The 57,353-nt window shown below is 38.7% G+C and overlaps 1 protein-coding gene across 2 annotated transcripts; it reads left to right on the top strand.

Moving 5' to 3' along the window:
- Positions 1-2,394: 2,394 nt before the first annotated feature.
- On the top strand, positions 2,395-55,779 carry TBK1 (TANK binding kinase 1). Of its 2 annotated transcripts, none has more exons than XM_086712911.1 (21): positions 2,395-2,547; positions 4,951-5,068; positions 10,331-10,471; positions 13,836-13,965; positions 17,153-17,334; positions 24,616-24,776; positions 27,447-27,557; positions 32,812-32,991; positions 35,225-35,421; positions 36,181-36,239; positions 37,101-37,192; positions 41,385-41,486; positions 42,265-42,343; positions 42,940-43,061; positions 43,161-43,237; positions 44,091-44,130; positions 44,641-44,742; positions 44,848-44,944; positions 45,828-45,934; positions 46,151-46,222; positions 55,394-55,779. In XM_086712911.1, the coding sequence occupies exons 2-21, from the start codon at positions 4,982-4,984 to the stop codon at positions 55,401-55,403; spliced, it is 2,148 nt and encodes a 715-aa protein (XP_086569037.1). In that variant the 5' UTR covers positions 2,395-2,547; positions 4,951-4,981; the 3' UTR covers positions 55,404-55,779. The 2 variants fall into 2 exon arrangements, with proteins under 2 accessions (XP_086569037.1, XP_086569036.1); XM_086712910.1 differs by lacking the exon at positions 55,394-55,779 and adding an exon at positions 52,511-53,293.
- Positions 55,780-57,353: the final 1,574 nt, after the last annotated feature.

Raw genomic sequence — 57,353 nt, 5'->3', positions numbered from 1 at the left:
ATTGCTGCAGTCATATAAGTTTAAATTCTAAAAGCCTAAGGAAGATTTTAGGGGATTGTTGGTTTGGTTTTTCTTTTCAAACTTTGGCCCATGTGGTTCCCCTATGGGTTTCACGTTGGGCTTCAGTGTGGTCTATAAACTCCCTTAAACTATTCTGAATGGTATACGTAAATCTTTTTCTAGGGTTAATTCCATAAGTGATTTTAAACATTTTCCTTCATCATAGGACAAAGGTACTAAAGTAAATTAACAGTTGTCAGAATAGATCAGTGAAATGTATATTTCAATAAAAATATCTTCAAAAGTAGATAAGTGAGGGGCACCTGGCTGGCTCAATCATATAGAGCATATGACTCTTGATCTCATGGTCATGAGTTCAAACCCCATGTTGGGCATAGAGATTACTTAAAAAAAAAAAATACATAAAAGTTAAAAAGTGAAAGCTTGAGTGTTTCATTGATAAGTTTTCCTATATGGTGGGAAACACCATTGGCATCTGTTATCAGCACTAATTTTTCAAAGTACTAACAAGTCACATAGTGTAGTGGTTAAGAGTTAAGACAGGTTCCAGATCCAGAGTAAGTAGGTTCAGGTAACAGTTCTGCCAGTCACTGGTTTTTAGAAGTTTAAGCAAGTTAAATTTCTCCCTACCCCAGTTTTTGCATCTGTGAAAGTGTGAAATGAGCTTACGGTACCTGCTCATGAAGGCTTCATGCTAGCTATGGCCACTGTACTATTAGTTCCGTATATGTGAAGGTGACACCTCTTTTTCCCCTGTCTCTTTAAAGCCCTTCAAAAGATTCACGTGTGTTCAGAGCCAAGCAAAATCAAGACATGGAAATTAAGAGTCTGCAACAGAAGTTAAACTTCATGTTCTATAATCATGTATAATAATTCCCATTTTTTCCCTGAAGTTATCCAGAGCACTTTATGTAGGGAGTACCATAGCAATTAGGCACCTCTGCTTCATCATGAATTACCTTATTTGTAGTTTCCAAAAACAAGCACCCAAATAATTGTCACAAGAGTGAATCTCACCTCTTAACAGATGGGGTCATTGAGCCAAAAGACAGATTTGTGTGACTTGACTACAGAACCACAAGGATTTTAAGACACCTGGTCTAGTTCTGTGCCTAACAGTTTATTTAAAGTCTTAAATTTAGTTAACCATAAGTTGGCTCACTTAATACTATTGTATATCAATATGCATCACTTATGTGGTGAATATGTGAATCAAGGCCTTTGGCTCAGCTAATCACATTTTCTCCCATAAAACTTTTGAGCTGTGGGTTTTACTGTTGTAAGGAACCTGAACAGGTCCCCTTCTTGTCATTAGATACAAGAGAACTGAAATTGGTTGCAATTGTAAGCAATAAACATTTGTTGGAATGGTTCCATGACTTAAGCATTGTTTAAAAGTCTAATAAAGTAATTTCCTTTGTAATAACGCATTACTGTGGGCTTTTATTATCTCCATTGTGCAAAGGACACAACTGACTTGGAAAAACATGCTTAGAGTCAGTATTTGGTGGGGAGCGTTGAGACTGCGACCCCAGATCTGTTCCATTCAAAAGACCCTGCTCTTAACCACTCTGCCTTGGTTTCCTATTTCATTCCCGGTTGCCGTAGTTCTCATCCGGGAAGAATCCTTTTTCTCCCCCTCTCTCAGAAGTTTAGCCCTGGATCATCAGGAGTCTCTGTGGCCTCTCCATCTGTTGAGAAAGGCTGCGATGCAGTCAGCTGGCAGAGGGGATCACTCTTTAGGGAACAGCTGCTTCAGATCTTGGAGGCACGAATATTCAGGACCCGATTTTAACCGAGTTCTCCAATACTGCCAATTTCCAAAATATATCGCCATTTTCCAAAATACCGCTTAAAGAGAGAATGAAGACATTGCGGACTCCCTCACCCCACAACGCCAAATATATAAGAAGTGAGCTCATTTACACTAAGAATTACGTCCGGATTATTCTGAGGCGATCACGGGGCTCCACGGCGGCCTACGGTCTTTAAAGCGGCTCCAGATCGATCCCTCCAGACGATGATATTCCCCAGTGACAGCCTCTCTCGTGTCCAGCAGTCTGCACACCTGTGACTCTTTGTTTGCGATCAGGAGTTCGCTGTTTGTGTTCCCTACTACCACCGCACGCCGCACTCTGCCGTTGGCTCTCGAGAACTGGGCGGGATTTGCAGTTGTGGGAATCTGAAACTGCTCACTGCGCAGGGCCCCCCCCACCCCGGCTTCACCCGGAAAGCAAGGGGGGACAGGCAGAGGGTGTGGACCGGCTCGGACTCCAGACAGCCACCGGCCTCCCCACCCCTCGCTAGAAAGGCTCGGGAAGCCAGCCGCCGCACCAGACACACAGCACAGCACCAGCGTCACGCCGCCGAGGCCGGGGCCGGTCCGGCGGGCGTGCGCACGCGCACCGGCGCGCGCCGGCCGTCGGTCACGTGGCCCGCGGCCAGGGCTCGCGAAGCCGGAAGTGTCCCGAGGCGCAAGGAGGCCGCGGGAGCCCGCTGGCGGTGGCGCGACGGAGACCGGGCGCGGTAAGTGGGGCGGCGCGGGCGGAGGGGCCGAGCCGCGCGGGGCACGGGTAGCGAGGTGGGCACGGGCTCGCGCCGAGCGCTTCCGCCCCCTGTGGGCAGCGGGGATGCTGAGTCAGAGCGGGGGCGGGGCGGGCGACCCGACAAGCCCTGCACGACCCGAGGCCGGCCCTCCCCGGACCTCGACTAGGTGGACGCCCCCCCGCCCCCGGGTGTCGGGGGCGTCCGAAACCCGGTGGAGTGGTCGCGCGGGCCCGGTCCCTTCCATCTCTACTCCTCGCCCCCTGGCCGGCCCTCTGACCGGGGCCCTCCCGGGTCAGCGTGTAGCGACGTTGGGCAGGAAGAAAGAGGCCGTGCCCGTTACCGGGTCTGGGCCCTGGCCGCGCTGCAGAGACGGATTCCTCTTTTCCTTGGAGTTGGACCGCTTCTACCCCTCTTTATGAGCGTTGACACGATCGTCACTGTTTGAATGGATTGATTTTTTAGATGATTAAAAAGAGACGTTTCGTTTGGGTTTTAGTGATGATGACGGCGGGGATTGACTAACCGGAAGCTGGAAGCAGACGTTTATTAATATATACACCTATAATGTAAATTCCCAAACATTCCCTTTGGGAAATGCCTTACGGGATTGTTTCCCAGTCCGTTTCCCAGGTGTTTTTCAGTAGGTGGCCTCAAAACAAGGTCTACCCGTTAACTGTCCAGTACATAACCAAAAACCGAGTGTTGTTGGTTTTTTGTTTTTTGTTTTCCACTCTAGAACGCTGAATTATTTAACATAGTGGTTGAGTTGGAAAATCCTTGAACTTTGTCCGCATGCCTGTCACCAAACCTGTTCTCATCTATGGACGAATAATAACTTTCGTTTTTGCACGGTGTAAGGAAGTAGGCTTAAGGCAGAGTCACTAGTAACATACTTGTTGAGTGCTTGCCTGTCGTGTATCAAGATTTATAAAGCATACACCTTGTGGATGTGCTGAGTCATGTTTTAGCATGCTGTTATTGTGGGTTTATTGGAAAGTAGTCACCAAACTCATTTCCCCCTGATGATTGTGAAACTAGTCTGCTATCTTCGTGTAGAGAAGCAGATATCTGAGCTGATCAATGTGTTTATATTTATTCACTAGGTACATATAGGTACCTAACGACACTGTTTTCCATTACAGTTATCTCAGCACAGTTACAGCAATTTGGGAAGGGTTTTCATTATTGACAAGTATTTGTAAATATTGAAAAGATAGTTGAGGAGTTTATTGTTATTACCTCAGCTGACAAAGGTGTATCCCTTACTTGTAAAAAACGAATCTTATTTTTATTGCTTATTTGCAATGAAGTGCTGTATATAACATTCCTTATCTGAATTAGATGGGTGGTAAAATTATATATCTTAGTATATCAAAGATTGTTGAAAATTGGCCATTCTTTATGTTCCTAATCCTTGGAATATTGGCAGTCATTAGTTCATCACCGAATTCTAAAGGAGTTCAGAGGGGTATTAAGATCTGTTTTGATCTGATATTACAGCAGATTTAAGGTGGCATGATGAGACTAGGGTTTATGTTACTTAGCATACCTGATTTTTATTCCAACGGGGAGCTCAAATATTTTAATATCCTTATATAGCTTTCCAGTATTAAAGGACAAGGCTAGGGGTGATGCTTTTTTCTTAAGTCAACTTTTTAGAGCAGTTTTAGGTTTATGGCAAAATTAAGCAGAAGGTACAGAGATTTTACTTAATATATAATAGCCTGCACTTGCATGCATAGATAGCTTCCACTGGCTCATTTTTTAAGACTCGGTAATATACACTTAATATGTGTCTGTTTTTATACTTGGAGATTGGAGAAACTGTCCTTTAATTTCAGAAGAGTTAGTAACTTTTCAGGTATAAAAAACCTTGCACCTTTCCATTATGATTGTCAGGTGCTATGCAGATGAAATTTTAAGCTATGGAAATGTTATGCCATGGCAACAGTTGTTTTCATTGTGTAACGGTGCCCTTAAGGAAACAAAGTAATTCTTTTACTGTCTGTTATATTGTACATTGTTGCTTTATTTTAAAACACTTTATAATTCATCATTGATCAATCTTTCAAAACATTTGAAGGAGAGAAGTGGCCAGTATCACTCTGACAGAGGTAAAATTAGAAGGGAAATAGATGTTTCTGTAGCCCTGTGATAAATGAATTAAAGTGAATATATGTCATCAGTTAATGTTTTTTTCAGAGCCCACCCAGCATTTTAGCCTTTAGTGTTGTTGGAAACAGATTGTTACATTAGACTGTGCACTTCAAGTTAGCAATAACTAAGGGGTGATCTTACTTGAGACTAAAAGGATCTAACATTTGTTTTCCTCAAATGTATTATTCCCTTAAAACAAACATGCAAATTTTTTTTTTCTCTTAGTTTAATAAGAAGATCTCCTGACCAAGCCGAGATGCAGAGCACCTCTAATCATCTGTGGCTTTTGTCTGATATTTTAGGCCAAGGAGCTACTGCAAATGTCTTTCGTGGAAGGCATAAGGTTGGTTCAAAGAAAACCGTGAAGACTTTTTAGCACTGTGTATGTACTCTTCTGAGAAGCACTCTTGTACTAAGATGTGAGACTTGATGTTTTTGGTCATACTGTCTAAAGAGAGTACCTGTTCGTGTGGTTATTTCAAGTATAGCTTGTGTCAGAGTCAGTGATGTCTGCCCAGTGGTGGCAGAGGTTATGTGTTGAGAGTGGGGAAAATAAAGAGACTAGGAAGATTCATGTTCTACCTTCTGATTCTTTTCCCAAGCTAGGCCTCCGGTGGTAGTGAGTGATCTCCCTAACAAGTTGGGTATGTCGGTGTACCGGACTGGACTACAGATGAGGGAGAAATACTGGGAGGCAGATGTAGGGTTTGAGGGGAATCCACAGATGATGCTGATATGCTGTCCTATAGCTTCATGCCCCGGTAAACAGCACCCTACAAGGTAGCTTAGAATCAAATGAGATTATCAGCAAGGAGTCCACGTTTAAAAGGTATGAGGTAGCCAGAACTTGTTAGTGGAAGTGAAAATAGAATAAGAGGGCTAATCTTGGAGGCACTTCAAGAACCAAAAAGATTTTCTGTCAGATTCGATATTGGAGGATGAAATTAAAGGTAATTAATATAATTTAAAGTGAAGAAATGTAAGGGGCACCTGGGTGGCTCAGTCAGTTAATCATCGGACTTGGGCTCAGGTCATGGTCTCCCGGTTTGTGGGTTCGAGCCCTTCGTCAGCCTCTGCCCTGACAGCTCAGAGCCTGGCGCCTGCTTCAGATTCTGTATCTCCCTCTCTCTGCCCCTCCCCTGCTCGCACACACGCTCTCTATCTCAAAAATAAATAAATGCTAATTTTTAAAAATTAGAAAATAAAGAAGTTGAAGAAATTTAAGATCATTAGAGCTGTTCTGGGAGGGAAGCTGGAGTAGAAAATTCCTTTATAATGCAAATAATCCACTAATTTTTCAGCACTTTGAATTTGTTTTGAGCTTGATTTTCAGAGCCTTTTAAATTCTTATTTTGAGAAACCAGAGCTTTAAGTATTTTAGTAAGGAGGAATTTCTTCATATTTTCCTGTAGGCTTGGTGATTACCAATCAGTTCTGTCAGTAACAGTGAGATAAGCATTCAGAGGGGAGGGACTGTTCCCCTGGGGAGAGATTATGACTGTAAACAGTCTCTGTGGTTCATAGAGAATGAATCAGAAGTGTCCTACAGAGAGCTTTTAGCCTTTTTCTCTCTTCCAGAATTACCCACTGGTACTGAGTCCTTGATCAAATTTGTTGTCTTTGTGTCCACTGTGATCAACTTTGGGTATTCCTATCCTAGAAATTGTTTTTGCTTTGTGCCCTGTGCCAAGAAGAAGAGGTGGGTGGCGACACAAGGTTTAGCGTTGAGACTACATCTGATTGTCTGTCTTCCTGTGACCCACATTAACAGATTTTAATAGTCACTTGGTATGTGACAAGCACTGTGATGAACCTGGTGAACATAACTGCAAATGATGCACAGTTCCTTCCCACAGAGAGCTTTGGGTTTAGTAGCAAGGTTGCCATTAGAAGGGTTGTCAGTTGGAAACTGATGGAATGATAGGTAGTCAATAGTGATAGAGATTGGGTGAGGCATATTTAAATTTTTTTTTTTCTTTCAACGTTTTTATTTATTTATGGGACAGACAGAGACAGAGCATGAACGGGGGAGGGGCAGAGAGAGAGGGAGACACAGAATCGGAAACAGGCTCCAGGCTCCGAGCCATCAGCCCAGAGCCTGACGCGGGGCTCGAACTCACGGACCGTGAGATCGTGACCTGACTGAAGTCGGACGCTTAACCGACTGCGCCACCCAGGCGCCCCTGGGTGAGGCATATTTAAAGTGCCTGGTGCTCGTAAATATTTCATTGATTCTGGTCCTCTTTCCCTACTTAGATACTCAGTGTCCTCCTTTTAAGTTCCTATATATAGTAGGCATTCTGTAAATGTTGAATGAATGAATGAATGAGGACAGATCAGACTACCCTAAAACAACCCAAATTCTTCCTCAAAGGAAACAAAAATGTACTTTATCCAATATACTCAGAAAGCCTAAAATAAGGATTTGAGAGGCATAGGAATTTACTTAAAAGATTGTGAAGACTCAGCTTAGTATTCAGTCCATAATACTCTTCCCAGGGATATATTTTAAGAAACCGTGTTTGTTCTCAGTGACATTAATTTCAAAGAATTAGGGCTATACCCGAAAATCCTACTTGCTTTTAATAACTGCTTAAGGATTTTTTAACCATGATATTAGGTAAGCCCTTTCATGTTATTGCCTAGAATGACAAGGTTTCCAAATTTACTATTTACTCTACGTGGAATTTCGACCACATGGAGGGTTGATGCCTCTAACCCTCATGTCTTTCTGAGGTCAACTTTATATATACACGTAGATCTCTAAATATTATTCATATTCCCTTTGACTTAGGGACAGTGAATGATAGATGACTGTGCAGTTGAATAAATGGAAAACAATAGATTCCCAACTGTTGTGCCAATAATCTCACAGTTATGATATAGACTACATAAGTTTGGAAAATGCTAGCCTTGAACTCTGGGCACTTTGCAACATTATATTATTTTCCCTGATTGCTCCTCTGATAGGATTCTCCTAAATTTTAGACTACATTGAAGACAGGAATCCTCAAGCAAAATCTTGGTGGTACATGTTGGGTCGTATAGATTTGGCAGTGTTCTTACTCTGGTTGAACAAATGGAAAAACTGTAATTTGATTGTGGTTCAGTTGTTATTCTCTTTTCATATTGTCTGAAAATGGTCAGTGGACATTTTCTCTGGGAAAAAATATATGTGTCTTTGGTGTGAGGGGAGGACAAGGGTTAGGGAGTTGTGATCACGGCACATAGATGGTGGTCTCCAAATAGTGATCTTGAAGAGAGATTGTGAAGCAGTTAAATGGTTTTAAGAAAAAAAGATCATGAGATTCTGAGGTGAGAAACAGATCATGAGGTTCTGAGGTGAGAAAAAGATCATGAGGTTCTGAGTGAGAAAAAGGTCATGAAGTTCTAGGGTGCCTGTGTGGCTCAGTCAGTTAGGCATCCAACTCTTGGTTTTGGCTCAGGCCATGATCTCCTGGTAGGTGAGCTCGGGCTCCGTGCTGGCAGTGCAGAGCCTGCTTGGGATTCTCTCTGTCTCTCTCTCTCTGCCCTTCTGCTCGTGCTCTCTCTCTCTCTCAAAATAAGTAAACCTTAAAAAAAAAAAAAGATCATGAGGTTCTGAGGTGATCATGGCTGTCAGCAGTGGGAAAGCTATAGAGAGAGCACAGAGATCCTGACAGATGGGAAGCCATGAAATATCTTTAGGCAGGTGGTGCTCGAACCCCAAAGTCAAAGAGGAAATGATCTTTCCACTTGCTCCAGGGAAGTTCAACCTTGCATTATGGGAAAAGTGAGATTTAACTCAGAGAATCTGGATTGACCACCAAGGAGATTGCTTAGATTAGAGTGATTGGAAGGAGTTGGGAGGGTCTGGAAGAGAGCTTAAAGTCAGGTTAATATGAAGAACATAAGGTAATGTGTATCTGAAATGAAGCTTATGTTTGTACCTCGAAAAGTCCCTCCCAGCCAGAACCGTGCATTGTCATTTTCTGTGTAATCTACTTCAGTGTGCTGTGAGAGTGGGTGCTGCAGGTACATCCACAGAGAAAAGGAAATACCTTTGATCCTCTAAGAGAAGGCTTTGTGAAGAAACAATCTGCCCTTGTCATCTAGGTGAAGTCGCGGAAAGTTCTCCAAGGCAGCAGTGGTGCAATCCAATGACGATACTCTACTTGAACCCGACCGACTCCAACTCCTACTTCCACTCGCACATCCACACACACAGTGTTGCATAGAGGGGGTGTTTCTTAACAATTAATTTCATTACTTTGAGATCCTAATGAAATTTCCTATGTGGAATGTGGTTTTCAATCTCTCTTTTTCTGTTTTGTTTAGTTTTTAAATTATGAGACCCAGGAGAAACCCTTGTGAGTTCCCTTTTTTTTTTCTTTTTGATTTTTTTTTTAACGTTTATTTATTTTTGCCAGAGAGAAAGAGATACACACACACAGTGTGAGTGGAGGAGGGGCAGAGAGAGAGGGAGACACAGAATCTGAAACAGGCTCCAGGCTCTAGGCTCTGAGCTGTCAGCACAGAGCCCGACACGGGGCTCGAACTCACAAGCCATGAGACGAGCCAAAGTTGGATGCTCAACTGACTGAGCCACCCAGGCGCCCCCCACCCCCACTTTCTCATCTAAAATGTACTTTCACATTTGGTATTATTAAAGCTCTTTTTTTCTTACATGTGAAGGACTATGTTTGACTCATGTATCATAACAAAAGCTTTTTTTCTCCCAACATTCATTCATTTATTCATTCATTTTTAAGTGGGCTCTAGGCCCAATATGGGACTTGAACTCATGACCCCAAGATCAAGAGTTGCCTGCTATACCAACTAGGCCAGTCAGGCACCTCTGGAAGTGTTTTAATATGAAAGAAAATAGCCTTTTCTTCATTCCAAAGCATACCATTTGAAAGAAATTTGGAGCAGTTGATTGACTGATTTTAGCTTTAAAAACAAGTGAAGTGGGCGCCTGGGTGACTCAATCATTAAGCACCTGGCTTTGGCTCAGGTCACCATCTCACAGTTCCTGAGTTTGAGTCCCACATCAGGTGAGCTCAGGCTCCGCTTTGGTGAGGCTTGCTTCTCAATCTCTCTCTTTCTCTCCCCCTCTCTCCTTCCCTCCCTCTCTCTCTGTCTCTCTCTGTCCCTCACTCACTTGCTGTCTCTCAAAAAAATAAAATAAATAAAAATAAAAACAAGTGAAGAGCCCTGATAGAATTACCTATGCTTAAAAATATTTAACTGTTCTATGGGGCACCTAGGTGGCTCCACTGGTGAGCATCTGACTCTTGATTTCGGCTCAGGGCATGATCTCACAGTTCGTGAGATCGAGCCCTGCCTTGGGCTCTGTGCTGGCAGCTTGGGATTCTCTCTGTCCCTCTCTCTCTTCCCCTTCCCCTCCCCTTCTCTCAAAAATGAATAAACTTAAAATATATATATATTTAGGTGTTCTATAAGAAAGATAAATTGCTATCTAGTTCTGATGGCAGCTTTATTTATTTATATTTTATTTATATTTTAATATTTATATTTTCTATTTTAAATAAAACATATTTTATATTTTAAATATATTTTATATTTTAAATAAAACCTTTCTCTCTCTCTTTTTTTTTTTTAGAAAACTGGTGACTTATTTGCTATCAAAGTATTTAATAACATAAGCTTCCTTCGTCCAGTGGATGTTCAAATGAGAGAATTTGAAGTGTTAAAAAAACTCAATCACAAAAATATTGTCAAATTATTTGCTATTGAAGAGGAGGTAAGTAGTAACACTTTAGTTAATCTTCTCATGTTTGTTGTAGTTATTGCAATTTAGAAATGACCCAATGTAAAAAATTGTTTTATAAACAATGAGTTTTTTGTTAATGGTGAAAATTACAGTTCATATAACCAAATACTGTGTCCTCAAAGATTCTTGAGGAGATATAATGATGGAAGTATCATGGAATCAGAAAAGGTAGCATAAGAAATAAGAGTATAGAATATGGTTACCAGCATTTTACTAAAAACTAAGTGAAGTTAAATTGACATAATTCTATTTTTTTATAATGTTTATGTATTTTTTTTCTTTTTTTTTCTTTTTTTCATTTTTTTTAACGTTTATTTATTTTTGAGACAGAGAGAGACAGAGCATGAATGGGGGAGGGTCAGAGAGAGGGAGACACAGAATCTGAAACAGGCTCCAGGCTCTGAGCTGTCAGCACAGAGCCCCACGCAGGGCTCGAACTCACGGACTGCGAGATCATGACCTGAGCCGAAGTCGGCCGCTTAACCGACTGAGCCACCCAGGCGCCCTGTTTATGTATTTTTGAGAGAGAGAGTGTGCAGTGTTGGGAGGGACAGAGAGAAGAGGAGACACAGAATCCGAAGCAGGCTCCAGCGTCCGAGCTGTCAGCACAGAATCCGATGCGGGGCTCGAACCCACGAACCCTGAGATCATGACCTCAGCTGAAGTTGGACACTTAACCAACTGAGCCACCCACGTGCCCCATTAAATCAACATAATTCTTAAAGTAACGAGTCAATACAAAGAAGGCTTTGTAAAAGGATAAAAATCCTAGGAATCCAGAAATTTATATAACATAGAATGTATATACTATATATATTAATACAGTATGTTAAGGACAGGACTGACTTTAGGGAGAAACAAAGAAAATAAGAATGTCGTTAGGAAAATTAGAAGTAATGGAAATAGAAATCTAGTTTAATCCCCTTAGACATGGTAATCAATAAAATCACACCTTTTGAATAATAGTTTGGCAGTTTATATTCCTTATAATAGTGATTTCATTTTTAGTGAGTACTTCCTTTTAGGAACTAATCAGAAATGTAAATTACAGTTTTATGGACAAAGATGTTCATACTGCCCTGTTTATAATAAAGAATGGTTAAATAAGTTAGAATATATGATAGATAGTTACTCAGTTTGCTACACTCCATGCTAAGAGCATAGCCCTTCAGACTGCCTCCTCTGTTCAAGACTTTTTGACCCCAGCTGCTGCAGAAGAGTTTGGCATACTGCACAGTTGGAGAGAACAGTCCCCACAAGACTGTGCTCATTCAGACGCTGGCTGTGAACTCAGGGGTCCCTGAGGCTATTTGGTCATCACTTGACCGGGTCAAGTCTGGAGCTCCCCATGACTGTCCCCGGGTTTGGTAATTTGCTAGAAGGTTGAAGGACTCACAGAACTCGGGAAAGCTCTATCCTTACAGTTCGTTTTATTGTAGCGAAAAGGATACGACTTAGAACTAGTCACAGGAAGAAATTCATAGGCGGATTCCAAACATGAGTCTTCCTTGTCCTCGTGGATACATTACCCTCCTGGCCTTGATGTATGACAGTATGCACAGAGCGTCGCTAGCCTTGGAAACTCACTAGAGCTTTTGATGTCTACACTTTTTATTGGGACTCCATCACATACTGCCTACCTGGCTGCCCTTTCGTCTTTAGCCCTTTCCAGAGTTTCAGGCCAACCCTTTCAGTCTCCATTTCCTCTGGAAGTTGAAGTGGATGTGTGCATCCTAAAACCCCCATTATAAATTACATTATTAGACTGTTATGTGGCCAGAGCTCCCAAAGAAAGACACTTCTGGCACACAAGATACTCCAGAGGTCTAGTGATCACCTCCCAGTTGCCAAGGGCAGACAAAGGCCTGACCTTTCTTGGGGTAGAATTTATTCTTCGCTACACAGTAGTTAAGCAGTAATGAAAAGAGATGTTTACCAAAATTTGAATCACCTGGGAACATGTTTGTGTATAATATTACGTGAGAAAAATAGGATTAAAATATACATGCAGTATGATCCTGAATGTACGGTAGTATCATGTATAAATAGTGTTATGTATCTATAGTGTGGTTCGATATATAGGAAAAAGGCTAAAAGGAAGTGCACCAAAATATTAGCGTAATTATCTCTGGTGTTGGAATTATGGATATTTCCCAGATTTTCAACAATCAACATATATTATTTCATTGTCTAAAAACAACAGTCTTGGGGCGCCTGGGTGGTGCAGTCGGTTAAGCGTCCGACTTCAGCCAGGTCACGATCTCGCAGTCCATGAGTTCAAGCCCCGCGTCAGGCTCTGGGCTGATGGCTCGGAGCCTGGAGCCTGTTTCCGATTCTGTGTCTCCCTCTCTCTCTGCCCCTCCCCTGTTCATGCTCTGTCTCTCTCTGTCCCAAAAATAAATAAAAAACGTTGAAAAAAAATTAAAAATTAATAAATAAATAAAAATAAAAACAACATTCTTGGGGTGCTTAGTCGGTTAAGTGTCAGCTCTTGATTTTGGCTCAGATCATGATCTCACAGTTTGTGAGATTAAGCTGTCAGTGCAGAGCTTGCTTGGAATTCTCTCCCTCCCTCTCTTTCTGCCCTTTCACCACTTGCGCGCTCTCAAAATAAACATTAAAAAAAAAAAACAACAACAAAGTTAAAAATAATTTAAAAATAATGCATTTTAAAAAATTAAAAAAGAAAAAAAAGGATACAAAATTAGGGATAAATACTGGATTTTAAGACTTATAATCACATTTTCAAGTTCCTGAAGCTGTTATGAAATTGTTTATGAATTGTTATGAATTGTTTTTCCCTCTGAAGCTGTTATGAAATTGATGGTATATCTTACAGTCGGTGGTACATGAAAATCAACATTTAAAACAAATGAGCAGACTAGAACTTTGCTACAAGAGGGACCACTCAGCCATCCTGCCATCTTTTTGTTTTTAAGGCTAGAACTTTATTCCTTGAAGTAAAAGTACTTGTCCTGAGAAGAATTTCAGGTGTTAAGAGATTTGTTAGAAGATTAGTGTCCTGAATGTACTGTTATGTATTAGAAATTAAAGATAGTTTTCAAAGAACCATTATAATGGTATAGCAGTGATTTTTCTAATTCAGATTTAGCCAGCTTTCATTGTCTTCAAAAATAAATCCAGTAGGAATTTATAAGATGTTGATTGTTATATGTGTATGGTCAGTAAATATTTAACAAATCCCAGGTAAGGCAGTTCACAGTGCCTTCATCATTTGTAATAAATTCCACATTTAAGTGAAATTAGATGACTATTGGCATATAATAAAAACTTATTTTTATATTGAGTCCCAATCAGTGATTTTTTTTTTCAGACAACAACAAGACATAAAGTACTTATTATGGAATTTTGTCCATGCGGAAGTTTATACACTGTTTTAGAAGAGCCATCTAATGCCTATGGACTACCAGAGTCTGAATTTTTAATTGTTTTGCGAGACGTGGGTACGTTTGTTTACATGATTTTATAGATCTGTGTAAATACAATTTAATCATACAAGAATTTTTAAAAAGTAATCTCCTATTCAAAACCAAAGACCTTTATGCAGTGCTCTCTTAGATCTGACCCTAAGAGCACAAGTACAAAAAGAAAAAAATAGATAAATTGGAACTTCATCAACATTAAAAACTTTGTGTTTCAAAGGACAACATGAAGTAAGTGAAAAAACAACCCATAGAATGAGAGGTAATATTTGCAAATCATGTATCTGATAAGGAACTTTTTTTTTTCCAACGTAATACTTAATTTTATTTGTTTTAATTTACATCCAAATTAGCTTATAGTGCAACAATGATTTCAAGAGTAGATTCCTTAATGCCCCTTACTCATTTAGCCCATCCCCCCTCCCACACCTTCTCCAGTAACCCTGTTTGTTCTCCATATTTATTAGTCTCTTATGCTTTATCCCCCTCCCTGTTTTTATATTATTTTTGTTTCCCTTCCCTTATGTTCATCTGTTTTGTCTCTTAAAGTCCTCATATGAGTGAAGTCATAGGATATTTGTCTTTCTCTGACTAATTTCACTCAGCATAATACCCTCTAGTTCCATCCATGTAGTTGCGAACGGCAAGATTTCATTCTTTTTGATCGCCGAATAATACTCTATTGTATGTATACATATATATACCACATCTTCTTTATCCATTCATCCATTGATGGACATTTTGGCTCTTTCCATACTTTGGCTATTGTTGATAGTGCTGCTATAAACATGGGGGTGCACATGTCCCTTCAAAACAGCACACCTGTATCCTTTGGATAAGTATCTAGTAGTGCAATTGCTGGGTCCTAAGGTAGTTCTATTTTTAGTTTTTTGAGGAACCTCCATACTGTTTTCCAGAGTGGCTGCACCAGCTTGCATTCCCACCAACAGTGCAAAAGAGATCCTCTCTCTCCACATCCTTGCCAACATCTGTTGTGCCTGAGTTGTTAATGTTAGCCATTCTGACAGGTGTGAGGTGGTATCTCATTGTGGTTTTGATTTGTATTTCCCTGATGATGAGTGATGTTGAGCATTTTTTCATGTGTCGGTTGGCCATCTGGATGTCTTCTTTGGAGAAGTGTCTATTCATGTCTTTTGCCTGTTTCTTCACTGGATAATTTGTTTTTTGGGTGTTGAGTTTGATAAGTTCTTTATAGATTTTGGATACTAACCCTTTATCTGATAATGTCGTTTGCAAATATCTTCTCCCATTCTGTCGGTTGCGTTTTAGTTTTGCTGATTGTTTCCTTCTCTGTCCAGAAGCTTTTTGTTTTGATGAGGTCCCAATAAGGAACTTTTATTCTGACAACTTAATAGAAAGACAAATAGCCCAATTTAAAAATGAGCAATGGAGAAAAATAAGTAAGTAGGGAAATGCAAATCAAAACCACAAAGTGATGCCACTTCATACCCAATAGCATAGCCAAAATCAAAAAGACAAAACAAAAGTGTTGGCAAGGATGTGAAGAAGTTGGAGCACTTTATATAGCTGGTGGGATGTAAAAAGGTGCAGCCACTTTGGAAAACAGTCTAGCAGTTCCTTCAAAGATTAAATATATGACTTAGCAATTCCATTGCTAGATATTTACTTAAAAGAATTAAAAACATATCCACACAAAAACTTGGACACGAGTGTTCATAATAGTCACAAAATGGAAAGACCCCAAGTATCCATCAACTGATGAATAAACAAAATGTGGTATATCTATACAATGGCATATTATCTGTTCATAAAAAAGACATAGGGGTGCCTGGCTGGCTCAGGTGATAGACCATGCGACTCTTGATCTTGGGGTTATGAGTTCAAGCCCCACGTTGGGCCTAGAGCTTACGTTAAAAAAACAGAGAGATATAGTAGTGATACATGCTGTAACATGGATACATTTTGCTAAGTGAAGGAAGGCAGACAACAAAAGGTCACAATATTTATATGATTTCATTTATATGAAATGTCCAGAATAGGCAAATCCATAGAGACAGCAGATTAGTCATTGCCAGAGGTTTGAGGGGACGACAGAGTTGAGGAGTAACTGCTAATGGTGTGGGGTTTTTTTTGACATAATGAAAATGTTCTGAAACTAGTGATGGTTGTTTGACTTTGACTCTTCTGAAAACTACTCAGTTGTATACTTTAAAAGGCTGAATTTTATATGTGAATTTTACCTCAAGAAAGCTATTTTAAAAATATAAATAAATATAAATATATAAATATATATACATAGCAACTGAAGAGAATAATATCTTCTTGGAGAGAAATGAATCAGTATTTGAGGAATGAGTAAAGCCCAGTGATAAAGAAGGCATAAGGTTAGTGGGAGTTCTTGAACTTGGCATTGGAAGCAGTGTAGAGATTCTTTCCGTGAGGATAAAATGAGAGAAAATCTATGCTGCAGCCTGTTTAACCTAGTAGAAGTTATAGATAATCGATGACTTCCCAAGTATACTGGTAGCCCTGAGTTTTCATAATGAAATGTGATACCTCTAAACTTATTTTCATAGGTTATATTTGGGCATTCATCTGTCAGCTGTCAGATGTTTCAAACTAGCATTTAGGGGCACTGCCTACCGCCCAAAACAGGTTAATTTCAGCATTGTAGCCACCTCTACCCTTAAAAAAAAAAAGGAAAATGGCCTTTTTAGAATAGCTTTAAGCATATGAGAAATATTATTCTTGGAAGCTAGTCTGACACTTTGCCTCTGTTACTTTTTTACTGTTTTATGTATTGAGTCCAGTTTACTTTTTTATGGAATTCTTTCCCCAAGGTAAAGAAATATGAAACTATGATGAAAGATTGGTATCTTTCTCAGGAATCATTATTCTTAAGTTTAGGCAGATTGCCCACATGTATGTAATCAAAAGTAATTCAGGAAATCATATGCTTAAGATCATTTTGTTCCATTTTCCTGATAATATTTAATTAAGAGAGATTGCACTCTTCCTTAGGCCATATTGATCCTTATTCTAAAACTTTTTATTACTCAAATATGAGATAACATAAACATAAATACTGTCTATTTCTTCTTTGGTAAAAATGACTTTGGACCAACTTATGGAAAAACATATTGAGTGAATATGAGTGAATGATGTCAGTGAATTTGATGCACACACACATAGATGCCTACATTATGATTTCCTTTGTTTTATTAAGTGGGTGGAATGAACCATCTACGAGAGAATGGCATAGTGCACCGTGATATCAAGCCAGGAAACATCATGCGTGTTATAGGGGAAGATGGACAGTCTGTGTACAAACTCACAGATTTTGGTGCAGCTAGAGAATTAGAAGATGATGAACAGTTTGTTTCTTTGTATGGCACAGAAGAATATTTGGTAAGTCATGCATCAGTAATTTATTTAAAGATGAATAGGTTATAAATACAGGTAACTGGTTAACCAGTTTACTATAAAATGTCTTAGTAACTTTTAGGACAAAACTTAAACTTTTTATTCTAATGAATTTGGTGTGTAATGAGGGAATTAGATATTGGCTTCTAAGGATGCTGTTATTTTTCTGTTGAAAATTCTTACATGAGTTTTAGGGGCACCTGGGTGGCTCAGTTGATTAAGCGTCTGACTTTGGCTCAGGTCATGATCTCACGGTTCATGAGTTCGACCCCCACGTCAATCTCTGCGCTGACAGCAGAGTCGACTTGGGATTCTCTCTCTCTCCTTCTCTGCCCCTTCCTCACTTGTGCATTCTCTCTCTCTCAAAATAAAGAAATAAACTTAAAAAAAATTCTTGTAAGTTTTTAACACTCTTAGGTTCTTTAATTTACTAATGCTGTAGATCTATATTAAAAGAAAAAAGCTGTATGTACACTTAAGAAGCATCTAGCTAGTAAATGCTCCTTTTTTTGGATCAGAGCAGTTAATATATTACAAGCTTGTTATAATATCCCCTGTAGAGCAAAATTCATTATAATTTTGAAGCAGAAGATTCTATTCAGGGAGATTGGTTATTGAAAGACAGGACCATTAATAGAAGCACACAAAAATGAAATGTTTTTGAAAAGATCTAACTTAAACTTCTAGAAAGCTAGAAAAGCCCTGTGTTGAAACTGTTTGTGTTGGTGTGTTTGTGTGAAATTAGTATAACGTTTGGAAAAGTTAAGAAAATATACTTTAAAGTAAGTACATTTACTTTTTTGAGCAACCGCCATACTATTTTCCACAGTGTACCAATTTACTATCCCACCAACAGTACCTGAGGGTTCCCCTTTCTCCACATCCTTGCCAACATTTATTATTTCCTCTTTTTTTAATGTTTATTTTGGGGAGACAGAGAGAGCATGTGCACATGCATGCAAGAGGTTGAGGGGGGAGAGACAGAATCTGAAGCAGGTTCTGCACTCACAAACTGTGAGATAATGACCTAAGCAGCTGGACATTTAACCGAGGGAGCCACCCAGGCCCTTTGTTATTTCTTCTCTTTTTATACTAGCCATTCTGACTGGTAGGAGGTGATAATCTCCTGGTTTTGATTTGCATTTCCCTGATGATTTGTGGTGTTGAGCATCTTTTCATGTGACCATTGGCCATATGTATGTCTTCTTCAGGAAAATGTTTTTTCAGGTCCCTTGCCCATTTATTAATTGGATTGTTTTTGGGTTTTTGGTGTTGAGCTGTAGGAGTTTTTTTGTTTTTTGATTTTTGTTTTTAAGATTTTAAGTAACCTCTCTACATTCAACCTGGGGCTCAAACTCACAACCCTGAGATCAAGAGTCGTATGCTCCACCAACTGAGCCAGCTGGGCACCCCCATATGAGTTCTTCATATGTCTTGGATATTAGCCCTTTACCAGAGATATCATTTGCAATTACCTTCTCCCATTCAGTAGGTTGCCTTTAACGATTTGTTGGTGGTTTCCTTTGTTGTGCAAAGCTTTTTATTTTCGTGTTTATTTTTGCTTTCATTTCCTTTGTGGTAACTACACTTACTGTGGTGAGTTTTATGTAATGTATAGAATTGTTGAATCAGTATGTTACACACCTGAAACTAATATAACAATGTATATCAATTATATTTCACTAATAAAAATTTAAAACAAAAAGTACGTTTGACATGTAATCAGGAAGTTTATAATATATAGCTATCACTAACTGCTCATAGCTCTGGACTTTATCTTAAAAGTCTTAGATTATGGGAGCACTTCACTGGCTCAGTCAGTAGAGCATCTGACTCTTGATCTTGAGGTCATGAGTTTGAGCCCCCTGTTGGATATACAGATTATTTTTTAAAAAATTTTTTTTTCAACGTTTTTATTTATTTTTGGGACAGAGAGAGACAGAGCATGAACGGGGGAGGGGCAGAGAGAGAGGGAGACACAGAATCGGAAACAGGCTCCAGGCTCTGAGCCATCAGCCCAGAGCCTGACGCGGGGCTCGAACTCACGGACCGCGAGATCGTGACCTGGCTGAAGTCGGACGCTTAACCGACTGCGCCACCCAGGCGCCCCAAGATTACTTTAAAAAAAAAGTCTTGGTTTCTGTGACTTTTTTCCAATTAGATTCTGCCATTGTAATTTATAACATGGAGAATAAAATCTAACTGCCCCTATAGGTTTATTCATATTATTCTAAGTCTGCCCTGAATTTAGTGTCTTAAGTTGTTTGGTATATACTGTTATATATAACAGTATATAACCCCAAATTAATTTTTAGTTATATTTTGATAATCTTCTAATACAAAAACTTACAAATGGATTAGATTCATCCAACAAATATCTATGGGGTGCCTACTATGTGCCAGGCAGTGTTGTAGGCTCTGGAACTTCAGCCGTGAACTGCATGCACACGATTCCTGCTCCTAGGGAACCCACATTCTAGTGGGGAAATAGTTAATAATTAAATAAGTAAATAAGATAAATTCAGATAATTAAAGTGTTGGGAAGACAATAAGGTAGTAAGATTAACAACAACTAGCAGGAGAAAGATAGCTAGGGAAAGCCTCCTTTCAATCCTAAGTGATACTTAGATGATTAAAAAGAAGCAAGCCATGCAAAGATTTGGGGGAAAAGCATGACAAGCAGAGGGAACCAGGAACTGCAAAGCCTTAGAAACAAGAATGACCTTGGAAGTTTGAGAAACAGAAAGGATGGCAGTTTGGCAGAATTTAATGAGTGAAGGGGCAGGGGGTAGGAGTTGAATTTGGAGATATAAGCAGAGGCCAGCCAGAACATCAGAACATACAACCTAGTGGTTTCAACTCTGTATGACACCTCTCTCTCTCTCTCTCTGTCTCTCTCTCTCTCTCTCTTTAAGAGAGTGAGCACACACACCAGCAGGGGAGAGGGGCAGAGACAGGGAAGAAAGGCGAGGGGGAGAGAGAGAGAGAAGAATGAATGTTAAGCAGGCTCCATGTTTAGCCTGGAGCCCAACGCAGGGCTCAATCCCACAACACTGGGATCATGACCTGAGCCAAAATCAAAAGTCGGACACACTCAACCACCCGAGCCATCCAGGCGCCCCAGTCACTTCCTTTTTGTAGCAAATGTTTTGCAGTGTTCCCTTCAGTGTCTTGAAATGAAATTCTTAGATATAATCAACTTGTATGCCTAATTAAGAGAATGACATATCACCTCAATAATAATATAAAAGAAAATATTTATAATAAATATCAGAGATATTTAATATATAAAAGTTTAGGAATAACTTTACTGACAAATAATCCAATGCTTACACTTGCACGTATCATTTCCAGCGCAAGTGCAGTGATAACTTGTATGTTCTGTTAATGAGTCCCACATCACAAGGGGTGGTGTCACTGACAGGATTTTCCAAACCAGTGAATAATTCTTAGTATTTTGTAACTAAACAAAATAGATTTACATAAAGGTACATTCTTGTAGCCACAAAATACTTTGTGTACAAAAATATTTTACATTTATTTATAAGATGGAGTAATAGACTTACCACCTCCACAAATGTCTGGCAGAATATTCAGAAGTCATGCTGGATATCAGAAGCTTAGTTTTCAGAACTGTTCCCTAGTCAGCAGGATGTCTTTCCCATCTAGTCTCTGCCCACTAAATACCAGTAGCCCTTCCCGGTAACTGTGATGAGCAAAACAAACAGCCGTTACGCACCAGCCTTCATGAAGCTGATCGTCCACTATCAACTATTAATGTTTCACATATCCTAGGATCATTGTTTAACTTTTGCCTCTTAACAGACTTTTAAAATGGAAAAAAACAAAACATTAAATTAACTCCCAAGTTCATGCTGTACTCTAGGCTGAAATTTTACTCTAATCTATTTCCTATTTCAGATTATGCCCAGCCCTATTTTCATATACAGCATACCAGAAGTTATAAAAAGAGATAAATAATAGCCTGAAGCTCAGCAATCTAGAAGTATTTATATTTAAATGAAAGTTTTTCTCATTTCGGAATTCCTAGACCAGACGTTAAATCTTCTCCCCTTTGTTTGTAAAAGTCCAAAGAAAATTTCAACATTCTTTCTTCCACCATTTTCAATATGATGGCTATCTTTTTTTTTCTTTTTTAAAAAAATATTTATTTATTTTGAGAGAGAGTACATGCACACAAGCTGGGGAGGGGCAGAGAGAGAATCCCAAGCAGGCTCCATGCTGTCAGCACAGACAGAGCTCGACGTGGGGCATGATCCCACAAACCGTGAGATCATGGCCTGAGCCAAAATCAAGAGTCGGATGCTTAACCGACTGAGCCATCCAGACGCCCCTGTTATGGATATCTTAATAATGTAACCTGAGAGCTTTACAGTAGCTTTCTTCTCATGTTCTTATTCCAGATGTGGAGGCCCAGGCCCAACAATATGAAGCCCTACACAAACACAAGTAGCACATTCAGGAGAGAGTCAATGAGCAGAGCTCATGTGTAACCAGCATATATTAAGCCAGTATTAGTCACTCTGTGGGAGAATTATATTATTTATTGCCCCTTTTGTGGAAATTTCCCTGTCTCCTTCTAGAATCACTGTATCGTCTCTTCCCAGCTTGGCCTCGTGTGGTAGGGGATATCAGGCATACACAGGTGCTCTTGGTCTGTTCACATCACCATTTAACACTGAGTACCAGCTACTGTGTCAAAGGTCTGGCTGGTGCTTCTTTGGATAGTATAGTAGTTTATATGCTGTGCCACGGAACCAGCAAAACCACTGAGACCCCATATATCTGGTAGACATCTGTTTAGACACTCACTTCAAACCCCTCATGCTAATCACCTCTTGATTCTCGTTAAAATGTATTTCCCAAAAGAGTGATTCCCCCATCCCCACCTCCCACCCTGCTATACACACAGAAAATCCAGGGATGGTGACCCTTTGGAGTCATATTCACAGACCACATCATTTAGAAGCACCCTCCCCATAGTGTTTGTTACCTGCATTCATTCCCAGTCTCTTAGGCCACAGCCACATGCCACAGTGTCGTAAGGCATTTGTTTTGATTTGGATGATGACTCTACTTTGGTCCTGAGTACACTCTTGTAGCTTTATCTTCCAAGAATTTTAAAGTTTCGGTGTGTAACTTCTGTGAAGGCAGATGTCAGGAGGCTAAGCAAGTATGACTTCTGGTTGTACTCTGCAGAACTAAATGTCCGTCAGAATCTCTGTCTAGACCTGTAAGCTGCTAAGCCATGTCATACAAGATTTATTGTACTCCAGGGGTGCCTGGGTGGCTCAGTCGTTTAAGCGTCTAACTTCAGCTGAGGTCATGATCTTGAGGTTTGTGGCTTTCAGCCCCACGTCGGGCTCTGTGCTGACAGCTCACAGCCTGGAGCCTGCTTTGGACTCGGTGTCTCCCTCTCTCTCTGCCCCTCCCCTGCTCACACTCTCTCTCTCTCTCTCTCTCTCTCTGTCTCAAAAACAAGTAAACATAGGGGCGCCTGGGTGGCTCAGTTGGTTGGGTGTCTGACTTCGGCTCAGGTCATGATCTCCCGGTTCATGGGTTCAAGCTCTGTGCTGATGGCTCAGAGCCTGGAGCCTGCTTTGGATTCTGTCTCCCTCTCTCTCTGCCCCTCCTTCACTTGCACTGTGTCTCTTTCTCACTCTCAAAAATAAACATTTAAAAAATTAACATAAATAAACAAACATTAAAAAAAATTGCAGGGCGGGGGGACGCCTGGGTGGCTCAATCAGTTGAGCATCCGACTTCAGCTCAGGTCATGATCTCAGGGCTTGTGGGTTCAAGCCCCGCAATGGGCTCTGTGCTGACAGCTCAGAACCTGGAGTCTGCTTCCGTTTCTCTGTCTCCCTGTCTCTCTGCCCCTCCCCCACTCACGCTGTCTTTCTCTGTCTCTCAAAAATAAACATTAAAAACAAATTTTTTTTTAATTAAAAAGAATTGATCTGTACTCCATACATCTGTAGTGTAGCATCTTCTGGACTTAAAGTCATGTGTTTAACATCATACTAGTTACTTGTCTGGCCTACTAGATCCCCAATCAACCCAGTCAGACTAGTCCTCTGAAATAATTCTAAAAAATTTAATTTTTATCTTGGAGTCCTTATGACTTGCTCTGATGGATTGCATTTAAGAGGTGAGAAAAAAGGAGTCAAGGCCACCTGATAGGTTTGGGGAATAAGTAACTGGATACGTGGTGGTACAGCTTACTTAGGGGATAAAGATTAGTAAGAAACCGGTTTGAGAGCAAGACCAAGAAGAGTCTATTTTGGACATGTGAAGTTTGAGCTACTTATTTTTTTAATGTTCATTTACTTTTGAGACACAAAGCGTGAGTGGGGGAGGGGTAGAGAGAGAGAGGGAGACAGAGGATGGAAAGCAGGCTCTGTACTGATAGCAGCGAGCCCGATGGCAGGGCTCGAACTCACAATCTGAAAGATCATGACCTGAGCTGACATCAGACACTCAACACACTGAGCCACCCAGGCACCCCAAGTTTGAGCTACTTTTTAGACATTCAGGAAAACAGTAGAATATGTGAATCTGGAGCTCAGGGCAGGAAATAGTTTTGGGAGTTAAAGTATATGGGTAATTAATACCATAGGCCTCCTTGGGAGATGAGGAAATAAGGTAGTTATAAGTGTGGACAGCTACTTTGAGAAGTTTTGCTATCGTGGGAAAGAGAATTGGGTCATAGCTAGAAAGGGTCGTGAGGTCAATTTAGGTTTTTAAAAAATAGGAGATCTTAAAACATGTTATGTAAGCTAAAAGGACTGATCCAGTAGGAGGAAATTGATGCATAAAATAAAAAGGGTAATTGCAGGAATTGATTTCTGGAATTGGTGAGACATTAGTAGTATGGGTTCCGTAGCACAGATGGAAAAGTTAGCCCTTGATAGGACTAGTTCCATCATAACTGGAAAGTAGGCCTAGAGTCTAGACACAGATTCAGGAAGGTTGGTGTTTGGTAAAAAGCATGAGGGAGAATTGATCTCTTTTTTCTTACATTTCCTCATTGAAAGACAAAGTGAGGTCATTGAAATTGAGAGTCAAAAGAGGGTGGTGTTGGAGGTTTGAGGAGGGAAAAGACGACATGAAGTAGTCTTTTCAGATTGGGAAAGTGAAATTATTAGGGAAATTTGAAGGACTTTGTAAGCATTATTAAATACCCATTTGTGTGTAATGTATTACCATAGAACACAAGTTAGTTCCTTCATCCTTTTTTTTAAGCATCCTGATATGTATGAGAGAGCAGTGCTAAGAAAAGATCATCAGAAGAAATACGGAGCAACAGTTGATCTTTGGAGCATTGGGGTAACGTTTTACCATGCAGCTACTGGATCACTGCCGTTCAGACCATTTGAAGGGCCACGTAGGAATAAGGAAGTGATGTAAGTGATTTCTCCATCTAAAATTAGAAATAATTTTTAAAGTGTATTTTTGCTTTATTTTGTTTTGTCATATGTTAGAGGTATATGCTAATGAAAATTGATTTAGCCATCATTTCTGATATTTTAAGCTATTTGGTTTTGAATAAGAGTGCAGCCTTATAAAGTTGCATAGGCATAATTTTTCTTATTGTGTTAAAATATCTTATGTACAAAGTGTAAATGGCATCCAGTCTTTGGCCCATCATTAAAAATACACTGCTTTCTGGATTATATTTCAGAAATGTTATATATGTTTATTTCTTTTTGTGTACTACTTATCAGGGATTTTCTTTTATGTAACTGAAAAAAAATTGTACTTCTGTGGAGTACCAGATGTAAAAGAAATAAAATTTTTACCCTGAACTGATCTGATTTCTTTTACCATTTCAAAAATAACATTTAATATACTATCAAATTTTTTTCTAATGTTGTGGTTTCAGTCCAAAGACTGAATGCATTTTACTAGTACATGATACCTTTATGTTTTGCCATAATTATTAGAAAATAGTTGCTGTGTGTAAAATCACTGTTGTAAACCAGATAATGGAGGAAAAGAGATGGAATTCTAGATGTGAAATTTATTATATAACATCTGTACACTGACCACACACCTTTTTATTGTGAGAGAAATTAGCGAATGACCTTGCTCCTGAGAAATAGCCATTCCACGTACACATAAACTTACGAGGTTATGAATGTTGTTTAGAGAATGTTTGGGGACAGTAACTCACTGACAGCCCAGTGTATACAATCATTCTTTAAATCTTACCTTTTCCCTCAGACCTTTATATTTGACCAGGCTTTTTGTAAGCAAACACGACTTAAATAATCACAACTGTAAAAATACAGTCTTTAATCTTATCTCAGGAAATTGAGGGAGAAGCATATTTTTCTGTTTGTTGATTTCAGGAGGTAAAACCAGCTGATATAATGACTTTTGCTAAAACCTGGACATCTACCTGTTTTCAGCAAGGACAGAGCACCTCTTCATGGGAAGAAGACATCCATTACTATAGTGATGATTTTGGTGTAACATCATTTTGAGCCTGCTTTGCAGCAGCGTCCATTTTGTAAAATCTCTTCATTAATGAAGGCTGAGAGTAAATTCGTGTTTTTCTCATTGAACATAAGTTGTGCCTAACAGTTTACCATGTTTTTATTGTCGTACATACATTTTAAAGCATTTGAGGCATTTCTTGCTGTCCTAAAAATGGATTAAATAAAAGCATGATGTTCCTTAATAAAGGAAACATGTGACCCATCAGCAACTAGAAATACCTGATAACTTTGTCATCATGTGCACAGATACACCATTAGAAGAGTTTTCTTTCTTTATATGCACAGAAACTCTGGTTTTGGGGAACACTGATAAAATGAACGTTGAGAGGTGCTTGAAGTAGTAATAACACCTGTTTTACTATCAAAGGATGTATCTGCCTCACATTATAGCTGTGTTGCCCCCTCAGTGTCTCATTTACATGTTGTCAATGTACTTTTATATGGATCTTATCAACATTAGTAAAGCTTTTCTAAGAATGTTAAGCACTCCTTTAAGGATTCTGTTTTCATTCTATTCATTTCTTTTTTCTTGCATAAACTCACATATCTCTACTTACTCCTCCACAATCAGGCCTTTCTCATGTGAATGTACCTTATTTTTCACATTAATTTCCTTCTTCTGTGAAAACTCTGTTAAGGCAGAAACCCCACCAGCTGCCTCTTTAGGAAAGAGGCAAGTGATCCAAATCAGTGGTACTACTGGTTTGTTGTACTTTTTAGAGAAAAAATGATTTTTCTCAGAGCACATTTATGTAGACGTTAAACAAACAAAAAATTATACCCAAAATAATATCTATAAATTCATCGAAGACAGCTGTATTAGGTTTCACATTTTCACCTGGATGAAAGTATTCCAGAAGGCATGAACTTTTATTTCTCTCTCACTCTCAGGTTTTGTTTAGGAAAGTGCTGAAACCTAAGAGGCTGCTTATTGACTTGCTGCATCTTTTATAGTATTCGTTTGCTTCCCCATCCATCTCTTTCTTCTGGTCATCTTTATTTTTATCGCCTACCTCAAGGATCAAATTCAATTTGGCTTTTAATTTTGGTACACACACCTATTCCTGTATGTGTATATATTTTTTCAATATGCAAAGAATCTTTCTGATACTATGCTGTGTATAGTTTTGTCTTCTTTAAAAAAAAATCAGGCTGTTGTTCATTCTGCAGTAATTTCACAGTCCAATTGACTGCCTGTGGATAATTTGGGTAAAAGGGATTTTAATGGCCTAGAGATATTCTGTAACATAACTTTTTTTGTGTTTGCTCGATTTTTTCAGATGGAAAAAGTTAATATTTTTGTTGTGAACATCAAGCTGCTGTTATATGGCACTCTGAGATCCCAATGAAAATTAATTATGGCATATATAAAATAATCGTACAACCACTATTCTACTTCAGTCAGTCAGATTCAAAGTATTTTGATTGTTTTATGGATCCTGTGAACATCAATCACAAAGTTTCGTCTAGTAGATAATTGTAGGTGCAACTGAGGAAATATTTTTGCAAAGCCCATTGGTAGGCTCTGCAATGAGGAACTGCTTAATTTATTCTCCATCTATTCCTCCCAAGGTACAAAATAATTACTGGAAAGCCTTCTGGTGCAATATCTGGAGTACAGAAAGCAGAAAATGGACCCATCGACTGGAGTGGAGACATGCCTATTTCTTGCAGTCTTTCTCGGTCAGTGTGGTGTATGCAGCTCTTCTTTTTTTGCACTTTGGTGTTTGGGATCTTCATTGAGTAAAGTCACAGATACTGAAGTGTAGTTTGGTTTGGGGTTTTTTTGTTTGTATGTTGTTGTTGTTTTTAAGATTTTACTATGTTTTAGATGTGCTTTGGTAGGTGATTTTAGTCTTTGTGGCAATGTAAAGATAGATTCTGATCTATATGCATAATTTTGCCAGAGGTCTGTTAGGGCAGAAGGCATACATTTTCAGGATTGCTAATCATTAGTCTTAGAATTCTGTCCAGTGTAGGAATCCAGCTTAGGGACCTTTGTATCTTTTATATTGATCATCCATATTTTTTTTTTAATTTTTTTTTTTTTTTCAACGTTTATTTATTTTTGGGACAGAGAGAGACAGAGCATGAACGGGGGAGGGGCAGAGAGAGAGGGAGACACAGAATCGGAAACAGGTTCCAGGCTCCGAGCCATCAGCCCAGAGCCCGACGCGGGGCTCGAACCCACGGACCGCGAGATCGTGACCTGGCTGAAGTCGGACACTTAACCGACTGCGCCACCCAGGCGCCCCTTGATCATCCATATTGATGGACCACAAATGGTGATACAGATAGGAATAACTAGAGTTGTAAAAAACAAACCCTCAAGAAGTTTATTTAGTTTTGTTTAATTTTTTTATTTTGGAGAGAGAGAGTGAGTGGCGGAGAGGGGCAGAGGCAGAGAGAGAGAGAGAGAGAGAGAGAGAGAGAGAGAGAGAATCTTAAGCAGGCTCTGTGCTCAATACAGAGCCTGATGTCAGGCTCGATCTCATGACCCTCAGATCATGACAGAGCTGGAAGCAAGAGTGGACCCTTAACCTACTGAGCCACCCAGGTGCCCCAAACACTCGAGAAATTTAGTATTATCTTCATTTTTAAAAAATATTCATATTATTGAAAAGGTAAGAATTAATAGTTTTCTACTACATTTTTCAGCATTGCAAATGTTCAGATGGGTCTTTTTTAACTTAGTAGCCAGAACTCAGAAACGTTATTATTGTCAGACATGAATTCTGTTATCACAAAGAAAAATTTAAGGAGAAGGAAATTAAAAGTAGAGAGTAAATTATTTTAGATTTTACTCTGGAAATAAAGCCAAAACACTCATCAATATTCAGAATTTCTGATTCCTGGGGCTCCTGGGTGGCTCAGTCAATTAAGCATCCATCTCTTGATTTTGGCTCAGGTCATGATCTCATAGTTCATAAGATCAAGCCTTGCATCAAGCTCCACACTGACAGTGTGGGGCCTGCTTGGGATTCTGTCTCACCCTCCCTCTCTGCCCTTCTGCTGCTCATGCGTGCATGCACCCTGTTTCTCTCAGAAAGAAAGAGAGAGAGTGAGAAAGAAGAAAGAATTTCTGATTATTGAATTAACTTCCATTTTTCCTGAGTATGGCAATTATATAATCCACAAGTAATACAGGTTATGATTTACTGGCTTAACTACCTATTATAATTTGTGGGTGCTTTTTGTATGATTTTCTACATATAAAAAAAAAGAAAGAATTTAAATATTTAATATTTTAAATATTGAATATTATTATTTAAATCATCTATATCATAAGCTAATAAAATATCACCTATCATTTTATATTTCAATGTCTGCGAAACTCATTTAAACTAAGAGTTCTAATTCTAAAATCATTTTTGAAAACTATTCTGACAGTTTCATTTTTGTGTGTTGTTTAAAGAAGTCTCCAAAACAAAATTGGGTCATGCAGCCAGCATTATGAAGAGACGTTCATTTCATTCGGGAACAGAAATTGCATATTGTCATAGTGATTTGTGTTAACTTTTGATTTAGAAAATACTCATTTTTGGGATCTCAGGCAAAACATAAAATGTAAAGGGGTCAGGAAGTGAACACTGGCTTTTTAATAATTGCTAAAACTTAGAATCAGTAATTTGACAATCTGAACTGTAGATTACATATTTCAGGAGGGTAGCAGGTCTTAACCTGCCTAATTAGTCTTGAGCATACCGAGTTATAAATTCTTTGATATAAATTGCTTAGGTAACAGAAAGCATATTATATAATCTTACGGGGTTTTTTTTAATAGTAAGGACTTCAAGTACTACAAATCAGCAGTGAAAACGACTATCAAAAATAAAGCAACTATAAAAAAAGATAACCATCACTTCTTATATGTATTAGCCAAGACTGATAACAAGGGAGAAAAACCTAAGTCAGCTGGTTTAAGTAAAGAAGGATATAGATTGGCCTTGTAATTAAAAGTATACATATGTATGTGACTCAAAGCCCAGCTGAATCCTTGGACTCAGACTGTGTCGTCAAGACTTGGTCTCTTCAAATTGTTCAGGTCTGCTTCTGTCTGATTTGTTTTTACTTTAGGTCAGCCACAAGGTGGCTGCTACCATTCCCAGACTCACACTCTCAAAGCTTTGAAAGCCCAGTGGGAAGACAGACTTTCTTGCCTGATAGTTTGAACAAAGACTTCTAGGTTGATTCTCACTTCACTAACCTGCATGCTATCACCTGCTCACCTCCAACTAATCATAATAACCATACCTGGCTGTCATGCCCATCTCTGCACAGGGAGATAGTAGAGGAGAGGTATGGATTCGCTTACAAAAGGAGGGAGAATAGATACCTGTTAGTCAAAACTTAAAATATCCACTACTAGGGCACCTGAGCAACTCAGTCGGTTGAACATTCGACTCTTGATTTCGGCTCAGGTCATGGCTCTAGGCCATGTGTGTTAGTCTCCACGCTGAACATGAAGCCTGCTTAAGATTCTCACTCCCTCCACTCCTCTCCCTGCCATCTGCCCCCTTCTCCCGCTTGTATGTGCACTCTCTTTCTCTCTGTCCAAAATAAAAAAAAAATAAGATCTCCACTACCTACTTTAAAAACTCTTAACAAAGATTTTTTCCAGTGTCTGCTATATAGTCAAGAATGTACTTTTTTTTACTTTTTTTTTTTAATGTTTATTTTTTATTTTTGAGAGAGAGAGAGCATAAGTAGGGGAGAGGCCGAGAGAGAAAGGGAGACAGAATCTGAAGCAGGCTCCAGGCTGTCAGCACAGAGCCCTACGCGGGGCTTGAACCCATGAACCATGAGATCATGACCTGAGCTGAAGTTGGATGTTTAACCGACTGAGCCACCCAGGCGCCCCAAGAATATATTTTTAAAACTATTTGAAATTATCCATAATTGAGAGTCTATTTGAATATATTGTGTAATTCATTGAAAGCATGAGAAAGAAAAAAGGTCCTTCCTTTTTTTTTTTTTTTTTTTTTTTTTTTAATCTAAGCCTACAAGGGGCGCCTGGGAGGCTCAGTTGGTTAAGCATCTGACTTCAGCTCAGGTCAGATCTCACAGTATGTGAGTTCAAGCCCCACGTCGGGCTCTGTGCTGACAGCTCAGAGCCTGGAGCCTGCTTCAGATTCTGTGTCTCCCTCTCTCTCTGCCCCTCCCCTGCTCATGCTGTGTCTCTCTCTGTCTCAAAAATAAATAAAAACATTTTTAAAACTTAAAAAAAAAAACCTAAGCCTACTAGTCAAAGATTATCTCTAGTTGAATTGGCACTAGTTGATTGTCAGATGATTACATTAATTTTACTTACTGAAGAAGTATACTTCAAAAAAAATAGCAGTATACTACAAAAGGCATGTAAATTCAGCATTAAAAATTATATATTTGAGGGACACCCTGGGTGGCTCAGTTGGTTAAGCTTCCAATTCTTGATTTTGGTTCAGGTCGTGATCCCATGGTCTCGGAAATCGAGCCCCAAATCGGGCTCTGCACTAACAGCAAGGAGCTTGCTTGGGATTTTCTCCTTGTTTCTCTGCGTGCCCCCCCCCCCCCCCCCGCCCCTGCTTGCTCTCTCTGTCTCTGTCTCTCAAAAATAAGTAAACTTAAAAAAATTATATATTGGAGAGGCATATTAAAAGGACATTAGAGGTGCCTGGGTGGCTCAGTCAGTTAAGCGTCTGAATTTCGTAGTTCTTGAGTTTGAGCCTCACATCAGGCTCTCTGCTGTGGAAACAGTTCCCGCTTTGGATCCTCAGTCCCCTTCTCCCTCTGCCCCTTCCCAGCTCAGGCCCGTGCACTTTCTCTCAAAAATAAATAAATAAATAGATTGATAGATTGATTAGATAAGTAGATGGACAAATAGACATTAAAGGGATGCCTGACCTGGGGCGCCTAGGTGGCTCAATCAGGTAAGCATCTAACTCTTGATTTCAGCTCAGGTCATGCTCACGGTTCGTTGCGTTCAAGCCCTGCTAAATGCACAGAGCACAGAGCTTGCTTAAGATTCTCTCTCCCCTCCCCTCTCTCTCTGCTCCTCCCCATTCTCTCTCTCTTTCTCTCAAAATAAATAAATAAACTTTTTTAAAAAAAGGTGGAGGGGGGGCCCTGGATGGCTCAGTCAGTTAAGCATCTGACTCTTGATTTCAGCTTAGGTCATGATCTCATGGTTCAGGAGTTCAAGCCTCACATCGGGCTCTGTGCTGTTAGCATAGAGCCTGCTTGGGATTTTTTCTCTCCTTCCCTCTCTCTCTCTCTCTCTGTCTCTCTGCCCCTCCCTCACTCTCACACACACTCTCTCTCAAAAATAAATAAACTTTAAAAAAAAAACAAAGGACATTAAAAACCCTGAAATTAAAACATTATCTTATCCTCATAACTGCCTGATTCTAATCAACTGATCTCACCTGGATAGCCATGTATATATACATATATAAATTGTGTTTGGAAAAATGAGAAAACTTGGGAAGGGACGAATCAAAGAGAATAATCAATAAAAGATAAGTTAACATAAAAATACCATAATCCCAGGGGCACCTGGGTGGCTCAGTTGGTTAAACGTCAGACTCTTGGTTTCGGCTCTGGGTTATGATCTCGCAATTCATGAATTTGAGCCCCACATCAGGCTCTGTGCTGGTGGCACAGAGCCTGCTTGGAATATATTCTCTCTCTCTCTCTCTCTCTCTCTCTCTCTCTTTCCCTCTCTCTCTCTCTCTCTCTCAATAAACAAACTTTTTAAAAAATACCATAACTCCTGATGCATTGACAAGTAATTTTAAACCAAGGTTACCTGACATTCTGAAAAGTTGGCAGATTTTTTTAAATCTTAAATTAATCTAAGTAATAGCAATTCCTTTGATTTGTTGGTAAATATTATGATTTTGTATCTGGACAGAATGTAACATTCACTCTTCAAGTAACTTTTTCAATACTATTTTAGGGGTCTTCAAGTTCTACTTACCCCTGTTCTTGCAAACATCCTTGAGGCAGATCAGGAAAAGTGTTGGGGTTTTGACCAGTTTTTTGCAGAAACTAGTGATATACTTCATCGGATGATAATTCATGTTTTTTCACTGCAACAAATGACAGCTCATAAGATTTATATTCATAGCTACAATACGTAAGTACCTCTTTATACTTTCATCCTGTATCATAATGTTGTGTTTTGTTTTGTAATTATCTTCCTAAATTAGAAGAGGAAATGGAAAAGATGTCTCAGCTTCTCTAAAGGTACCTACCCACTTCTCACTTAGGAAATTATGTTTGAGCCTGGTTAGTACTTGGATGGGAAATTATGTTTGAGTGTTTACTAAATTCTTTTTTGCTTATTTTTGGAGTAAAAAGATCAATTTTCTACTTTTATAAAACATACAGGTAAATTAGCTTGTTCTTAAACTGCAACTTTTACAAGACTATTTTTGTTTCTATGCCTTCTCTCTTACATAATCACATAACCACAAATAACATCCACAAATCCATAAATGGGCTGGGTTTTATTAAGAGTATTATGGTCAGGGTCACCTGGCTGAGTCAGTAGACCATGCGACCCTGAGTTCAAGCCCCATGTTGGGCATAGAGCCGACTTACAAAAAAAAAAAAAAAAGAAAGAAAGAAAAAAATTTACGAGTACTATCCTATCATTTAAAAAACGTTAAAGCGTAAATCTTAAATATAGCTAGCGTAGTATTATTTGCATATGTGACATAAACCCCTTATTAGGTGCTGGAGAAGTAATCATTTGTTTTACCTAAACAAAAACACATTGTACCTATATTATAAAAAAAATCTACCTATGTGATAGAACTGCATTTAACTAAATACACTCACACTTACATGTAAAGCTAAGGAAATCTGAATATCATAGGTGGATTATATCAGTATCCATATCCTGGATAGGAAACACATACTATTTATATAGTATAATAATATATCATATGCAGGATGTTACCATTGGGGGACACTGGGTGAAGGGTATATGGTATCACTGTGTATGATTTCTTACAACTGCATGTCAGTCTACAGTGACCTCAAATGTTTTTTAAAATGAAGGGGGCACGGGGCGCCTGGGTGGCTCGGTTGGTTAAGCGTCCGACTTCGGCTCAGGTCATGATCTCACGGTCTGTGAGTTCGAGCCCCGCGTCGGGCTCTGTGCTGTCTGCTCAGAGCCTGGAGCCTGCTTCGGATTCTGTGTCTCCCTTTCTCTCTGCCCCTCCCCTGTTCATGCTCTGCCTCTCTCTGTCTCAAAAATAAATAAACGTTAAAAAAAAAAAAATTAAAATGAAGGGGGCAGCTCTTTCTGCCCTCGGGTCCTGTCCCTGTGCTATAATAAAAACACCTTTTGTACTGAAAAAAATAAAATAAAAATAAAGTGAAGGGTGAAAAAACATTGCACCCATTCTGTGTGCCTTAATGTCTGTTTTGACAAGAGTCAAATAGCAGTTCTGATATCTTATAAAACCTTTACTGGCAATTAATGTATTCAGGAATAAAATTAATTAGATAAAGTAATATTTTAAGTACTAATATGTAATATGTATAATATACTGTTAATATAAACATAAAAATACAATATAATGAATAAAATAATATTAATATAAAATCAGATTAAATGTGTATTATTCCTCTTTATTTTGTTATGTAATAGCGTGAATAAATCTGTGTCAGAGCTAGGTGTTGGCAACTATTTCATTTTAAGAACATATGTGAACATTAAAAAGCCCACCCAAGCCTGAGCCAGATCACAGCCTTTCCACTGAAATGTCTCTTTGATTGCATAGATCTGTTTAGGGAGAATCTACTTTTTCCCCTAAAACATCATTTTGAAAATACCTGGTTGTATTAATTCATTCAACAAATATTTATAGTCACATCACAGATACCACTGTGAGTTCTTTGTCATTTAATCCTCACAGCAGCTCTGTGAGGTGGGTACTATCGCTTGTGTTTTATAGATGAGGAAACAGCATAGAGGTGTTAAGTAACTTAAGGTATTTCAGTAAGTCAGTATAACTGGAATTTGAACCCACGTAGTCTGATCCAGAGTCCTTGCTCTAAAGTGCTGTGTTATGTTGGCTCCCCATTATTCAACATGAAGAATCCTGTATCTTATACATATTCAGTATAGGTGTTCAGACATAAAAGTATTCTAGAATGGATTACTGCATAGACAGGTCTGTGCAATTTTCAGTTTAATAGACATTACAGTATCCACATCAACAAGACAGTGTTTCTATAGACCTGCCGTGATCTGAAGTATCTCTTAGAAAGAAATGTTGTACCTCCCTCCCCCCCCCACACACAGATTTACTTCTTACTCCATCCCAGTAATGTCCCTTTGCATTTTTCTCACACAGTGCTACTGTATTTCATGAACTGGTATATAAACAAACCAAAATTATTTCTTCAAATCAAGAACTTATATATGAAGGACGACGTTTAGTTATAGAACCTGGAAGACTGGCACAGCATTTTCCTAAAACTACTGAGGAAAATCCCATCTTTGTAGTGAGTCGGGAACCTCTGAGTACCATAGGATTGATATATGAGAAAAGTAAGTTGGAATTTTTCTAGTGTTCTTCATAGCCATTAAAAAAAAAAATGACCTGTAAAAATGATTGGCATCTTCATAAAGTTGATTGATGAGGACAGTAAGGTAGAATTTTCATAAACTTAAAAATTTTGTAAATAAGTTGAATGAGACTAGTAATAAAATTGAAAAGCCTTGTAGGAACATAATTTGACCTTAAATATTTTGTGTCATAAAATGGTAGTTTGTCATGTATGTTTTACTGTAGCTCTCTGCTTTTAGTATTTTACTAACATTCAAAATAACCTTTTATATCACAAGTTTGAGCCAATATTTATTGTGTCCACTGTGAATAGGACACTTTGTCAGGCTTTGGAGTCTATGAAAAATTAGATCTACATTTTGGAATCTTAAATTATTAATTGTACTGGTGAAAAAAAAATTACCCAGATTTTTACTTTTCTGTTTGGATCTTTGGGATTTGATTTAGATTTAAAGAGAATCATTGAGCTTGTGTTGTATTGGAATATATCTAAGAAAAGAACTAAACTCCTTAGAAATATTTTGGGTAATTTCTTAGTTGTTAAGGAATGAGCATTTTTGCTTCAAGTGATTTTTTTTTTTTTTAACCAGGAAAAGAACATAAAAGAGTTTTGTTACTAATGTTTAATTTGGGGGTAATGTAGATGTTAATGTTTAATTTAGAGATTGCTATATAAAAGCTATAGTAATTTATTCAAAATACTTTATTTCTGATTTTAATTTTTTTACTTTATATTTCAGTTTCCCTTCCTAAAGTACATCCACGTTACGATTTAGATGGGGATGCTAGCATGGCTAAGGTTAGTGTTTAATTAAGTTACTATGTAAACATCTGAATTAAAATTATCTTATCAACAATGGAAGCAATAAAATGTATTATCTTTACATACGCCTATATGATTTAGGAAATTATTCATCTAAGTTGTCATCCATTGCAGGGGCGCCTGGGTGTCTCAGTAAGTTAAATGTCCGACTTAGGCTCAGGTCATGATCTCATAGTTTGTGAGTTTGAGCCCTGCGTCGGGGCTCTGTGCTGACAGCTCGGAGCCTGAGCCTGCTTCAATTCTGTGTTTCCCATTCTCTCTGCTTCTCCCTGGCTCGTGCTCTATCCCTGTCTGTCTCTCAAAAATATAATGTTCAAAAAAAAAAAAAAAATTGTTACCCAATGCAGATTATTTTGTTCTTTTTTGTTAATTTTTTTTTTAACATTTATTTAACTTTGAGAGACAGAGTGAGACAGAGCATGAGTGGGGGAGGAGCAAAGAGAGAGAGGCGGGGACCCAGAATCCAAAGCAGGCTCCAGGCTCTGAGCTGTTAGCACAGATCTCAATGCAGGGCTCAAGCCCACAGACCATGAGAGACCATGACCCAAGCCGAAGTCAGACGCTTAACTGACTGAGCACCTGGGCACCCCTCTTTCTTCCTTATATCTTTTGTTAAATTCCTAAGAAAATTTTCTCTATTGAGGCAGAACATGTTTAACATAATCATGTTAAGGCTGAAATATTTATTGTATCTGTCCTTAGCTTTTAGAAATTGGTAGTTTGTGTTTTTAAATTAACCTGATAAAAATATATAAGCTTGAAAATTTTTATGTAAAAGGTTTTCTTATCCTGTACCACAATTTGCACCAAATACTGACATTTGTGTTTCTTCATTAGGCAATAACAGGAGTTGTATGTTATGCTTGTAAAATTGCCAATACCTTGCTGCTTTATCAGGAATTAATGCGAAAGGGGATACGATGGTTGATGTAAGTAATAGACTGAAATTTGAAAATGAGTGGTAACCGCTCCATCATTGATACTTTACCTCTTCAGACTAAGAAGCATCAAGTGCTTGGGGTTTTTTATTGTTTGGTTTGGTTTGGTTTTTAAAGATTTTATCTTTCCTTTTTTAATTTTATTTTTTTGAGAGAAAGAGAGAGACAGAATGGGAGCAGGAGAGGGGGCAGAGGGAGAGAGAGAAAGGGAGAGAGAGAATCCCAACCTGGCTCCATGCTCTGTGCAGAGCCCAGCACAGGGCTCCATCCCACAAACTGTGAGACCATGACCTGAGGTGCAGTCAAGAGTCACATGCTCAACTGACTGAGCCACCCAGGCTCATTCCTAAAGATTTTATTTTTAAGTCATCTCTACACCCAGTGTAGGGCTCGAACTCACTACCGCAAGATCCAAAGTCACATGCTCCACCTACTGAGCCAGCCAGGCACCCCTTCTGTAATATTATAATACATTTGTTTCACATTTGGTGTACAAAACATTTAGCAACTATTTTTTTATTTGATTCCTGCAGCAGCTTGTGAGATACATAGGACAAATAGTATCTGAATTTTAAAACTTATGCCACACTGTACGTACAGGGTGATGGTAAATGAATTCTTTTTCCAAGGACTTGTCTCAGCTGTCATTTCACTCTCTTGGTGGGTGGGCTTTGGCATTGTTGTAATCCAAGATAGTCTGGACTTGTTCTAGAATTCTAGCCCCAGGCAACCTCTCATATGCTTTCTGTCTATATAGATTTGCCTATTCGAGACACTTCATATAAATGAAATTATACAGTGGAGTACACACTCACCTTGACAAGCAATAAGAGCTGTTGGTGTTTTTTGTTTTTGTTTTTTTTTTTAAGTAAATCATGTTAATATAGTTACTCTGGGTCAGAATATTGATTAATTAAGTATTATCTTTCCTGAAAGTGACCCTAAGAAATATTTTGTGGATGAATATGATTTGCCCCCCCTTTTTTTTTATTTTTATTTTTCATGATTTGTAGATGTTCTTTCCATCTGATAGAAGTGGAGAATAAATGGTCTCTCTTGAACATCATGCCTCTAGTTTCTGTACACCATCATTTAAGGCTTTTGAATTTTATACGCACACAGCAATGGCCTCGTGTTCCCTGGGATCATAATGCCCTTTGGCCTAGTGCTTGTGACAGTTTATATGTACCTCCCTCACGCCTATCCTTCCCTTCTTACGAAAGCTTGTCATCATTCTCATTCTGCTGGTGCTTTAAGAAGAAAAAAGAATGACACTTTTTTTGTTAAACTCATAAATTTATGGGGTTTTTTTTAGGTGTTCACATATCCAGCTTATAAGCCTATGCTTTTCTCTTTCCATTAAGAAGGCTTTTTGTTTTTACTAAATAATTTCTGGAAAAATCTGAGTGTTGACTCCATTTACTTTTGTGGTATTGTAACTAACAGCTCTCGTGTTCTCTTGTTCTTGTTATGTACCACAGTCACTGCTCCGTGAAGCTTTTATTCCTTTTACCTATTAACTTTTAGTTTAATAAGTCATGAGAAAATAGTTTTTTGTTTTGCTTTGGTTTTTGGTTTGGGGTTTTTTTTGAAAATGGGTTTTGTTTTTTTTTTTTAATTTTTTTATTTAAAAAATTTTTTTTAATGTTTATTTATTTTTTGAGAGAGAGTGAGTGTGAGCAGGGGCGGGGCAGAGAGAGAGAGGGAGACACAGAATCCGAAGCAGGTTCCAGGCTCTGAACTGTCAGCACAGAGCCCGATGTGGGGCTCAAACCTACAAGCTGTGAGATCATGCATGACCTGAGCCGAAGCCGGATGCTTAACCGACTGAGCCACCCAGGCACCCCGAAAATGGTTTTTAATGTAGACCACTGCTGGCAAGCTTTTTCAGTTAGTAATTTTTTTTCCTTTTTTTTTTTTTCACCAATAAAGGACTTTATTTGAAATCTGTATCTATTCCATGTTTCAAACACGACAGTTTTGTATTAGAAATACAGCTCTCTGCCGCTAACTATGGGGGATATTTGCCCGGCTAATTAACCAAAATTAAAAGGATCCAAAGAGACAGAGAGTGACCAAAGAAAGCCTCTGATGGTCTATGAACTTGAGCTCCTGTCTCTCATACTCCTTTGTTGTTAATTTTTTTTAAATCAAAATATATTTTTTTAGGAATAGAATTTAGTGATTAATCACTTAATAACACCTAGTGCTCATCCCAGAGTCCTCCTTAATGCCCAGTACCCCCTCAGCACTTCCTCCCACCCAACACCCCACCACCAACCTTCAACTTGTTCTCTGTATTTAGGAGTCTCTTATGGTTTATCTTCCTCTCTGTTTTTACGTTATTTTTGCTTCCCTTCCCTTATGTTCATCTGTTTTGTATCTTAAAGTCCTCATATGAGTGAAATCATAAGATATTTATCTTTCTCTGACTTATTTTGCTTAGCATAATACACTCTAGTTCCATCCACATTGTTGCAAATGACAAGATTTCATTCTTTTGGTTGCCGAGTAGTACTCCGTTGTATGTATATATACCATATCTCTTTTATCCATTCATCTATTGATGGACATTTGGGCTCTTTCTGTACCGTAGTGCAATTGCTGGGTAAAAGGGTAGTTCTATTTTTAATTGTTTGAGGAACCTCCATACTGTTTTCCGGAGTGGCTGCACCAGTTTGTGTTCCCACCAACAGTGCAAAAGAGATCATCTTTCTATGCATCCTCACCAATATTCGTGTTGCCTGAGTCGTTAATTTTAGCCATTCTGACAGGCGTGAGGTGGTATCTCATTGTGGTTTTGATTTGTATTTCCCTGATGATGAGTGATGTTGAGCATTTTTTCATGTGTCGGACATCTGGATGTCTTCTTTGGAAAAGTGTCTATTCATGTCTTTGGCCCATTTCTTCACTGGATTATTTGTTTTTTGGGTGTTGAGTTTGATAAGTTCTTTATAGATTTTGGATACTAACCCTTTATCTGATATGTCATTTGCAAATATCTTCTCCCATTCCGTCAGTTGCCTTTTAGTTTTGCTGATTGTTTGTGCAGAAGCGTCTTACCTTGATGAGGTCCCAGTAGTTCATTTTCACTTTTGTTTCCCTTGCCTCTGGGTGACATGTCAAGTAAGAAGTTGCTGTGGTTGAGGTCAAAGAGGTTGTTGCCTGTTTTGTCCTCTAGGATTTTGATGGTTTCCTGCCTTACATTGAGGTCGTTCATCCATTTTGAGGTTATTTTTGTGTATGGTGTAAGAAAGTGATCCAGGTTCATTCTTCTGCATGTCGCTGCCCAGTTTTCCCAGCACCATTTGCTGAAGAGACTTTTTTCCACTGGATATCCTTTCCTGCTTTGTCAAAGATTAGCTGGCCATACGTTTGTGGGTCTATTTCTGGGTTCTCTATTCTGTTGCATTGATCTATGTGTCTGCTTTTGTGCCAGTACCATACTGTCTTGATGATTATAGCTTGGAGTCCAGAACTGTGATGCCTCCAGCTTTGATTTTCTTTTTCAGGATTGCTTTGGCTATACGGGCTCTTTTCTGGTTCCATACAAATTTTAGGATTGTTTGTTCCAGGTCTGTGAAGAATGCTTGGTGGTATTTTGATAGGGATTGCCAGTTAGTAAATATTTTAGACTTTGTGGGCCATATAAGGTCTCTTATTTATTTACTTATTTTTTTTTTACAGCCTTTAAAAATATAAGTATCATTCTTAGCAAAAGCAAACATCAGGCCTTAGTTTGTTGACCCTTAATGTAGACCAAAAGCCCTCCAGTTTTATTATTAATTATGTCATCTTCCTCCTTCATAGATCATAATTTATGAGCAATAAAAATTAATTCTGGTGGTATAAAGCATAACACATATGGCTTATTTGTATGATTGTAGTTTAGTTTACACTCTTTAATATAATTTTAATGCCTTAGATTTCTAAACTGTTAATCCAATAAGTAGTAACTAATGGCCCGTGCCCTAGATATGTATAAGGGTCACAGAGATGCTTTCAGTAATAAAAAGTGAATTGGCGAGACTCAGGCCAAGGGGGACAAAAATGAATTGGCTTTCATAATATAAGACTGTTAATAAACTTGTCTGAAGAGTAGTAACAGCAGTGTAATTAGTGATGGACAAGAGGAAACAAATCATTCCTTAGGTAAACTAATGAGGGTATTATTATTTTTTAGAGAATTAGTTAAAGATGATTATAATGAAACTGTTCACAAAAAGACAGAAGTTGTGATCACACTGGATTTCTGCATCAGAAACATTGAAAAAACTGTGAAAGTGTAAGTAGATTACTTCCTTACTAATAGTGGTGAAAATGTTAAACATTCACTTATGTCGTTATCCTCGGCGTAGTAGAACATGCTGTGCAAGTGTTTGAGTCGAGACACCACTTTCGATTGAGTTACTTCCTCACAAAGCCAAAATTTAGTTGTCTCAGTACGAAGTGAACATTTGGCGGCATTTCTCCTTCCCCTTACAAAGGAAGAGGTAATATGACAGAAACGTCTCAGTTTTTAATTTTGCAAAGCAGACACTCTGAATAGGAAAATATAGAACCTAGAGTCAACAAAGGAAGCGGGAAGAGGTATTCTAGAACTGTATTTTAGTAGTCGTAGAATTTGGGGATTACTTTTAGTTTACTCTTACTTATTAATCTTATCCCTGAGACTGTTTTGAAACAGTATTTTAGACTTCTCTCTTTCTAGGCTGTATTATTTGTACTGCAGAAGAAATACAATAATTGAATTCAGTATGACCTCCAATCTGTAATCTAGTAGTTTGACCATTATCATGGCGTAAAACTGTTGGAAATTAAGTTGTCTTTTATATTTTGTATAAAAATTTATAAGTAGGAGTATATAAAATTCCTTCTTATAGAGACATCAAGTTTTCTTGGAATCTGTTGCTTGTAGGCTTTGCATTCAATATTTTATTCTTAAATAGTTACGATAATAAAAACTCAGGTATAATTTATAAAACATCTTTTAAAATCTTTATATTCAAAAATCTGTATATTCATTATGCTCATTGAATTTTTCCATGCTTGTTTTCATACAGATACGAAAAGTTGATGAAGATCAACCTAGAAGCAGCAGAGTTAGGTGAAATTTCAGACATACACACCAAATTGTTGAGAGTGAGTATTTACACAATTATGACAGTTATTGGCTCATAACCTGTTCCTTTGCTAGTCAGATTAGATCTCAGCTTTCCTAGAAAGATGATATACCTAAAGGATTTCCAGAGAAGGAGTAGCCTTTTCCCATCTTTAGGAACTACTTACAATATTTAAATTCCCTTACTGACATGAAGTTCTTCATGATGTTTCCAAGTGTCTGCTTTGCTTTAAGTCCTTTTCTCTCTAAAGTCTCTCTCCAGTCTCCCTTTAAAATCCATAATGCTCAGGGCGCCTGGGTGGCTTAAGTCGTTAAGCGTCTAGCTCTTGATTTCAGCTCAGCTCATGATCTTGTTCATGAGTTCACCCTGACAGTGTGGAGCCTGCTTGGGATTCTCTCTCCCTCTCTCTCTCTCTCTTCCCTTCCCCAGCTCACTTGATCGCGTGCTCTCTCTGTCTCAAATAAATAAACATTATTCATAAAAAGTGGGGGCAGGGCACCTGGGTGGCTCAGTCAGTTGAGCAGCCTGCCTTGGCTCGGGTCATGATCTCATGGCATTCTGATTATTGTTTCTGTATTTTGCTGATCTGCATCTGAACCCACTGGTTTTATTTAGCTTTCCAGTTCTCAGGGAACGATAGAAACCAGTCTTCAGGATATCGAAAGCAGATTATCTCCAGGTGGATTGTTGGCAGACATGTGGGCCCATCAAGAAGGCACTCATCCAAAAGATAGACAGTAGGTTATATAACTTTATTGGTAGTTTCTGCTCTTATTCTTAAATGTCCTTTTTCACATTGACTTATATAATTTACTTGGATTTTTTTTCTTATATAGTGTAGAAAAGCTACAAGTCCTGCTAAATTGCATCACAGAGATTTACTATCAGTTCAAAAAAGACAAAGCAGAACGTAGTGAGTAAAATTTGCCATTTGTTAATCTAATGAATCAATTCTACTAGTTGTAATTCAATTGAATTCATTTGGTATATTTCTGAGGGTGGTTCCTTAAGTTATTTATTTCAGAGACTTGATTCTGTTGGGAAAGAGGTTGAATATACTAAAAATTATTCCTAAAAACAATCTTTTGAAAATTTTAAATCAGGGGTCCTGAACTCCAAAATCTCTAGAGGCCAGTCATAGAAAAGAAAATGATTGGCCACTGGAGACAGGAGGACAGGAGAGGAAGTACCCCGTCTAAAGAGGAGAGCCACTACTCAGATTCACCAGATTCATTGCCCAATCTTCCTGTTCTCAAGGGAAGCTGGAAGTACAGATCTTATTAAAAACCCTGGGGACACCTGGCTGGCTCAGTTGGTGGAGTGTGTGACTCTCGATCTTGGGGTCATGGGTTTAAGCCCCACGTCGGGTATAGAGATCACATAAATAAATAAATCTTTTTTTTTTTAAAGGAAAAAAATGTCCTGATTTTAAATGTTGGCAGTTAATTTTTTCTTTCTTTTTTTTGATGTTGACACTGTATAGATCAAATGAAAGCATTGGGCTACATACCTAAGCCATGAGTCATGAGTTTGTGACATCTACTCTAAACTCTGCCTTTTTGGGGTGCCTGGCTGGCTTAGTCGGTGGAATGTACAACTCTTGATCTTGCAGTTGTGAGTCCCACATTGGGTGTAGAGATTACTTAAAGATAAAATCTTAAAAAGAAAACCCTCTTACCCTTTTTGAAGTCATAATTTCAAAAGATAAAAACTTTTGCATGACTCTGTGATTCTACATTTACAGAAGCAATATTTCTTATTTGTAGGACTAGCTTATAATGAAGAACAGATCCACAAATTTGATAAGTAAGTGTCCATATTATGTTTAACAATTGTTTTCAGGGTTATGTTATTAATATAATTCCTCTTAAAATTGAAATTAATTACAATGAAAAATACATTTTCATCTTAGCTTTACAGAATTGTTACTGTGTATGTACATATTTGAGGTCCATGTGTCTGGTCCCTGATAGAGAGGCTGAAGAGAAGGGAGAATAAGGAGGTGGTCTTCTGCTTCACGTGCTCTGATTGCAGAAGGACAAATAAGGAAGAACATAGACAAGGCCAGGCTTAACCACTTTCTTACCTTGACTTCATTGAATAAGTATTTGTGACCATTCTCCTTTATGAACCTTCTCTTTTGCTTCCTGCTGCTATAATGTCGATTTTAGAAACCTTTGGCTTTCTACTACAAATATTCTAAAGCCATAACAGTCATTATTAAGAAACATAAGTTTTATATGTTTCAAAAGTTTTTAATATTGGAAGTAGAAATCGTGACATTGGTTTAAACCTACGATTATTTCTAAATTATAGGCAAAAACTGTATTACCATGCAACAAAAGCTATGACCCATTTTACAGACGAATGTGTTAAAAAATACGAGGCATTTTTGGATAAGTCAGAAGAATGGATGAGGTAAGTAAGCTTTGTGGTTGACTGCACAATGTACAATTCAGTGAATGTTGTATTTTTTAAGTAACATTGATATTAGACTGCTTATTGATTCTTTTTGGTTTTCAGAAAGATGCTTCATCTTAGGAAACAGTTATTATCACTAACTAATCAGTGTTTTGATATTGAAGAAGAAGTGTCGAAGTATCAAGATTATACAAATGAGGTATGACTATGAAAAGTATCTAGAAAACATCTTTTTCCTACTAGGAAAAAAAATGTATTTCTTCTCAGTTTGAAATGATTGAAAAGGGAGAAATAGGACATAAACTGCCTTGTATTCAGTTCTGTTTACTCATTTGTAATATGTGTTTTGAGCCAAGTTTTCAGAACTTAGATGTCTTACAATTAAAAGCATATGATAAAATATTAAAAAAAAATTTTTTTACATTTATTTATTTTTGAGAGACAAAGAGAGACAGAGCAGTAGTCGGGGAGGGATAGAGAGAGAGGGAGATACAGAATCCGAAGCTGTCAGCACAGAGCCTGATGCGGGGCTCGAACTCACAAACTGTGAGATCATGACCTGAGCCGAAGTCAGACAGTTAACTGACTGAGCCACCCAGGCGCCCCTAAAAGCCTATGATAAAATATTTTTTAAAAAATTTTAAAGCATATGTTAGAACATTCTTTTATCTATAAGAAAAGTTTTCTTTAGGGGCTCCTGGGTGGCTCAGCTGGTTAAGTATCAGACTTAGGCTCAGGTCGTGGTCTCACAGTTGGTGAGTTCGAGCCCCATATCTGGCTCTGTGCTGACAGCTCACAGCCTGGAGCCTGCTTCGGATTCTGTGTCTCCCTCTCTGTCTGCCCCTCCCCCACTTGCACTCTGTCTCCCTCTCTCTCCAAAATAAATAAAACATTAAAAAAAATTTTTTTCAAAAGAAAAGAGAAGATTTTCTTAGAGTATTCACTTAAGTACTGTATCATTCATGGTTTTGAAATTAAAATTTAAAAGCTATAAAGGGCTTAATAAACCTGGAACATTTGATGTAAGATCTGTAGTTTGTACTTCGTTCAGTGATTGATGTGAATTTTTTTCGATGTTTTAGTTACAAGAAACTTTGCCTCAAAAAATGTTTGCAGCCTCCAGTGGAATCAAACATACCATGACCCCAATTTATCCATGTTCTAATACATTAGTGGAAATGACTCTTGGGTAAGAAATTTATTATTTGGTAACTATTATGTTTCTGTTCATTTTTATTTCAGTTTGTGATCTTGCTCTTTTATTTTGAAATTTTTGGTATTTGTGGTGACTATACTTGCTAATGTATTTAATGGCTTACTTCAATCAAGAGAACTAAAACATGGTGTAATTCTAAAACATTTGCATACTCTTTTGAGCAGAGACATTCTTATTTTGTTTGTATAGTATGAAGAAATTAAAGGAAGAGATGGAAGGAGTGGTTAAAGAACTTGCTGAAAATAATCATATTTTAGAAAGGTGAGTAATGGAAATGCCATTCTGCTCTGTGATTTTCTTTTTTTTTTTAATGTTTTTGTGTTTGTTTATTTTTGAGAGAGAGAGAGAGAGAACATGAGCAGGGGAGGGGCAGAGAGAGAGGGAACACAGAATCAGAAGCAGGCTCCAGGCTCCTAGCTGTCAGCACACAGCCGGGCGCGGGGCTCGAACTCATAAACCGAGATTATGACCTGAACCGAAGTCGGACACTCAACCGCCTGAGCCACCCAGGTGCTCCTCTGCCCTGTGGTTTTCTGTGCACTAGAGCACATATAGATCTAAACTTATACCTGTCTGTCTGTAGTAGTAGGTTAAGTAGTGGGAAAAGGATAGATATCAAGTCAAGAACCCTTATGTTTTGCGATTTCCGTGGTGCCCTACATGTAATGTGCTTGAGGTTGGTTGGATAAAGACAAGTCAACTGTGATTGATTCCATTTCATAGAAGCACTGGTTAATAGAATTATTTGCTTATTTGAGTCAGTTTGTGAAAATGAAAATCTTTTGCACATTATTTTTCATACATTTTCTCATTAGAATCATAAGTTTAAATTTTGGAATCAGAATGGCTTATAAGAGGCACCTGCCTGGCTGGCTTAGAGCATGTGACTCTTGATCTCAGGGTTGTAAGTTTGAGCCTGACACCGGGTGAAGAGATTACTTAAAAACAACATCTTTCAAAAGGAACAAAGAGTGGCTCATAAGATGCTGGTGCTCTGGTGCTCTGTAACTTACAAGCCCTCTGCAAACCTCTGTGCGGGTGAGCGCCCTCTGTAAATGCAGTTCCTTGAGAGCTGGGTATCAGCTTTTCCTACATATCCTCATAGATCAGGGAGGGGCACCTGGCTGGCTCAGGCAGAAGAGCATGTGACTCTTGATCTTGAGGTCGTAAGTTTGAGTCCCACATTGGGTGTAGAGATTACTTAAATAAAACTTAAAAAAAAAAAAAAAATCCTCATAGATCAGGGAGAGAGAGAATTGGAAAACACCCAGAGCCAGTAAACCCACTTTTGAATGCTATTTCCTCGTCCCAGTTCCTCAGGGAAGTTAAGGAATATTTGGCTTTCTAGTAAGAACCCTTCTCTTTGAAGCCCTTACGTGCTTATCGATATGTTCTCTAATTCCCAGCATACTAATAAAAGTACTTCACACTTGTGTGACGTTTTATATGCTTGCAGGGCACTTTCACACTGTGTAAGCTTGCTCAGCATGCATTCCAGCCTCGTACAGTAGCTAAGCAGACAGTCTCTATCCATGTTTCACAGGTACTGAAGTTCACACCCTAAGAGGTGAGCTGGAGCTGGAATCTAGCCTCCTACTTCCTCATACAGTCTTATCCCCCCGGAACTATTCTCGCAAATAAAAGAACCAAAGAAAGTTTCCTGTAGTTTGAAAAGATTGTCAGAAAGTCACATGATTTTTTAGCTATGTGCAGAAAGTTATTTGACATTTCTTCTCTTTTTTTTTTTTTTAATTTTTTATTTTAGAGTACAAGTAGGGGGAGAGAAGAGAGAGAAAGAGAGAGAAAATCTTAAGCAGCTCCACACTCAGCCCAGAGCCCAATGCAGGGCTTGATCCCATGACCCTGGGATCACAGCCTGAGCCGAAATCAGGATCTGGACGCTCAACTTTGAGCCACCCAGATGCTCTGACACTTGTTTTTTTTAAGATTTTTTTTTTTTTTTTGAGTAATCTCTACACACTATGTGGGGTTTAAACACAAAACCCTGGGGTCAAGTTGCACGCTCTACCCACTGAGCCAGCCAGGTGGCCTATTCACTTCTGCAGTGTTATCAATTTTTTTTTATACATATATATATTTATTTTATTTTTTATAATTTAACTTTATTTTTTATTTTTTTTAATTTACATCCAAATTAGTATATAGTGAAGCAATGATTTCAGGAGTAAATTTCTTAATGCCCCTTACCCATTTAGCCCATCCTCCCTCCCACAACCCTTCCAGCAGCCCTCAGTTTGTTCTCCATACTTTTTTTTTCTTAATTTATTTATTTTTTTTCAACGTTTATTTATTTTATTTTTGGGACAGAGAGAGACAGAGCATGAACGGGGGAGGGGCAGAGAGAGAGGGAGACACAGAATCGGAAACAGGCTCCAGGCTCCGAGCCATCAGCCCAGAGCCCGACGCGGGGCTCGAACTCCCGGACCGCGAGATCGTGACCTGGCTGAAGTCGGACGCTTAACCGACTGCGCCACCCAGGCGCCCCTGTTCTCCATATTTATGAGTCTCTTCATTTTGTCCCCCTCCGTTTTATTATATTATTTTTGTTTTCCTTCCCTTATGTTCATCTGTTTTGTCTCTTAAAGTCCTCATATGAGTGAAGTCATATGATTTTTGTCTTTCTCTGACTGACTAATTTCACTTAGCTATCAATTTCTTCTCAATGAATTAGTTTTTAGAGTACATTCTATAAAGATTTCCTACAATATATGATTGTAAAAATTTGGAAATGAAAGGCTCTACCTGCCTTTTCTCATGATCCCCTTCCACCCCTGCAGAAGTAATTACTATTAACAGTTTGTTGTGCATGTACGTTTTATGTGAATGGGATCATTCTGTTCATACTGGTTTAGTCTTTTTTCATCTAAGACTATATCACCGGTACTTTTTCATGTCCATATATATAGCTCTATTTTTTTCTCATTTTCTTTCTTTCTTTCTTTCTTTCTTTCTTTCTTTCTTTCTTTCTTTCTTTTCTTTTCTTTTCTTTCTTTCTTTCTTTCTTAGAGAGCGAGGGAGAGCAAGCAGAGGGGGGACAGAGGGAGAGAGAATCTTAAGCGGGCTCCATGCTCAGCACAGGGCCTGATGTGGGGCTCAGTCCCACAACCCTGAGATCATGACCTGAGCCAAAATCAAGAGTCAGATGCTTAACCAACTGAGCCATCCAGGCACCCCATTTAAAGATTTTATTTTTAAGTAATCTCTACACCCAATGTAGGGCTCAAACTCAAAACCCCAAGATCAAGAGTTGCATGCTCTGAGCTAGTCAGGCGCTTCTTTTTTCTCATTTTCAGCAGCTGCCTAATAGACTAGTGTATGGCTCTGCCGTATCTATTTGGCTGTCCTATTTGTTGGGCATTTAAGTTGTGTTAATTTTTCATAATTATAAACCATGCTTCAGTGAACTTATTTGTATGTATACCTTCATGTACTTGTGTAAGAATATTTGAGAGATTGGAGTGCCTCAGTCACTTGAACGTCTGACTCTTGGTTTCGGCTTGGGTCATGATCTTGCAGTTTGTGGGTTCAAGCCCCACATCAGACTCTGTGCTGACGGTGAGGAGCCTGCTTGGGATTCTCTTTCTCCCTCTCTCTGACCCTCCCCTGCTTGCTCACTCTCTCAAAATAGATAAATTTTGGTAAAAAAAATTGTTTAGGGGCACCTGGGTGGCTCAGTCGGTTGAGCGTCTGACGTTGGCTCAACTCATGATCTCGCAGTTTGTGGATTCAAGCCCCTCCTCGGGCTCTGTGCTGACAGTGTGGAGCCTGCTTCACAGCTGTCTCCCTCTCTCTCTGCTTCTCCCCTGCTCACATTCTCTCTCTCAAAAACAAATATTAAAAAAAATTGTTTGGGGTACCTGGGTGGCCCAGTTAATGAAGTGTCCAACTCTTGGTTTCAGCTCAGATCACGATCTCACGGTTCGTGGGTTCTGCACTGATGGTGCGGAACCTGCTTGGGATTCTCTGTCTGTCTCTCTCTCTCTCTGCCCCTTCCCCATTCACACTCTCTCTGTCTCTCCCAAAATAAATAAATAAAGTTTAAAAAGTAAATAAATAAAAATTGTTTAAATAGGGGTGCCTAGGCGGCTCAGTCAGTTGAGCATCAGACTTCGGCTCAGGCCATGGTCTCGCAGTTCACAAGTTTGAGCCCCACATCAGGCTCTGTGCTGACAGCTCAGAGCCTGGAGCCTGCTTCAGATTCTGTGTCTCCCTCTCTCTCTGCCCCTCTCCAGCTTGCACTCTGTCTGTCTCTCTCTCAAATAAATAAAAACATTAAAAAAATTTTATTTTTAGTTTAAGTAAAATAAAAAAAGAATATTTGAGGGATCAATTTCTAGATGTTTCTAGATGTGGAATTGCTGGGTCAGAGGGCATCACACTTAAATTTTTATAAGTATTAATTTTTTCTTTTTTCTTTATTTTTTTATTATTTTGAGAGAGAGAGAATGCATGTGGGAGAGAGGGAGAGAGAGGAACCCAGGCATGCTCCGCACTGTCAGAGCTGAGCCTGACATGGGGCTCGAACTCGGGAAACTGAGATCATGACTTGAACCGAAATCAAGAGTTGGACGTTCAACCAACCGAGCCACCCAGGCACCCCAATTTTTTCTTTTCTTTTCTTTTCTTTTTTTAATTTTTTTTTAACGTTTATTTATTTTTGAGAGAGAGAGAGACAGAGCATGAATGGGGGAGGGTCAGAGAGAGGGAGACACAGAATCTGAAACAGGCTCGAGGCTCTGAGCTGTCAGCACAGAGCCCGACGTGGGGCTCAAACTCACGGACCGTGAGATCATGACCTGAGCCGAAGTCGGACGCTTAACCGACTGAGCCACCCAGGCGCCCCACTTTTTTTTTTTTTTTTAAGGTTATATATTAGAGAGAGAGAGAGCATGTGGGGTAGGGGCAGATAGGATCCCAAGCAGGCTCCATGCCAGCAGCACTGAGCCTGACTCAGGGCTCAAACTCATGAACCGTGAGATCATGACCTGAGCCCAAACAAGAGTTGGACGCTTAACCAACTGAGCCACCCAGGCGCCCCTGTTTATTCAAATTTATATGTGTGTGTGTGAATTGCCTGTTGGTTTTAAAATCTTTTTTGTATTAGTTTATAGCAATTACATAGTAATTTTTTTTTTTTTTTAGTGCCCAATTTAGTTTCTTTACAACCTTAGCTAAATATCAGCAAGGAGAAGAGACTATTAAGTAATGCTTTTAACAAGCTTTTTTTTATACTCACTTTCTTATGTCGTATGACATAGAATCCCCACTGCCCAAAGCAAGTCCCATAAGTCACTTTCCCGTTTTACTTGCAAGTTTATGTAACAATATGGGTGATATGACATGGTGTAATCGTAACTTAAATGTTAAAGGACTATGTACGGATTAGTGCCAGAACTAATAATGGAATCCGGGTCTTGAGCACTGTCTCCACATGGGTATCTCCTTATTTTTTTCTTTCATATCTAAAAATCACATAATACCACCCTTCCCAGCTCAGTTTCCCCTCCTATTTCCTCATTCTATTCAAAGGAACCACCTTTCCTTCTGCTTCTGTGAACATACGTCATTTTAGACACTGTTTTTTATTGCCTTTCGTTAGTTTGGTGATCTTCCTTCAGAATGTTTCCATTTTCCCCCTCTCAGCCTCATCAGACCCCCTTTCCTCCTCACATGTGAGCTGTGGTGATAACATATTATCTATCTTCCTAAGCCCAGGCCTTTCCCATCTGTCATGGGCTAGTACAGCCAAAGGTCTAATCATGCCATGCCACTCCTTTGGCCCAACAATTTCTAAACTCTTCTTACCTAAAAGGTCAAATCTAAATTCATACTTGAAATCCCAGGATATAATCCTCTGGCCAGCCTATTCACTCACCTTCATTTCCCACTAGTCCCCAAAATAACATTCCATTGTAGCAAGGTCGCTTTACTTAACTTTACATAATTTACTCTCCGTTAAGTATGTCTCACCTACTCCCAACTCCTTATCTTCGCTTTTCTAAATCCCACCCCACCAAAAGGAAGTTGTCCAATTGTTTCTAAATCTTTCTAGATCACATCACTCAGCCTTTTCTCCTAAGAAGTCTCCCAAGCCACTAATTGGTATTTTTTTCACATATTTATAATAATACCACCGTGTTTCAGTAAAAATTGGGGACATCATAGCTGCTTGAACTTTTTTTTTTTTTAATTTTTTTTTTTAACGTTTTACTTATTTTTCAGACAGGGAGAGACAGAGCATGAACAGGGGAGGGTCAGAGAGAGGGAGACACAGAATCTGAAACAGGCTCCATCCAGGCTCTGAGCTGTCAGCACAGAGCCCGACGCGGGGCTCGAACTCACGGACCGTTGAGATCATGACCTGAGCCGAAGTTGGCTGCTTAACCGACTGAGCCACCCAGGCACCCCAGTTGCTTAAACTCTTAAATAACAGTTTATTCATCTGAAAAGTACCCTATATACTCTTTAAAATGTTGCAGGCCAAATAAATGAATCTTCTGAGATTTCCTGTTTTCTTTTGTGTTTTAGGTTTGGCTCTTTAACCATGGATGGCGGCCTTCGCAATGTTGACTGTCTTTAGCTTTCTGGGAAGTTCGAGAACAGTTTTAGTTTGCACAAGAAAATAATGCTGAGACATTCATTAAATGAGTGCCTCTCTAAGTGGTCTCTTATTTCTACAATTCAGTATTTGATGTGGTCATGTAAATATGTACAATATTGTAAATACACAAGAAAATATATAAATTTTTGGCTGCTGTTAAGATGTAATTTTACCTTTTAACATTTATAATTATATGAGGACATTTGACCTCAGTGAGCACTAGAAGAAAGCCATGACTGATATGTTGAAATACTGGAGTAAGGCTAACTGGGTTGTTTCTCCGCCTGCCTACTGGAAACATTTTTTAAATGGAACCAAAATTGTCATCCTTACAAATCAGAAAAGACTGATAGTTGACGGGTTTGTAAGTGATAGGATGGAGAAGTGGCTTCTCTGGGCGAAGAGCAGAACCAAACCACTGTTTTACTAGGATCACAATTTTGGGGGAAGGATAAAGTGACATTATTTCATTTTACAAGGTGCCCAGATCCCAGTTATCCTCACGTCTCTTTAATTTCAGATAAATTATTGAGCAAAATTTTTAAAGTGATTTAATTACTAAAAACTATTCATTTTATTTTGGCCATAAGTGTATGACTGTCATAAAAAATTTTAGGGTTATTTCCACTGTTTCAAGCTGTATATTTCTTGTTTAATTTAATTCTGCTTACTCCATCATGAAAAAATATCAATAAATTTCTCAATTTTAATGTAAAGAATTTGTATTTTTCTGTGTACAACAGTTTGAGAAACAAAAGGTGTCTTTTGAAAGAAAGAATATCGATGGTGATGGTAAGTTATTCTCAGACTGTTGGATATATGGACAGTTTTGTTTCTCTTCTAAGTCTGATTCCAAGTTTAGTGTAAGTTCTCCCATAAATGTATACAAATCTAAACGGAACATTCTCTTTGAAAAATCTACCCAGTATGTTCAGCAAGGAATTATTTCTCCAACAAGGCTGTGGTTTTGGTTATGGTTTCTGATTTACCAGATTATTGAAGTGTGCATGTACACAACCTGCGTATCACAAAGATACCACGTCCCAAAGACTGAATAAATTCGACTCCCATGAGCATTGGAAAACTGAAAATGGATTAGGACTTAATTTGAAATCGCAATGCATTATCATAGTGGAGAATTTTAAGCATCATCTGTATGCATTCTAGACATACATGCACAAGTAGGTAAATGGTCTCTGTCAACCACCTGTCCGGGCTTAGAGTTTGTGGGGGGGGAGGGGCTATCTGTTAAATCCCTCTTGATTTTAATTTTCCATCTGACTATCTGACACACGTGTATTTAATTGTATCATTTTTAAATCTGCATATCACTGAACACCAGGTTATGTGATTCCTTAATATGTTTGCAGATTTAGTTTTCAGCACCTCTGGAAAAGGTCTCCAATAAACAAAGTCTTGCTGCGGGGACTGAAATTTTAGGAGCTGTATTGTTAAGAGCAAATCCATTCCGTGTTAATATTGGTCAAGAGTTAAGGTTTTATTCCCCATTACAGCAACATGGAAACCAAGCATTCTTGCTTTTTAATATTTTACCTTCAAAAATATAACCCTCTTTCAGAACATTTTAAGTTAATAAATACATGGTGATGCTACTCTGCTAACCTAATAATAACCTAATAAGTTGCATCTCCAGTCTAGTAGTCTTTTTTCCATATTAGGATATATTTTCAAACGGTAGGGATTAATGATATAAAAACGGTATATAGTTAGTGGATTTAGTTTTTCACATAAGTTATAGTTCTTTTTTTTATTATTATTTTAATGTTTATTTATTTATTTTGAGAGAGAAAAGGCTGGGAAGGAACAGAGAGAGAGAGGGAGAGAGAGAATCCCAAGCAGCTCTGTGCTGTTAGTGCAGATCCCAAGGTGGGGCTTGATCTCACAAATCGTGACATGTGACTGGAGCCTAAATCAAGAGTTGGACATTTAACTGACTGAGCCACCCAGGCGCCTCAGGTTATAGTTCTAACACCAGAAGAAATAAAAATGAAATAAGTGAACGTAAAGCATATGGGAAAAAAGATATTTTTGAGTAAATCAAAAAGGAATTAGTGGTTAGGGAAGAGATGTGAAAAATAATCCCATAACATCTTCTGGAGTTCCAGGCTCAATTATTTTGGAAACTGCCAAATACTGTATTAGTGGCTTATAGACCTCCTTACACTTTGTCAAGCAGGGTGCCTCTTCTTAGATACAAAAGATCTTTTCCTCAAAATTCTTCTTTAAAATATATTTGTCAATAAATTAACCAGAAAGAAATTATAATAATCTTGGATTTTTCTTGTTTTCCTGTTTTTGTTTGTTTGTTTTTGAGAGAGAGGTTTCTGAGTGACTAGGTTCACTTTCGTGTTCTATGCTAAAAATAAGTAAGTTGTTTGGAATTAAAGGCACTGTCAGTAGGAATAAACAATCTCCACTGAAATATCAAAAATCTATTCTCCTGGGGCGCCTGCGTGGCTCAGTGGGTTAAGTGTCCGACTTGGTCTCAGATCATGATCTCACAGTTCGTGAGTTCGAGCCCCTTATCAGGCTCTCTGCTGACAGCTCAGAGCCTGGAGCCTGCTTCAGATTTGGATTCTGTATCTCCCTCTTTCTCTGCCCCTCCCCTGCTGGCACTTTGTCTCTCTCTCTTTCTCTTTCTCTCTTTCTCTCTCACAAAAATGAATAAATGTTAAAAAAAAAAAAATCTGTTCTCCTTTCAGAATCACAGTCACAATCAGGACTAACCTTTTATTTCTGATTTCACTCCACTCAGAAGTGTCTATTACGCATTATGCTTTGTCTTTCAGGAGGTGTTGAGGGAAATTTACTCAAATGTTTAAAACTGAGAAGTGTTGAAAATATAAAGAAGTTGTAAAACTCTTGTTTTAGCTGGATCCACCACCCTACATCCCACTTTTAAGAAGACTAAAGTTGGGGCACCTGGCTGGCTCAGTTGGAAGAGCGTGCAAATCTTGATCTTGGGGTCGTGAGTTCAAGCCCTATGTTGGGAGTAGAGATTACTTCAAAAACAAAAAAACTGAAGAACCTGCAAAAGTCTTACACTGTTGTTTTTAGTTGGACTTCCTCCCCACTTGTCACCTAGAGAAGCACTCAAAATCCAACTTCCTAAGGAATACTGAAAATGGGATAGAAAACAAAGACACCGACCTGGAAATAAAAGTTGGTAATAGCATTTGGGTTACTTAGAGTATAAGTCAGCACCAGAAATGTAGTGTGATGTATAAAAGCATACCCCAGGGGCGCCTTGGTGTGGCTCAGTCAGTTGAGCGTCTGACTTTGGCTCAGGTCATGATCTCATGGTTTGGGAGTTCAGCCCTGCATCAGGCTCTGTGCTGACAGTGCAGAGCTGGGAGCCTGCTTCAAGTTCTGTGTCTCCCCCTCCCTCCCTGCCCCTCCCCTGTTCACGCTCTGTCCCTCTCTCCCTCTCAAAAAATAAACATTAAAAACAACCAAGCACAGCCTAGACGTTACATCAGGATGTTTAGGGACTAAGCAAGCTGTGACAAGTTTCTTTCCGCATAAACAGAAGGCGCAAGGACCAGTGGTTAGACTGGTGTCTTCAGGTGTGATGACGGGAACGTCAGTGCCAGTTGCTTGATAGACAGCTAGACATTGGTGTCTGCTGAGCTAATATGCAATAAGGGCAAAGGTCTAGAGAGAGATTCAACAAAGGGCTAAATTCTAAAATAGGACCCTGGGAAAAAATCTTGTTCTTTTACACATTTCTTGGCTTGTAAGGATCCGTCAAACTTTTTTTTCTGGGATCCATTCCTGCCCCAGTTTAAAACACATACCGTTTTTTCACTGGAAAAAAATTTCAGTTTGTACAAAATAAAACATTTTTTAATTCGTACAAGCAAACGTGACCTAGGCTATTGCTTTGGGAGGCAGCTTGTTAATCACCACCAAGTCCCACAGATTGCCACTGAGATTCCAATGGATGCTGAGCTTAGTGGATACCGGTTACTTTGTTCCTCTGTGAATGTAACTTCTTATGAAGGGGGAGGGGCGGGAGGGTGTGGGGAGTCTGTGCTTAAAAATTACCAAGTGTTACAATAGGTTAGAGTTTCTGAAGCTTAAAACTCTTTCTTTAGAAAGAACATCTATTAATACAGTTTCTAGTTATGAGGGCTAAGGTCTAAAGGACAAACCAAAGGAATGACAGGGGAAGGGGATTTAGGGCTAACAGGTGGTCCCCAGACATATTGGCTGGAATAGAGTTCACAGCCAAAGTGTCATATGTGGGTGTTACTGTGTTTTCCTCATCCATGCCCTCTGTAGGGAGTCATTCTGGAACATGCATAGTTCTAGCTATGGCCATAAGAAGTGACTTCAACAAGACCTTCAGAAGAATAGCCCGGCTCTTTTACTGGTTCCCCAAATCACTGACCTGCTCAAAGAATCGGAAATCCAAGTTGGTCTGGAGCCAAGGTAGAGGTAAGTTTTCTCAAGCTAATGCTTCATTACAGATACTTTTTTTCTGTTAGTAGTGTGGGGCCTCCCTCAACTATGGAGAAAAAAACAAAGCTCTTAAGGCATTATTTAACATGGTCATTTGAGGAAAAACAGAGAAAATGAAAGCAATTTGAAGGTGAGAGATTAAAAACCATGAACATTTCTGTAATTCCAATTTTATGCTTCATAGGCATGTAAGTTCAGAAAAGTTTTCTAGAGAAAGGTGGAGAATGTTTAGCTTTAAAAAAAAAGTAACAAAAATAGCTTTTATTTTCAGTGAACCTTAATTTG

This window comes from Puma concolor, chromosome B4 (assembly GCF_028749965.1).
Source record: "Puma concolor isolate L17-30 chromosome B4, mPumCon1.1.hap2, whole genome shotgun sequence".
Classification (NCBI taxonomy): domain Eukaryota; kingdom Metazoa; phylum Chordata; class Mammalia; order Carnivora; family Felidae; genus Puma; species Puma concolor.
The sequence above is the reverse complement of the archived record's forward strand: the minus strand, read 5'-3'. Positions and strand labels throughout refer to the sequence as shown.

Bases quoted from the DNA above. Each gene is read 5' to 3' on its own strand.
- TBK1 (XM_086712910.1), top strand. From the start codon at position 4,982: ATGCAGAGCACCTCTAATCATCTGTGGCTTTTGTCTGATATTTTAGGC. The intron at 35,422-36,180 runs GTAAGTTGGAAT...TTTATATTTCAG, and splicing joins AGGATTGATATATGAGAAAA to TTTCCCTTCCTAAAGTACAT. The intron at 42,344-42,939 runs GTGAGTATTTAC...GGTTTTATTTAG, and splicing joins TACACACCAAATTGTTGAGA to CTTTCCAGTTCTCAGGGAAC.